The 72,089-nt window shown below is 34.8% G+C and overlaps 4 protein-coding genes and 1 pseudogene across 5 annotated transcripts; 2 read left to right on the plus strand and 3 right to left on the minus strand.

Moving 5' to 3' along the window:
* Positions 1–13,685: 13,685 nt before the first annotated feature.
* EMB2788 (ribosome 60S biogenesis amino-terminal protein) lies at positions 13,686–22,312 on the plus strand. Its single transcript, XM_079026596.1, has 13 exons — positions 13,686–13,848; positions 13,957–15,088; positions 15,175–15,910; positions 15,992–16,460; positions 16,536–16,693; positions 16,793–19,960; positions 20,052–20,261; positions 20,341–20,541; positions 20,621–20,824; positions 20,909–21,379; positions 21,450–21,819; positions 21,912–21,984; positions 22,083–22,312. Exons 2-13 carry the CDS (start codon positions 13,959–13,961, stop codon positions 22,240–22,242), a joined length of 7,350 nt encoding a protein of 2,449 aa, XP_078882722.1. The 5' UTR covers positions 13,686–13,848; positions 13,957–13,958; the 3' UTR covers positions 22,243–22,312.
* Positions 22,313–25,186: 2,874 nt separating this feature from the next.
* LOC145088326 (H/ACA ribonucleoprotein complex subunit 2-like protein) lies at positions 25,187–26,188 on the plus strand. The gene is made up of 4 exons (XM_079026598.1): positions 25,187–25,410; positions 25,521–25,590; positions 25,731–25,836; positions 25,930–26,188. The coding sequence occupies exons 1-4, from the start codon at positions 25,272–25,274 to the stop codon at positions 26,089–26,091; spliced, it is 477 nt and encodes a 158-aa protein (XP_078882724.1). The 5' UTR covers positions 25,187–25,271; the 3' UTR covers positions 26,092–26,188.
* A 2,757-nt stretch (positions 26,189–28,945) lies between these two features.
* On the minus strand, positions 28,946–33,496 carry ELF6 (Zinc finger (C2H2 type) family protein / transcription factor jumonji (jmj) family protein). Of its 2 annotated transcripts, none has more exons than XM_079026599.1 (7): positions 33,374–33,496; positions 32,030–33,282; positions 31,757–31,835; positions 31,549–31,616; positions 31,308–31,458; positions 30,562–31,196; positions 28,946–30,471 (listed from the first exon to the last, which is right to left on the minus strand). In XM_079026599.1, exons 2-7 carry the CDS (start codon positions 33,156–33,158, stop codon positions 29,099–29,101), a joined length of 3,435 nt encoding a protein of 1,144 aa, XP_078882725.1. In that variant the 5' UTR covers positions 33,159–33,282; positions 33,374–33,496; the 3' UTR covers positions 28,946–29,098. The 2 variants fall into 2 exon arrangements, with proteins under 2 accessions (XP_078882725.1, XP_078882726.1); XM_079026600.1 differs by having other exon boundaries at positions 32,030–33,160; positions 33,374–33,493.
* A 12,612-nt stretch (positions 33,497–46,108) lies between these two features.
* LOC145088328 (adenosine kinase 2) lies at positions 46,109–49,023 on the minus strand. Its single transcript, XM_079026601.1, has 9 exons — positions 48,768–49,023; positions 47,929–47,982; positions 47,633–47,711; positions 47,449–47,550; positions 47,229–47,373; positions 47,031–47,128; positions 46,815–46,952; positions 46,550–46,733; positions 46,109–46,456 (listed from the first exon to the last, which is right to left on the minus strand). The coding sequence occupies exons 1-9, from the start codon at positions 48,851–48,853 to the stop codon at positions 46,314–46,316; spliced, it is 1,029 nt and encodes a 342-aa protein (XP_078882727.1). The 5' UTR covers positions 48,854–49,023; the 3' UTR covers positions 46,109–46,313.
* A 20,635-nt stretch (positions 49,024–69,658) lies between these two features.
* On the minus strand, positions 69,659–71,688 carry LOC145090014 (uncharacterized; annotated as a pseudogene).
* Between the last annotated feature and the right edge of the window lie 401 nt (positions 71,689–72,089).

Here is a 72,089-nt window from a genome sequence, read left to right on the forward strand (position 1 = left end):
TCAGTCAGGGGTAAAATAGTCATTTTACCCTGGGATTAGTATCAATGTCTGATTAAGTGTTTTATGGGAATATAGTCGGGGGATCACCGGAGCAGCTGTCAGACATTTGCAGATCAGCTTTTCAGCAATCAGCCTTTTGAGGTGAGTTACCTTCCAGTAAGGGTGGGTCTAAGGCCACAATGCCGGCCAACCAAGTAGGAGTATTTTTGAAGATGATTGTCTTTGTGATAATTATCTTGGTATGGATACGTGTTTGGTTATGAGATATATCTGTAAGATATGTTACGTGTATGATAGGGATAGTTTTCCCCTGACAATGGTCTTTAGGACCGAAGGGTAGGTCAGTACTCGGATATGCCTGATTGTATGCTTATACCTTGTCGTTGTATGCTAGTAGTAGGGGATGGAATAGACCCCAGTTACCGGTTGAAAGATACTGATGATGATTACCGGTTGTAAGACACCGATGATGATTATCGGTTGAAAGATACCGGTGATGATTACCGGTTGAAAGATACTGATGATATTGTATGATATGTGGTATGTTGGGGGAACTCACTAAGCTTCGTGCTTACAATTTTAATTGTGGTTTCAGGTACCTCTTCGTCCAAGGGGAAAGAGCCGACGGCGTAGCGGTGCATCACACACATGATTTCCGCACTGGAATTTTCTGGGACCGTACTCTGATTTTCTTGTTTTCGATGATATCGTTTTGATACATGACCTTATGTTTTATAATTAATGTAACTTGGCAATGTTTTGGTAACACGCTTTATTACATGTTAAATTCTAAAAATGAAATTTTTGGCCTCGAAATTTGGGATGTTACAACCTAATAATAAGATATTTCGTTCTTATGGTGGAAACTGGTAAATCTTCATTTACCTACCTTCAAATATTTTACAGTGTGGATTACAACATCCCTCTTCCAACTATAAATAGTTTGTTGGGTCCTAGCCTTAATATTTCATTTAGGTGACTTATTAAGGATTCTTCATCTAATTAAACTTATCCTTCTTCATTTCAGATGTCTTCCAACACTACTGCTGGCTCAAACCCTACATGCTCCTTTTCCCTCATGAACTTGTGTGGGAAAGTCATTTTTGATGGGTCTAACTTCAATGAATGGATTAGAAACATCAGGATGACTACCCGCTATGAGAACAAGAAATATGTCCTTGATAAGGAGCTTAGGGTTATCAATGAGTCCACTGCTACTTCTGAGGAGGTTGCGGAGTACACTGCACATGAGAGGGATGCTACCAAAGTGTCCTGCATCATGTTGGCTACCATGACTCCCGAACTCCAGAAATCCTATGAAGATTTCTACCCCTATGAGATGCACCTGGATCTGATAGATAGGTACCATCAGAGCACGCGTCAAGAGAGGTATGAAATCATCTCATCCATGATAATGGCCAGGACGAAGGATGGTGAACCCATCACCGGTCACTTGCAGAAAATGCAAAGGTTCGTGGACCGGTTATTGAAGTTGAATGTAGTATTCCCTGAGGACTTGGCGATTGATATCATTCTCCATTCCTTACTTCCTAGTTATGATCAGTTTTGTATGACTTATCATATGAACAAGGAGGAGGTCACACTTAGCAAACTTCAAGGACTTTTAAGGACCGCTGAAAGTGGCCTTAAAGGTAAGTCGGCCGTTACTTCTACTCCTACTCCTACAACATCCCCTATTCTTGCAATTGGGCAGGGAAAGGGTAAGAAGAGGAAAAACCCTTCGAAGGGTACCAATGGTAAGCCCCTTGATGGTTCCTCTTCAAGTGGGACAAAGAAAGGTTCCATTACTCCTTCCTCAAACCCAAAGGAAGCACAATGCTTCTATTGCCAGGAAAAGGGGCACTGGAAGAGAAGCTGTCCCCAAATACTTGCAAGATGTAAAGGATGGGAAAGTTAAACCCATCCATGCAGGTATTTATACAATATTGTCTAATAACTCGTATAATGATAATTCTTGGGTGCTTGATATAGGTCTTGATATTCACATTTGTACTGATTTGCAGGGCCTAAGAAGAAGTGAGCAAGTGGAGCACGGGAAGATAAACTTAGTCATGGGCAACAGGAAAGCATCACCTGTCACTAAGATAGGAGTTTATTCCTTATTGCTTAATAATGGGTTAATGTTAGATTTGAATAAATGTTGTTACTCACCTGAAATGGTGAGAAATATTATTTCCTTTCATGGCTTGTACATACAAGGGTTTACATTTTCATTTGATAATAATAATGATGCTATTAATATTTATTACAATGATATATTTTACTTTAAAGCATTACCTTGTGATGGTGTATATGAAGCTGTGAATGTTGTAGACAATCTAGGAAATAATGTGTTGTATATTGATTCTTCGAATAGCTTGGATAAAGCATCCTTGTGGCATTTTCGTCTTGGACATGTCAACAAGAAGCGCATAGGCCAACTCCAAAAGGCTAGAGTTTTGGAATCATTTCACCTAAAGTCGGATGTTAGTAGCGAGTCTTGTTTACTTGGAAAAATGACAAAGTCATCTTCACTGGTACTTGTGATAGGGGTGAGTTGTGGACCCTTCAAATCAGCCACAAGGGATGCTAATCATTATTATTTGACTTTTACTGATGATTATAGTAGATATGGATATGTCTATTTAATCAAGCATAAGTCAGAGACTTTCGAAAGGTTTAAAGAGTTTAAACAGGAAGTTGAGAATCAATTGGGCAGGAACATTAAGATGCTTCAATCCAATCATGGTGGTGAGTATCTTAGTACAAAGTTCATCGACTATCTCAAGGAATGTAGGATCATCTCACAATTGACACATCCCAGAACACCACAGTTGAATGGTGTGGCTGAGAGGCGTAATCGAACCTTGTTGGATATGGTTCGTTCCATGATGAGTCGAGCTTCGTTACCAATCTCATTATGGGGGTATACCTTAGAGACTGCCGCCCATATCCTCAATTTAGTCCCTTCTAAAAGGGTTGCCATAACACCTCACGAGATTTGGACTGGGAAAGTTCCGAATCTATACCACATCAAGATTTGGGGTTGCGAAGCTTTTGTGAGGCGCAAGTCTCATGAAAATCTTGAACCTCGAGGTGAGAGGTGTATTTTCATCGACTATCCACAAAGATCCTTTGGTTACCTCTTTTACAGACCCAGTGATAATGTGGTCTTTGTAGCGAGAAGAGGAGTCTTTCGTGAGAGAGAATTTATAAGCCAAGGGGACAGTGGGAGGCAAATTGATCTTGAAGAGCTTCAAGATTCAAGTGGTGAAGAAACCTCAAATACTACCGACCAACTTGAGGAGGAAACTCCTGTTGAGCCGATAGATGAGTCAGTACCTCTAGGCGTTCCACTAGAGTTAGGAATACACCTGAATTTTATTATGGTTATCGCATCACCACTGAAGGTGATACATTTATTAGTGATAGTACACTAATAGATTTGGATGAACCTAATAATTACAGGGAAGCCATGGCAGGCCCTGAGTCTGCTAAATGGAAGGAGGCTATGGACAGCGAGATTCAGTCCATGTATGACAATCAAGCGTGGAACTTGGTTGACAATGTACTAGGTCATAAGACAGTTGGGTGCAAATGGATCTTCAAAAAGAAGACCGACATGGATGGGAAGGTACACACCTATAAAGCAAGACTGGTGGCTAAGGGCTTTACTCAAACTACGGGATGATGAGACCTTTTCACCAGTAGCAAAGATTAAGTCTATTAGAGTTTTTTTGGCCATAACTGCATTTCATGATTATGAAATATGGAAAATGAATGTCAGAACCGCTTTCCTTAATGGAAAGTTGGTTGAGGATGTTTACATGGCTCAGCCAGAGGGTTTTGTCGATGCAAAGTACCCTAATAGGGTGTGTAAGCTTGAGAAATCCATTTATGGATTGAAACAGGCATCTCGTAGATGGAATCTTTGCTTCGATGAGAAAGTCAAAGAGTTTGGTTTTTTGAGGAGCGAAGATGAGTCGTGCATGTATGTTAGGGCTAGTGGGAGTATAGTCAGCTTTCTAGTGTTGTATGTGGATGACATACTACTCATAGGAAATGACATCCCAACTTTGCAGGAGGTTAAGTCCTGACTTGGGAAGTGTTTCGCTATGAAGGATCTTGGAGAAGCTGCTTATATCCTAGGGATAAGGATAATGAGAGACAGGAGTAAGAGACTAATTGGACTTAGTCAAAGTACCTACTTGGATAAGGTGCTGAAGAGGTTCAACATGCAAGAATCCAAGAAAGGGGAATTACCTGTCCAAAGTAATGTCAAGCTGAGTAAGACTCAGAGTCCGAGTACATAGGTTGAGATAGCAGAGATGAGTCGTATACCATATGCTTCCGCTGTGGGCTCTATCATGTATGCTATGACTTGTACTTGCCCTGATGTGGCCTTTGCTTTGAGCATGATCAGTAGATATCAAGGGGACCCCGGCAAGACTCATTGGACTGCGGTAAAGAACATTCTCAAGTATCTGTGGAGGACTAAGGACTGGGTCCTTACACTCGGTGGCAGTGATGACTTGAGAGTGGAAGGATATAGCGATGCTAGCTTTCAGACTGATAGGGATAATTTCCGCTCTCAGTCAGGCTGGGTCTTTATCCTAAATGAAGGGGCAATTCTTGGAAAAGTTCCAAGCAGGAGACAGTAGCTGATTCTACTTGTGAATCAGAGTACATAGCAACGAGTGAAGCAGCAAATGAGGCGATATATCTAAAGAACTTCATCGAAGACCTTGGAGTTGTACCAGCTATAAATGAGCCAATGGAAATTTTCTGTGACAACGAAAGTACGGTTGCTTTAGCTAAGGAACCAAGAGATCACAGGAGATCTAGGCACATTGACAGAAAATACTATTTCATCAGACATCAAATAGAAGAAGGAATCATCGTGGCAAAGAGGGTATCATCAGATGAGAACCCAACAGATCTCCTCACGAAGGGACTGAGTAGGGTTAAGCATTTACAACATGCGAGGCGCATCGGGCTGAAGGTTGATATTAGTTTCAATAATTAGATTTCTGAAACTTGTGAAATGTAATTGACATTTTGATGATTAAATAAAAGTTGTTATTTATTTATGAGTAAAGTGTTACTATCTTATGTTAATCATTTACTATGGTTTCAATTTTGCATGTTTTGACTTCCAGAATACTTATTTTATTCGAACTCTCCACAATCGGTCATACGTCGGAAGTAGATATGAATCAAGACTGTCATGAATTTGGTTTGTATGATATGTCTAAAGGGTATTAGACATAGCAATAGTTGCTGCAACATTCATGAGTGTTCATAAGTCCTGAGTATTGGATTCAACCCACACTCACTTGCATCACTTCATGGAATTTATATCAAGTGATCGTGAGACGGTAATATCATATAAATCTTTAAACCTAGAGATATGAGTTGTTGACTATGAATTAGTTATCCATTGAATGTACGAAAACACATTGGTAACTCGATGTTATAAAACGTGCTTTTGTGCATAATTCAACAAGTAGTCAGTACAAGCATATGAGTCGAAGTTTATCCGTTCCTTATAGAAATAGAAGCGATATCTGGGCCCCTCGATGATTTGGGTTTGACTTATGTACCGGGCCCGGTCAGAACCTAATTGATGTGTTCAATTTAGTTCTATGTTGAAACAAATCAGAGATCGAGAAACAAATGCTGGACAATAAATAAGACCATGTTCCATGTGTGTTGTCCGGCTGATATCTTGAGAGCAGAGGATTATACGATCACTTATCTTAAATGGTGTATCATTATCATCTTAGTTCCGAGAGACTCTGAAAGAGCTACGATTGTTAGTCAGATCCTGAAGTCATATCTGCAAATATAGTTATTAGACTTATCCAAGTGGGAGACTGTTGGATATAGTGTCTAAGTCCATAACTTTATTTGGTATGTACTTGACTCGACCCAGCATGGTCCATTTAGGTTGCATGGAATTGCAATACTTGGATAGACTAAATGAGAGAAAGGACACTTGTGATTATTAATATATTATAAGTTCTAATATATTAATACTAGTATTATTTAATTAGTGTTGATCAAGTATTAATTTAGAATTAATTTGGTGATCAAAATGAGACTAATTAAATATATAGGGTTGATTATGACAATCATCTAATCTTTTTATGGTGGATTTATGGTCCATGGTTTATGGAGTTGGGTTATAACCATTTGGAGCTCCATGGATAGTTCATGGGAGTTACAAACCCATGGATCATTAGAAATGAAGAGTCGTGACAATTAAGGGCATTCATGTGTAAACCCTAATTGTGACAACACTATAAAAGGAGCCCTATAGCTAGCAAAATCGGATTACTAGTGAATTCTAAGAGGGCATAACCGCTTTTTGAGTGCAAGTGTATTCTCTCAAGTTATTCCAAGTCTTGTAGTGTTGTGTGAAGCATTTGAGGCACAACATTTGGGGTGCTAGGCTCACAAAGTCTTCAAGGAATCCAAGCAACAAGAAAGGTATGTACTTCTACTAGTTTTTATATTACATATTCCCCATGCCATGCTAGTTAGGACGTAAAGCTTGAAAAATTAAATTTGCATGTATATTAGAGAAAACATAGATTCAAGGTTTATAGGGTTGCATGTACACCATATGCGTGTTAAAATGCTCAAAACCCATCAGAGTCTGGGGGTAAAATACCTCACGATATTCAGATAACTGCTAGGCAAAGTTCGATGCTGGATAGGGTGAGTCTGGGGGTAAAATACCTCATGATATTCGGATCACGGCTAGGCATTGTTATCTAGATAACTACCCCTGACTTAATTGCCGTGTGGTTCTTTCTTTTATGAACGAAGGTTCGTGGTGAAACTTATTCCATTCCCCTCATTTGATGTCTTTATCGATCCTCGTTTGCTGCTAGGGAATTTACGAAGCAGCTTCGTTAGTTTTTTGTTCATATTGATCCTTTAGGATGGATCTTGTAAGATCATTGTAGAGGATCAGTATGTAGGGATCGACATTCGTTAGTGATTGTAGTATAAACCTTGGGCAGCGATGGACTTCGTGCCTATTCCTTAGGAATTAGTGGTAGATAATTCGTAGGGTAGATCCTTAAGAAATGAAGAAGATAATGGGGATGAGTAATTGGGTTAATTGTTTGATGATAAAACATAATAACTTTATTATTGTGGGTTGAAAACCCTATGTACTCACCAGGTTTCCCAACCTGACCCACTCGGTTTATTTGTATCACAGGTGTCGATACGAAGCTACTTTACACTGAGAGATTTAAAGGAGATGTAGATCACTAATGTAAATAAATGTAAGGTCTGTTTATGCTTATGTTTCAGTATTGACGATGACATCCCAAAGTTTTAATATGAACAAAATACATTTCTTCGTAAATGCTTTGATAATATATTTATCATGTTTTTCTGGGAACAAATTGCGCAATATATTTATTTAAAAAATATACTCTGTTTTTCAAATAAAGCATAAACAAATCGGTCTTTTCTGGCCGTGAAATTGGGGATGTCATATTGTAAATCATTGTTAAAGCTCCCAGATGTATTAGGTCTTGAAGTTTTAAGGGTTGTAGATTTGAAGTATTGCATCAAGTTGGTTGAAATTATGGGGTTGAAGAATCTTTCATATTTACAAGAAATTTACCTGGACGGATGTAGTAGTTTGTCAATGGTGATGGACAACTTCTTTCTTCAGGGATGTGGTCGAGGTTTATGTGATAGTAAGTTTTATGTTTCAAGGAGGGGGATTCCAGATTGGGTTGAGTTTTAGGGAGTGGGGGAATCATCGGTGTTGATTAATACTGATACAGATACAGATACACCTTCTGGTGTTGAAGATGGTTCTTTGCATTTGATGATTTGGGTTGATTACTTTTTTGGAGACGATGGTGATAAGTTCTTTCATATTGGTGTTACTAGAAGGCAGTCAGTAGAGTCGTGCATGATTCTAGGACCGATGATTAAAAGTGGAGACATAATTGAAGTTTCATTTGAGTTGGAAGAGCACAGAGAAGATGTGAAGGTGGAGAAGTTTGGAGTTCATCTATTGCCTTTGCCCATCAACAACTATAGCCCTGATGTTTAAAAAAGATCAAACTAGCAAGAAAAAACTACAAAAATGGTCCATGTGGTATGCATTTTTTTGGGGTTTTAGTCCAAACCACGACTTTTTTGGATTGGTGGTCCTTTTGAGGTAGTTTCGTTGCGTTTTTGGTCCCTCGGTAAATTGAAATAACTATAATACCTGTAGCACCTGGTACGTAAAATTTATCTAAGTATTTTACATTTTTAGCCTTGGACTCGGCGAGTTGTAGGCCTGACTCACCGAGTAGAGACGGGTTTGGGAGCACGTTTAAGTTGGCGACTCGGCGAGTCCACATTCTGGACTCGGTGAGTCCCCTCTGTCTGATGAAACCCTAAATTTCAAGGGTTTGCACCCTATTTAAACCAACCTTATGCGCCCCAACCTTGCCCCCTTCACCCTCAGAGCTCCAAACATCGTCTAAACTCTTATTCCTTGTGAGATTGAAGTGCTTTGGTGTGTTTCTTGAAGATTTTGAGAGAAAAGAAGAGTAGATCAAGAAGAGAAGAAGGAGGCCAGGCATTTTGGTGTTATCTCAGTGATTTCCTTGAGGTATAACTCAGTTTCCCTCTGTTTCCATGCTTATAGTCCCTTATAGCTCTACTAAAGTCCTTCTTGAGCCACTTCCAAGCTTGATTATGAATTAGGGTTTGTAATAAGTTGATTAACCCTTAGATCTAGGCATGATTGAGCTCCAGGAGCTTAGATCCACTGCCTTTATGAAGCCATATTGCATGAAAGCCCTAGATCTACTCTTTTAGTGCATTTTGAGACCTAAAACCTTCATTGGTGTTTATTTACACGTAAAGTTGGAAATTTACGTGTTAATCAGGCCCTAGAAACCCAGATCTATGAATGGCATGAGCTGGATTCAAGCAAAATCGAGTATATAGTATTTGCATGTGACAGACTCAGCGAGTCGTTCATCGGACTCGGCGAGTCAAGTCGCGAGTCCCCGAGTAGTGAGTCATGGGGTGTGACTCAGTGGGTCGGAAGCCAGACTAACTCATGAAGGAACTCAACGATTTAATGCCCTGACTCGGCAAGTTCAAGGCAATCTTCTTGCCTCAAGAACAGACTCGGCAAGTTGTTCTTACAACTCGGCGAGTGTCAGCTGTAACGTCCCAAAATTCAAGACTAAAAATTTTCTTTTAATGAAACATTACTTAAAGCAAAATCATCAATCCAAACATAATCAGAGTATTAATTTCCAAAACACATGTTCGTTATCAGAGTAAAACGTTCCCATGCTGTCTAATCTATGGTGTGTGCCATGCGATCACCCCGAGCTCTTCCCTCTGCTACCGGAAGTACCTGAAACCAAAACTGAAAACCGTAAGCATGAAGCTTAGTGAGTCCCCAACCCTACCACATACAATGCACAACCACATACTACACATACTGGGCCACGCCCGCTATCCTGGGCCTTGCCCCCTACCTCGGGCCTCGTCCGATACAACGGCCCAGCCGCTCCAGGCCCCGCCTGGCTTCGAGCCCCGCTCGGATACATATCTGTTTTGTTTAGCCCTCGCCTGTCACAGGGCATCGCCCGCCAACAAATAATAGCACATAAACATATCACAACACATAAGCTAAACACATACGAACTAATACTGTCTTAAGGCCTCGCCTGTCTCTGGGCCTCGCCCTTGTCCTGCTACTGATGAGTCATGGAACCCAGTCCATACTCTTACTATTTGTGAGATACGGGCCCAGCCCACACTCACTCTTTTCCTAACTCGGGCCTCGCCCCTGATCTGCTGCTAGCGAGATGTGGAACACCATCTACACTCTGCTATTGGTGAGTTACGGGACCTCACCCACACTCACCTCCCTACCAGGCACATACAAGTATTACACAGACAACAAGTATAAACTACCACATAAACCAATCTTTGGGCACCCGCCCGCTACCAGTGGACCTCGTCCTGAATATCATACTAGCATATTGTGCCTAGGGCTAACCCCCGGGGTCTTCTACTCATAACTACATGGGCCGGCATTGTGGCCTTAGACCCATTCACAGAAAGGGAAACTCACCTGCACTGGCTGAATTTGCTGACGATCCCACTAGCCGCTGCCCGACAACTCTCGGAACTCCTGCTCCACTCGCTCCCCGAGCTACCAATATCAATGCAACACTGAGTCCAACTGACCCCTGAAAGACAACCAAGTCAACTCTGGTCAAAGTCAAAGTCCTGGTCAAAGTCAACCTTCCAGGTCAACCCTACTCGCCGAGTCACCCTACTGACTCGCCGAGTTCATATGTTCAGAGTCCTTCCATTCGCGACTCAACTCGCCGAGTCAGTCCATGACTCGCTGAGTCTACCGATTTCCGAGTCCTGACCTATCCAACTCACCGAGTCTCCATTCGACTCACTGATTCGAGTCTCAACTCGAAGGGTTTAGGCTTTCGCGACCTGACTCGCCGAGTCCAAGAACAGACTCGCCGAGTCCAAGACAATCTTCAACAGACTCGCCGAGTTGTTCTTCCAACTCGCTGAGTTCCTGCCCAACTTCATCCGACTCGACGAGTTGTTCATCCCACTTGTCGACTTCCTCCAAATCTTCATGCTACTCGCCGAGTCCACTCCAAGGACTCGCCGAGTCCATTCAGATCTTCATACATGCAGAGGACTTTTGAGTCATGCATGGACTCCGAACTGTAGATCTACCCTTCCCAAGCCTATTTCTCATGTAAAGTTGCAAACTTTACGTGTAGAGAAGGAGATGTAGGCAACATACACCATAAACTATGGTTTAAGGCAAGGAGGCTCCATAATCAATTCAATGGCAGATACTTTATGCTTCTCAAGACCATAATATGCTTAGATCCGAAGTAGCAACTTCAGATCTGGCTTCTAACTCAAAAGGGGTAGCTAATCATGGCTAAAAAGCCCCCAAAACTCACAACCAAAATAGATCTAAAGGAGGGAAACGACTTAATACCTTCAATAACTCATAAAGTTTCCCCAATCTTCAGATCTAAGGCCAATCCTTGAAGCTTCAATGACTCCCCTTCTTCTTTTTCCTTCAAATCACTCAAAAATGGCTTGGAAGCTTGAATGAGCAACAATGGGGCTTAGCGTTCGATGTTCTGGGTGAAAGAGGCAGTAAAGGAACCCTAGGGGAGAGAATGAGACGTTTAAATAGGCTCCAAGTCCCGAATTTAGGGTTTTCCTCGCACATACCAGACTCGCCGAGTCTCCTTGGCCGACTCGCCGAGTCGGTCACTTACTCCTCGACCCGGATCCCGCTCGGACTCGCCGAGTTCCTCCTTGGACTCGCTGAGTCGTCCCTTAAAATTCGGGTTTCCTTTCCTTTCTTGGCCTTCCTGACTTTGGGTGTTACAACTCTCCCCCACTTAAACTAAACTTCGTCCTCGAAGTTTGCTATGGCCCACCGCCTGCGATATGTGATTGTATGGTATGTGGTATGTTGGGGGAACTCACTAAGCTTCGTGCTTACAGTTTTCAGTTTTGGTTTCAGGTACCTCTTCTTCGAAGGGGAAGGAGCTGGCGCGGTAGCGGCCCATCACACACACGCTTTGTATTCCGCATTATGAGATCCTCCTAGGAATTTGTACTCTGACTTTATTATGTTTTTATGAAATGTTTTCAAGACATGCGATAACTTTTATGAAATGATATGATCAGTGAACGTTTTATTTATAAGGTTTGCTAAGAATATGTTTTAAGAATGAAAATTTTGGCTCGTATTTTTGGGTCGTTGCAATACCCTTATGATTTTTTTTTATGTTTTTTATATTTAATTTAAATGAAAAAGAAAATACTTAATTAACTTGGGCTCACATCTCTCTCTCTCTCTATCTCTCTCTCTCTCTCTCTCTCCCCTATATGCTATTCTCCTGCACCATCACCCACTGATGAACTCTAAATTGAGAAGATGAACTCCAAATTCTTCCCCAATGACTATCGATTTTTCAGTGACATCCTTTATTTATTTGATTCCATTAACCCCTAAACCTATAAATGATATAAAACACGCATACAAAATTGATTTTTCAGAAATCAATTGTTCTTGAAGACCCATAAGCCCTTTTTCAGATTCAGAAGTTGATTTCTAGTTCCAAAAGCAAACCCAAACATCCGGTTTTTCTTGAAGAGCAAACATAAAATCGATTGTTTGTATGCGTGTGTGTTTGACTTGAAGAGCAAACATAAAATTGATTTTTCAGAAACCGATTGTTCTTGAAGACCCATAAGCTTTTGATCTGGGAATTTTCAGAAAAAACGCATCCAAACACCCCCTTGTCATCATTAAATTGATCATCCAAACATCTTTTAAAATTGGATAAAAAAACCCATGATTCCATATCCAAAATCAATCAACAAAGGTTCCAGATCCAAAAAAACTCATTAAAGGGCACAAATCGAAGTATCTGCGAAATGCATACCTGCATCTCTACATCCAACCTGGTAAACCTCATATAGTATCCTAAAGAGGTTCAAAACATACCCGGTAAAGTGATATTGAGTTGGGAACAAAATTCAAAACGAACTATGGAGTTTAGAAACAAAATCGTAATCGAAATCTGGAGTTTGGGTTACAGTGGAGAAATACGAAAGGGAAAGGAACAAAATCGAAATATAAAGTTGAGATCGTCGCCGGAGGTGTGGATGGAACTTCCATCGTGTCATCGTCCCTTGAATTTGTAAGAATTTGGGTTACAGGGGAGGAAGACGTAGACAAAGGGTTAGGTTTGGTCATCGTTGATTGTAGATTATGATTCAAACGGAAAAAATGGTGAATCTTGAACCCTCACTTTGTTTTTTACATCTGAACTCTTCAAAGATGTGAGGCTACTGTGGTTCATTTGAGGAATTTTGTGTGTGAGAGATCTTTTTGTGTTTGAAGTTGCAGATACAGATTTGTTCTAGTATACTTTTGTTCCTAATTGTTTGTATTTCTTGCATAAATAAAAAGTCATACGAGAGAGAGAGAGAGAGAGAGAGAGAGAGAGAGAGAGAGAGAGAGAGAGAGAGAGAGAGTCCTCTCTTTATTTATCAATTATTAAAATAGATAATTATATATATTAAACTGAGAAAATGAAAGAAAAATGAAAAATAAATACACGAGGGGCATTACAGTCATTTCAATTTACCGAGGGACCAAATATGCATCGAAACTAGACCAAAAGGACTACCAATCCAAAAAATTCGAGGTTTGGACCAAACCTTGAAAAAAATACATAACACAAGGACCATTTTTGCAATTTTGTCAACTAGCAAAAAGAAAAGGAATGTTATGTCTTATAATTGAATAGATTTTGTAAAGTACAAAGTTGTAATAAGTAAATTTATTGAAATCATAATGTTGTAATTGATAAAAAAACGTAAAAATATATAAATAAAAATATTTTGTTAATGAATTTAACCTAAAGTTATTAGTTACAGCCATTGAAAATATACATCTTTTCCGTACTATGTCAGGCCATGAGTGACTTGTTGTCTTGTTAAATTGGGCTTGCTAAAGCATGATTGATTGAGCCCACAAAACCCAACCCGTTAACATTAACCCGGCCGCTTGCCATATTTATTCTTTCAATTAAAGTTATACGGTACAACGCTCTAAAGCATACGCTAGGAGGTCTTCAGTCTCGTTTATGTTCCCGCTATACCCTTCATAAACCTCCGAGGTTCTCTCTCGCCTATCGCCGCCACGACTGCTCTTCCTCAAGGCTCAGTCCACCAGTTTTCTTCCACACTCCAACGCCCTCAATCGGAGAGTTCTTGGTAGAGGTAACATGAACGTGTATTTGTCTATTTATCTACCGTCTTTGCTAGTTTTGTTTTTTGTGTAATTTGACTTACACAACGTTTGGTATTTTGTTTTATACGTTCGTGCAGCTATGGAAAATGACGATGCTATGAATCCGGAGAACCAAAAACTTCCTACTTTTGTAATCAAAGTGTCTCACGAAGCTAAATTAAGAGAGTTATTACGTAACCTCACCTCAATTGATCTTCAGTTATGCTCAGAAGCGTCAAAAGAGTTTATGAAGTTACTTAGAGGCGATGAAGGAGGCGAAATGTTAAGACAGTATGTACAGACATCTCCCAATTGTTCAGAGCTTCTACAAGCATGGAATTTACGACAATCGAAGCCTGGTTTGTCTTATATAATGTCGCTAATTAACGTTATTTTGAGTCATAAAGACGGTGTTTTCAAACCCAATGATGTGGCCAGGATTCCACTCAGTCGGGCTTTAGATAAATTTGCTCGTTTGATTCTTGAAGAAAAATTGGGAGATGTTTATAAGGAGTTGAACAATAAAGAAGGCAAAGGGAAACATGCTGCATTGTTGTTGATGGCTTCTGTTGTTAGAAGGGGTTCTGGGCTGGCTTCTGATGTTGCTAAGAGTTTTGATTTTAAATTACCAAACTTTTTGAAGCTAGCAGAGTATGATAAGAGGAGGAAGAACATGGAAAAGATAAAACGAAAGAGTTCTACAAGGAGGTCATATGTTAGGTTTGCTATGTCCTTTCTGGAAATTGGGGAGCCTAGGCTGTTGAGGTGGGTGTTGCAGCAGAAGGAAATGTTTTCTGGTGTTCTTCGTGGGCTTGGGAGTGATGAAGAAGACACTGTTGTTTATGTTCTATCTACATTGAGGGACAAGGTGCTTGTCCCTGAGTCTTTGGTGCCTGTGGGGCTTCGAAGTGTTCTATTTGGGAGTGTTACTTTGGAACAGTTGATTGACATATCTGGAAGAGATGATGGTGAAGCTTCCACTGAGGTAGCACAGAAGGTTCTATTTATGGTCTGCACTGACCCTTCTAATGGTTTGATGCCAGATACAAAGGCATCACCCTTTCCCTTGAAGGGAAATCCAACACGACTTTTGGGTGTTATGAAGAAGCTCAAGGCTACTGAGATTGACTTTCACAGGGATTTGCTATTAGGGATTGTGCGTGGAAGGCCATCATTTGGTTCTGCATACCTTGATGAGTTCCCATACAACCTTGAAGATCATGCAAACTGGTTACATTCCTTCTTTACTTTTTCTTTTGTGTGTGTGTGTGTGTGATATTACTTTTAGTTTTATTATGTTACTGAAGTACTTGCAGGTTTGCTGCTGTTTCATTGGCTGCAAACTTGATCGCTTCGGTGAATGCAGGTTTGTCTTTTGATTTTCTTGATTCAAAGCCCCAGGAGCCACAGTCTATTAACAGATCTGAAGTGCAAAGTATAATAAAGTGCATAGGTCCTCGTTCTTTTAATAGAATAGTCATGAATAAGGGATTACTTCACTCTGAGTCTCAGATACAACATGGAACATTACGGCTTGTTTTGGAGGCATTGATGTTATTAGATTCTCTCTTTTCTGCTATAAACCATAGATCAGAATCTAGCAAGCAAATTGAGTGTAAGTGGGTGTCACTTAAGCAAGATATTCAGAATGAAGTGCAGCTGTTGCTCCCTGATCATCAAGTCTTGTTGTCATTGATTTCTTCTCTCAATAGCCGCTTCAAGAGTGAGGAAAGAACTTTGAAAAGAGGTCCAGATACATCTGTTTTACTTGAACATCGCTCTAGAAGTAAGAAGTTAAAAACAAGTACTACAACTGAGGAAACAGATATTCTTGTTGGTGGTATTAGTTCTACCCTGGACATGGAAATCCCAGATGATGATGGAATAATCCAGGAAGAGGATGTTGTGAAAGACTCTGAAAATCTGAAGGGTGATGCTAGTTTAATCACACAACTCTGGGAATCACATGAAAGCAATAATCTTGACATGCTCACAGAAGATGAAGAATCATATTTGTACTCCAAGTTGCTTGAAGCCCTCAAATTTTATCATGTAAGTTGAGTTTTTCAGAATAATGGTCATGTTGATACAACATAATATTGGTTTCTAACAGTGTATGGTGTTAACTTGCAGCGTACCATGCCATCTGTTCTAGAAGGATCATTTGATTTCTTTAAAGTTCTACCAACCAATGTCATATCTCTACCAAATATCCTGCTGCAATCTTTATTGTCACTATTAGTTGAACACATTGGTTACTCTTCAAAGAAAGATGTTCCCATGAGATGCCCACCATTGATGTACAAACATCTGATGCATTTCATTAATTTAGTTGTGAATTCACCTGTGAAAGACATAAAAGATCAAGCTTATGTGCTGGCACATGCAGCCATGTTAAGTACTGGAGCTTTTGACAATTACAAAAGGGAAATTGATGCATGGCTTTTGTTTCTTCCTGGGTTTAGCACCAAATCAACTGTACAGAACTTCTCTTCTGTTGTCAGTTCCTTTTTCTGTGATGTTGTTTCTACACTTGGAAACAATTTATTCAAATATTGGGATCTTTTCAGGTCTCAAATCAACCACTTGGAAAACACTAAAGGTTTGACTTTTGTTTATTATTCCGAATATCTTTTATGAATCCTTGTAATTATACTTTTATCTTTTTTCCTATCAGATATGCATCCTCAGGCTCAGTTCAGTCCTCTCTTTGTTTGTGTCCTTGAAAAGTGCCTAAGGCTGCTCGGTTCCGAGTCTGGGACCTTTACTTCACCTGAAAAATCAATGATATCTATATATGTCAGCAGCACTTTGAGATACCTCTTGCAAACTCAGGTATGTAGCTTTACACCTTGCTCTTGTTTTCTAAATAATATTAGAAGATCTATATGTCTTGATTTTATGCATGACAATAGAGAGATATGATTTCTGTAGGTGGAGCCTGGATTGCTATCTTCTCTGATATGTCTTTCATTATCCGAGAGACTCAAGGATGTTGATGACAATTCCTGTGAGTGGAGGCCATTAAAAAGCCTGTTGCACTTTTCAAGGAGTATTGTGAATCAAGAAAGTTGCATGTTTTCTTCAGTTGAAAGAAATGGGAGCCTTGATGATGATTCTTTTATCAATCTTCTTGGTGCAAATGCCACTCTAGCAGAGAGTGAACATAATTCTGGGATCACCACTGCGTTTATATCATCATTGCTGTGTGCTTCACCTGATCTAATATTGCAGCATTTCCCAGAAGTTATATCTATTTCACAGAAACTAAGTGGAGTTCCTTTTTCTATCCTATATTCTATCTGTTTTCTTGAAAGGAGTTTTTTCAATGATATCTGCAAGTCATGGCCTGAATTGTCATTTTCGGGATTAGAAAGGGCAGTTGATGATCAAAGCAAAGGGGATTCAACAAATTCTTGTGAAGCATTCTCTTGTTTTCTGAAGCAGGCTCCATTTTATGTGGTGTTTCCAGCTATTATAAGCCCCGGATGCTTGTATTTATCCAAGTCATCCAACCTTCTGGACTTGCTGTTGGCTAAGCTGTCAAAAGAGATGTCTGATAATTTTGTTTCTTCTTTCAGCCTTGTGTTTTTCTGGTTTTATCATGTACAATCTTCCTACCATAATGAACCAGCTGAAGAGTATATACAGATTTCTGAAATCTGTTTTGCCCTCATAAAGAGCATGTTGGCTCCTGGATCCAATCTTTATGTCCAAGAAATTGCTGAAACCATTTTCTGTCATCCTGCTGTTGTAAGTTCTTTAGAAAGCCCATTATCTGCTAACAAAGAACTAAAAGACGACATTTTTCAGCATCCAACAGATAGTTTTCTTTCTTTAGCAAGAGAAGGACTTCATATAATGGATTATCATGTTTTACAAGCAGTAGAAATGTTTTCTAACCGTTTGCATGATGATTTTGGGCATGGAAATAAGACGATTGCAAGGGTTTTCAAGTGTTTCCTTCAGAAATTGGTTCTGATGCTAAAGTACAGGTTTGCTCAGTTCATAGAATCCCAAGATCCTCTCTCCCTGATTCCAACATTATTTGCTATTCACACCATGATTCGATTCATATCCCCTCAAGAGCTTCTTGAATTGGCTTATTGGATTTTCTCCAGAGTTAATGAATCATCTGTTCCTGAATCTTTTAAAATCTCTGCTCTGTGTGTTGGATTAAACATTGCTGGTTGTGCTTTCGACTTGCTGCTGTGTGATGTCAAGAAAGTGCCACTATGTTTTAGTGGCATACAAGATTTTGATGTTGCTCTATTTGAGAAAGTGTATTTTCACATAGTTGAGATTGCCTCCCATTCTGAACTAGTTGTTGCAGATCTTTGCTTGAATAAAGCTGTTAAGATTGCAAATATACATACTGCTCCAACTCCAACTCCTCAATCTCTTCCACATTCCATGGTCATTTCAAGGATCATAGAAGCCACACCCATGAATTTGCTCTCAAAATGCCTTAAAAAAACCAGCATGATTAAGGCTAAACTTTTGTTTCATTTAACCGAGTTGAGTATCCTTCATCTATCTTTCTTTGGACTTACTTTCATGGAGATGGTGAACAAATCTTCAGTCAGCAAAAAGAGGAAGAGTGGTGTACATGATGATGGCATGTTAATGCTTCTGCCAACTGCTCTATCTTTCTCAAATTTCATCTCCATGAGATATGGGGACAAGTGTTATGAACATCTTAGAAGCATACATGCTTTGTATTGGGAGATATTATCCAATGGGTTCTCTAACTGGAAGAGCTTTGTTTCTAGAGACATATTTCAAGTGAAACCAGACAAATCCGTGCCTTCAACTGTGGAAGAACTTTGTGATCTTTTCAACAACACTCTTCTTGGAAGAGCAGTTGCTATCATGCAACACCATCTTGTATCGAGTGAGGCCACTGTCAAAATGAGCAAGCGATTGAAGTTATTTGATTCTGTTCTTCCATCTGGAACTGATAATCTTCTGGATTGTGGTGCTTTTAAAATTGATCATTATTCCATTGATCAATCTTTGAACCTTGTTATGAAGGTGGTAACAAAGGTACAACTTTGTAAGATATTGCTATTTCCTAAAGGAAATTTTCAACCTCTTGCTAAAGGAAATGAAGCAAACGGAGAGATAGAGCAATCTTGTTCAGAAGTAATGTCTAACAAAGAACACTTAAGAAGTGTAGTGTTCATGAACACATTGGTGTACACTTGGCAGTTAATAGTCGAACAAGTCCCTTCAAATTCTATTTCAGTTGAAGGCACAAAATGTGCATTGTTCAGGCTTTTGGAGATTTTTATTTTGAGGATTATCATTGAAGTTACTGCAGAGATGCGTAAAAATTCTGATATGAAATCAAACTCTGTTATTAACCTAGAACAACTTGCAAGATCTTGTCTTCGTTACAGGTTTGAAGATCCTGCAACACTCAGCATGCTTCGATCTGTTCTAACTTTTGAAGCAGAAGATAAATCCTTCCATATTCAAATTCTTCAGCTGCTGGTGAATCACTCACAGTTTGCACCCACCATTCAATCTGCCTCCAAACCTTCTACCTCTCTACAGTTTGGTATCATTTTTAGACCCATGTCAAGTATTCTGAGATCACTTACTTTTCATAATGCCATTGTTAAATCAGATCCTGATCTCTACATGAAGCAATTGGAAATTGTTAAATTGGTTAGGGTGCTATGCAGTTTCAGGGCTCAGATGGGCAGTATGTTGTTTGAACAAGATATTGGGGTAACTACTAGAGATCTGATGTTCTTGCTTCTATCTTCTTATGGTGCTACTCTCACTAAAAAAGACTTGGAGATATACAAACTCATTCAAGAACTTGAAAGTATTGATGAAACAAACCCTAGTTATATAGCTGATATGGATTATCTATGGGGAGCAGCTGCTACAAGGGTTAGAAAAATACGTGAGACAGAAAAGGCCTTTTCTTCTGATGACATGGATGATGACTCAGAAGCTGTTGAAAAAGGGCGGAAAAGTCAATTCAGAGAAAACCTTCCAATTGATCCAAGAATGTGTGCAGCCACAGTACTTCATTTTCCCTATCACAGAAGCATGAGTCCAGGAGATAATGCTGGACATGTGGCTGAGGTACTATGTTTTTATTTTTTTCTATTTTTTCTTGCAGCCTGTTCATGTGTCTATTGTTATGGTTTTTTATGAGGGCATTTTTGTAATTCAGGCACAAACTGATATTGAGTCAAGAAACATATATGATCCAGTTTTTATCTTGCGCATGTCACTACATGGTTTGTCAATGGATTACATCGAACCTGTTGAATTTGCAAGCTTAGGCCTGCTTGGTGTTGCATTTGTTAGCTTATCTTCACCTGATGATGAGATGAGAAAATTGGGTTACAAGGTTCTTGCAGTATTCAGGAATGTTTTAGAGGTTAGCAATGCTTGTTACTATTATTCAAGTTTTTTTGTTTGCTCTTTTTTATTGATGTGATTATGGTGTATTTTGTCAGATAAGTCAAAAAAGAAAGGATATAAACCGAGTTCGCCCATTACTAACATATGTGCAAAATGGCATATCAGAGCCATGGCAGAGGATTCCTTGTGTGCATGCTTTATTTGCTGCAGAAGCTTCTGTGTTGTTATTGGATCCTTCAAATGATCATTACAAAACTATAACCAAACTTGTAATGCATTCCCCTATGAATACAAAGGTATGGAGTTTCCTTGTGTTCTTGCGTTCCTTATACAATTCTGTTACTAATGTGATTTGGCTCTTAAACTATCTTGCAGATGATATCATTCTTTGATGAGTTCTTCTGGAGTAATTCTGCTAGTTTTAAAGCAGATAGGATATGGATTCTTCGCCTACTATATTGTGGCCATAACTCAGAAGATGATGCTCAGATTTACATCAGGAGCTCAATTTTAGAGAAACTGCTTAGTTTTTATAGTTCCTCTCTTTCAGATAATGAATCAAGGGAATTAATCCTTGAGGTAACAAACAAGCTTTTATCTACAAGTTATGATGCATTTGTATTGTTTCCTTACAAATAAATCTGTTGATTGTATGCTCTGCAGATTGTGAAGAAGTTTATGAAATTTGATAAGACATCAAGATATTTAATCGAGCGATGTGGTGTACTTTCATGGTTGTCTTCCCTTATTTCCAACACACACAAAGAACATAAGGGTGTTTTAAAGACACAACTGGAGATAGTAAATGGTGTTGTCACATCCATGAACACAAGTCAATGGTTGGAAACAAATTGTGTGGAGCAACTGACACAACTCACACACCATTTGTGTGTGCTCTTTACGGATCAGTTTGAGGTGGTGAAAGAAATGCAGTTGGTTGATTCGGTTTTGGAAGTAATCTGTTCAACATTGAAGATATCAGAAAAGAGGAGGGAAGTATTTCAACCACATTTGAGGTTTTCAATTGAAGGTGTATATGGATTGTTTGAAGCAGTTAATGCATGTTGTTGTAATGGAGAGTTAGGACTTGAAGTTGTGCTGATGACCACTCCCCAACCAGGAATACTCACCATGGTCAGTATTAAAATATTTAATCTCAAGTTTGAATTTTTGTTGAGTTAATATTTATTAATAATTATTTCAGGATGGGGAAAAGCTTGAGAAGTTTTTGTTTTGGGCAGTTTCAATTGCTTCATCAAAAAGTAATGGTTCATTGGTATTGAAGCTTTTAAGGTGGTTGACTGCTTCTGTAATTCTTTCATGGCAATTGGGAGATGAGGAGGGATCAAAAATGAAATGTTACAAAAGTTTTCAATCTTTTCTGGAGGCAGGAGTAGTAAGTGGGGTGAAATCTGAATCTGGCAATGAAGAATTATTAGGGGGTATCATATATTACCTTCAACAGATTGTTGGGAGGAGGAAATATGAAGTAGATGTGCTTACATCTGTTGTTTCTTCACTTTGTTTGTTGCTCTTTCCTCATTCCATTTCCTCCCACACTGACACCGACACAGGTAATATCAATTTATAATATCTTTTTAAACCTTCATTTATTATTTCTCCTAATTTCATTAGTTTTAAATAATGTATCCATTGCACATTCCAGATGGAGAAAGTAGTTTGAGGTCGTTGCTATCCAGAATAGGGTCTCCCCCTGAAGCCGATCCTAAATGGAATTGGTAAAATTCTCATCTCTCTCATTGTCTTGTCTTGTCTGGATAAAATATAAAATATAAAATATAATTGATAGGTTTGGTTTTATTTATTCCTTGTACAGGTCATTTGAGCAGCCATGGAAGGTGAGTTGTTCTTTAGATGAGATTGAAGCGTGCCAGTCTGTTTTAGTGGTGGTTTCAAATGTTCTTGGCAAAAAGTTGTCACTTTCACACTTTCTTACAAATTTAGATGTAGAAACTTCAACCAAACTCGTCTTCTAGAGTCTGACTTAATGAATCATGTATTTGTTATTCATTGCTAATAGAGAAAAAACCCTCCAAATTTTGATTATTAATCTTGTCATTGTCCTTGTTGAAGAATGATATAATATATATTAATATTAACATTAGTTACTCTCTATCAAGTATTTTTCAACCTTATTCCACATTCCAAGTCAAGTTTCTACGCATCTAGTAAGTTGTAAACAAATCCAACCCACACCTACATTCACCAAATTATGCAATAAATTTTACTAAGACCAACTCCAACCTCAACACTATAATCTACACCATTTTTTGTCACTAAGCCTATCATGCTATTTTAAATATTCATGAACAAAAACAAGCATATCATTCTCGTCTTTGTAACCAAAGAAGTTATGCCATTTTCTGAAACAGATTCATTATTTCAGAATAAACTGGATTACATTATAGATGTATCTTTATGATCTGTGACATTTATATCCGGAAAATAGCATTTTCCATGGTAGTTTTGATGTATTATACTAGTACAACTAGCCATCATAGAAGGGTGTTGTTAAAGGATCAAAAAATGTGGAATTATTTAACCAAAATTTTATGTCTTTCATAATTTTTAGTCGGACCCATTACACAAAATATCAATATCATTCTGAGTAGAAGATATATGAATATTCACAAAAATGACAACATGATTTAAGAAGATATAGGAAAATGACTTAAATCTTTGCATTTGCAGATATAACGACCATTTTTGGAATGAGCATTTTGGGTTTCAGTAAACATATAATGTTTATTTGTTTTTTATTTGCACCAAACATATTTCAGAATTTTAGAATGAAATAAATGCTAACATTTTATTCACGACTTCCTCGTACTTTGGAATAAGGAATTAAGCAACATTACTCATGAACCATGATACCACCTCCCAACACAACTAGTAAATCAATATCCCTTTCCCTTTGGAGTCTCTTTCAAGTTGCATGTTGGGATAGTGATAATCGTGGACGATGAAGGTCTTGGTAGGAGCTGATGGTGGGTCTATGATGGCGAGACGAAGAGCAGGAGGCGGAGACGATCGCAGAAGGTGTATGTTGGTGGCTTGGCGGTGGTAGTGTTAGAGTTGAGAGATAAGGGTGGTCTCCCATATTTCAATTTAATTTGATTATGTGGCACATGAAACTGGTTATTTTAGGTTAGATTAACCAAATAAGCAGATCAAAACCCACCTTATGCATTCATTAAGTCAAAAATACTTTAAGGGTCCTTTAAACTATCAGTCAAAAGTTCAATGGACTACAATGTCATTTTTTCATTTTGTAATTTAATTATCTATAAATTCTTATGTGTTGTTCATTGTTATAGTCTTTGAAATTGCAATTAAGTGGTGACCATCTTCCAAATTGCTATAATACGATTTCGATTTATAATATCATTAGAAAAATATAAATATAAATATAATAACAAGTACAAAAAATATAAAAGGAAATTAGTAATAATAAATATAAAACATAAATAAAATAATGTTAATTACTATTTGATATTAACAAATAATAAATAATTAGGGTGATATAAACTTGACTGTGTGTGGGGCGTGCTCTATAATTTTCTATTAGGCATGAATCATTGTTGTAATTTTTTTATAATATATGGGACCATTTCTTTAAAAAAATTTGTACAGTGGCATTTTCTGTAAATTACAAGGATAGTTTTAAAATTTATTTTCTATATAAGGACGAAACATGCCAACATAGAAAAATTTTAAACACACCGTTTTTTGTAAAAAAAATATCTACACATGGACTTTTTCTATAAATTATAGGAATAATTTTTATAATTTATTTTTTTACATAAAGATCAAACCTACCAAAATATAAAATTGTTGTGGTCAAAATATAAAACCTAAAAATATACTATTGATTTTCGAATTAAAATTTAATGTCTATAATAATGATAATAAATTGACAAAAGTGCAAAATGATTCTTATGGTATGCATTTTTTCTGGGTGTTGGTCAAAACCTCAATTTTTTTGGATTGTGTGTCCTTTTGAACAAGTTTGCTTGTGGTTTTGGTCCCTTAAAAAACTAAAAAGACTTAAATACCTTCCTGATACATTTTTAATGTTTTTACTATTTAATTTAAATGTTTATTAATAATAAATATTGGGACCCACCTTTATCTCCCTCTTTCTCGTAAACACACACCCACCTTTGTCTTTCTCCCTCACATCCAAAAACATTGAAACTACACCTGCACATCCATTTTCTTATGGAATATAGATTGAGATATAGATTTCAACCATTGATAGTTCACTTATAATATGAAAAATGATAATTTAGATACTGTCTAAGACAAAAAAAAGTGTTTTTTCTAGAAGACACTTAAGCTCCCTTGATGATCCTATGATTCGTGCAAAGTAGACAAACATAAAAAAAATGTTAAAGGAGACTAAGGTTGTAACGCATATGTATGTTGAGAATAGGTCACTATAATGGGTAGGAGATCTTCTTCACCTCTAATTTCTACAAAACATCATCATTTGTTTCTCAACCATTAGATGAATAACCAACTTCTAATGCTCTTTCCATGGATGATCCTGATGTATGGAGACCACCAACTCGAGAAACTTCAAATAGAAGATCTGCAAGAGCTAGTTGAGGAGGTAAAGAATAAAAGAAAAATAAATACATAAGGGTATTACGGTAATTTCAATTTTCAGAAAGACTAAAACCAAATAGAAACTAAACCAAAAGGACAATGAAAAAAAATAGAGATTTAGATTAAACCTCCAAAAAAAACAATTTTTGCAATTTTGTCGTATTTTAATTAGTATAAAAATCTGTCATTACTTTTCCTGGGCCGGGCTACTACTACTGTAAGCCCAAGATAACTGTAGGCGAGCCAAACACACGTGCGGAGCACATGACAAACATTTGCTTCCCCTCATCTTTTACAACCTCCTTAAACCCTAAAATCAAAATTGCGAATAAATAAACCCTACTTCTGTTGGTTTAGTTTTGCCTCCTTTATTTTTCGATTCATAAGAAAAGCGATGGGAGGAAGCGACAGTGAAGTAGAGAAATCAGCACACAAGGAGAAGGAAAAGAAGAAGCTTCAGGCCTTAGCTCCAATCGCTAAACCCCTTGCTGGCAAAAAACTCTCCAAACGGACCCTCAAACTCGTCCGCAAAGGTACAATCAATCATACAGTCTCGCACACATTGATTTTCTTCTTTAATTAAACTCAACGAACATGGTGGAACTTACTTAGCTGTGTATGTTTATGTATTGATGTTATTTAGCTGCCGAACACAAATGCTTGAAAAGAGGAGTCAAGGAGGTCGTGAAGAGCATCAGACGCGGTAATAAAGGGTAAGTCAGCGAGATTTGTTTATGCAAATTGATTGTATGAAGTTAGATCGATGAGCTCTTAATGTGTTATAGATCATTACTTGTTATTTAATTTACAAATATACATGATAACAACAAGGTGAATCCATGGATGAATGCAGGGTGTGTGTTATTGCTGGAAACATAACTCCAATCGATGTGATAACTCATGTTCCAATTCTATGTGAAGAAGCAGAGATACCATATGTGTATGTGACGTCAAAAGAAGTAAGTTTTCCTTCTTATTTCTTATTTTTATCTAGACTCGGCCATGGACATGGACATGGACATGAGAAAAATGGTATGGTATGGTGGTTGCAGGATCTAGCAAATGCAGGTGCTACAAAGAGGCCAACATGCTGTGTTTTGGTGCTCCCAAAGCCAACAAAGGGAGAACTTGGAGAGGAAATCCAGCAAAAACTCAAAACTGAATATGATGAAGTTGCTACAGAAATAACTTCACTTGCTGCATCTTTGTTTTAATTTTGATTGAGAACACAATTGTTTGTATCTTTCCTTATTTAACTTAAATCATGCACTTGAATTTATCAGTATTAGTATCAGCTGTTTAAATTTGTCACTAAGCCTGTCATGCTATTTTAAATATTCATTAACAAAAACAAGCACATCAATCTGGTCTTCGTAACCAAAAAAAGTTATGCTATTTTCTTAAACAGATTCACAATTTCAGCATAAACTAGATAGATCATAGATATATCTTTATGATTTATGACATTTATATCTGGAAAATAGCAATTTCCATGGTAGTTTTGGTATTATACCAGTACAACTAGCCATCTTAGAAGGGTGCTTTTAAAGGATCAACAAATATGGAATTATTTTACCAAAATTTTACATGTTTTCATAATTTTTAATCGAACCTGATACACAAAATATCATTTTGAGTAGAAGATATATGGATATTCACAAAAATGACAACATGATTTAAGAAGATATAGAAAAATGACTTAAATCTTGGCATTTGCAAATATAACAACCATTTTTGGAATGAGCATTTTTGGTTTCAATAAACATATAATGTTTATTTGTTTTTCATTTGGAGAGTGGAAGAAGGGTGGAGTGAGATATATTTTTTTCTTTTTCTTTTTTGTTTTTTGTAATTAAAAAAAATTATAAAAGGAAAAATACCAATGGCAAATATGTCTTTAAAAAAAGTTTTGAAATTTTGGACTAAACTCGTGACAAAATGAAACTTTTGGACCACCCTTGCGAGTCCAAACTTGTTAGTTTTGACATACCACAAGGACCATTCTTGCAATTTTGTCTAAGTTTAAGTCATGTATAGGTAAAATGGTTGAATGAGTAATGATGGCTCTATGGATAAATTGTTATATACATAAGTTTTGTTTTTTTAAACTGAATAGACCGTGTGAACGGGACTAAATAATCTTTTTTCCCTTAAAAATGGTAGGGTGGTTGCATGATCTAGCCAATGCGGGTGCTATAGAGAGGCCAAGTGGCCAACATGTTGTGGTTTGGTGCTTCCAAAGCCAATAAAGGGAAAACTTGGGGAGGAAATCCAACTTAAACTGAAAATTGAATATGATAAAGTTGTTACAAAATAACTTTGTTGCATATATGTTTTGATTGAGGACACAATTGTTTGTATCTTGCCTTCATGCAACTTGAATTTATTGATATCAGCATCATTTTTTAAATTTGTCACCAAGCCTATCATGCTATTTTAAATATTCATGACCAAAAGACTTTTTAGGTTAGTTATTTTCTAAAACTAAAAGTATTTCAAAATAAACTAGATACATCATATGATGATGTAGCTTTATGATTTGCTATGTACTTATTGCGGTTCTAGCGATGGTATAGTGTTTATATATATATATATATATATATATATATATATATATATATATATATATATATATATATATATATATATATATATATATATATATATATATATATATAGTCTTCATTAGTTAATCATACTCAAAAGTTCAACCAAACCTAATTAATCATATTTCACCTATACTATAAATTGCGTGCTATTGCGATTCGCGGAGGTCAGAGCTGTTACAAAATAGAGTTTAGGAATTGCGGTGATGCTATTATCAACACTATTGACCTCTATTTACTGTGAATCTCATCAGCGCTATAGCGACGCTACACACATTTATACAAATTCGTCCATATCGGTCTACCTTGATAAAGAAAAAACGATTGTGGGCTATTTCAACATTAAATTTGTTTTTTTATTAGCCGAATAAAATTTCTATTTAATTAGCCCAACGGTCAAATAGCAAACCTAATTAGAAACTAGAAAGCAATGAAAAACTTATCTTTTTCTGTTTATGGAAACCACGAGGATGTGAGCTACTGCCTCCTGTGATGTTCGATCTTTTCATATTACTAAATTAGAATATTCATATGGTTTAGGGAAATCTACAAAAAAGTCCTAAAATTTTGGGAAAAGTTTCAATAAAATCTTAAAAAAAACTTTTAAAACAGAAAAGTCATATTATTTTGAGAAAATCATATAATTTGTCATTTGTTGTTCAAATATAAAAAATGACTTTTTTTAATTAATCTAAGCAAAATGTTAAATAATCGGGACTATTCTATTAAAAAAAAAATACTTGTAGGACTTTACTGAAACTTTTCCCAAAAGTTTGAAACTTTTCTGTAGATTTCCCTATGGTATGTTTTTATATGACTTTTTATGATATTAATTCTATATAGTATTAATATTCTAATATATAAATTCTATATACATTTATAGTATAAATTATACATAATTAATAATATACCACCGCTATACCACCAAGATTTCAAATAAGGGCCTGTTGTGGATATTAAAATTTTGACAACTATAACCTCATAGTACTTAACGTATCATAATTAATTAATCTTACTTCCTTTTTTTCCAATGTTAAAGTTAATGATACTTTAACACAATCAACAAGAAAACATAAACAATATTTAGCATGTTAATCATATTTCAACACAATAACATTTAACAAATAAAATGATTAAGCAATATTGTAACTTCAAGTCTTCAACACAATTACCAAGTCAAGGCATGATTTTAATGTAATGGCACAAAAATGTTTTTCTTATGTGAAATAGCCAAAAAAAATGGTTTTTTTTTTTCAAATAACAGCTATTGCGGTGACCTGCAGTAAATGGTGGAAAATCAAGGCGCTAATAACATCACTGCTATTCCAAACCACTATTTGGTAAATCACATTCTTACACCTTCGCGAATCGCCATAGCGTGTGATTAACTGCCCAGGTAATTACCACTCTAACCCTAACCTTACCAATAAACAAACTGTCTTCAAAAAAAAAAACACCAGTCTTGCACAGAATTTTTGGTTTCCATTAAACCCACCAACCAAGCATAGTTCCAAAACAACGAAATGATTCTTTTCGGTTTATAAAACTTACTAACCCAAGTGAAGTGAAGTGTATAAAAGTTAAAAAAACAAAAAAACAAACAATTTAAAAAATTTCAAGAGTTTGACTTTACATGCACATTATGGCCGGTTTTCCTTCTGTGGCGGCTATAATCAGATACAAACCTGAAAGTACGGTCACAGCCTTCAACCGTACACTTGTAGGGCCTCTCACCAGTGTGGACCCGTAAATGCTCAGTCCTGGCCCAGGCCCATTTGAATGTCATCTTGCAACCTTTCCAACTGCACTTAAGAGGCCTGCTATCTTCATGGACACGTAAATGGAGCACCGCGTATCTATGCGAACTGAACTTCTTCCCACATCCATCATGAGGACACCTGTTCTTTCGATGCAACCCTACCTCTCTTTTACTCCCGAACCTCAATTTGCAACCTTCATGATCACATCTATGGGATCCTTGCTCCTCTTTTTCCGTGATTTCCACTTTCGAACAAGACTTTGACTTGTTTGTGGATTTTTCTTTCACGTTGGTGGAAGCTTTTTCTTTCTGATTTAAAGGTTTTTCTGCATTTGTGTCTTTTCCACCTCTCGGTCTTAATCCTTCACATGGGCTTCTTATAAATCCATCAAAATCTCTCTTCCTTCTTTTGCTTCCACTTGTTGAAGTGAAACAACTTGATACAGTAGGGGTATTTTCGTCACTTTTCTTTGACCCAATACTAATACTCAGATCCGTTTCCATCAAACCATCTTCATTAGCAACCTCCTCTCTGCTGCACTCTTTTCCAGAACCTTGCTCATTTTGCATACTCATTTCCTCATCTTTTTCAATAGTTGTGGCACATGACACTGAACCTGACGAGTTTTCAACACCACATTTTTCTTCATAACCTTGTTTCTGCTTTTGTGATGGAATAATGGAATCATCCAAAATAACCTTGTCTGTGTTTTTCTCATGATTTTTGGTTACAGAATCTCGTGGCTTTGACTTGAAGCTTCTTCTTGAATACTGAATAAACTTCCCTTCTTTTTTACGCATTTGAGCTTCAGATGACTTCTCTTTCGATTTCACATCTTCTGTGACAGAAACAATCTCTGATGATTTCATGATCGAACGGTTTGACTTTCTGTTTGACCGAGACTTTGTAGCTTGCCACTGAATCATTGCTTGTGAGGTGGGGCTTGTGTCAGCAAACAGAGCATCCATAGTCAAAGCACTATGTATTATATGTATCATCTTGTCAGGTGATGATTTAAGGCAGCTGACTTTAACAGATTGTCGAAGATTAACATTCAATTTCAGTGTCCAGTCTTCTAAAGATTCATCTTCTTGCTCATTGTCAATTGCAAGATTTATCACCTCCAAATCATCCCTGCTAGCATCATGTAATTCAACATCTTCATATCTAAACATGCTACCAATCTCCTCTGCTATGGCTGAAACTTGTGCCTTAATTTTCAGAAAATCTACAAACAGTATATAATAAGTTAGTTTCAAATCACACAAAAAAAAATCAAATCATTGAAAAAAGAAAAACAGAAACTGTGAATGATGACCTGAATGGCATATTATAAGCAGTTTTGCTCCACCTATGGAGTCCAACAACTCTTCAACTTTGCTTGCATGCTCTAAACAGAATATTCTAGGTCTTAAATACCCATTACACATGTTCCATCCATTGTCAACATTCACTTTAGATGAACATGTTGAAGCTTCAACAGACTCATCCTTGGCATCAACCACTTGGGTTTCTGAAGATGTAATATTTGGATGATCATCCTTGATTGGCATGTTATCAAACAACACTTTTGGTGATGGTTGTATAACAGACATGAAAGGATAACCAAGAACACCACAAGCCACACAGGGTAATGTCCCTGAATCAATTTGAAAATCACTCGACATGTCCTCATCCTCTACATGAACAAGTTTTTCATTGTCTTTTTCAACATGAAAGTTTTCAGTTTGTGGATTGATGATTGTACTATTATTAATGACAGATGGTGAGAGGGATTCAAGATCCCATAGGACTGCATGATAAGAGGAAGATCTATTAAGAATACAAGTCAACAGTTTGTTTTCTTTGAGAATATCTTCAATGAATTCCTTCTTCACCAACAGCTCACGTTCTTCTTTCTGACGATCTTTTAAACGAGAGCTTCGTATCCCTGGTAACAAGGACCTAGGCACCCTGCCATTAAAACACATTTAAACAATATTACCAATTTACCCCTCCTGATATATTTGGAATAACTGTTTCTAGCATCACACGTCAAAAGACTTTGAAAGATTTCTAGCTCACCTTGGAATAAATGACATGGTAAGTAGGTAAAGCAACTGTTGATGTGAAAGCATAGGAAGAAAATTCATGGCAGCTCTGCGCACTGCAGCCTCTTTAGCTACTGAAAGCCACTTTGGGGTTCCAAAATTAGCAGCCTCCCCACAATTGAAACCTTTTTAAAGACAATGGTTTGATATTAGAGTCTATAAAAGTATAAATATATCCAACCACAAAAAAAATAAAAAAATCTGCATAACATTACCATGGCTGAATCCTATGTGATAAGCCCTTGGAAAGGTCACTACAAATTCACCAGGGTTCTGTACTAACCTGCAAGCATGAAACAGAAGAAATTTTCAGTAGAATGTCCCAAATTTACCACAATATGTTTTACACAATTAGTTTGAGATTTTCCAAAGGAAGTTGACAATGGCATAAAAGCATGGATTTTGAACAATGAAATAACACACCTGCAACATGGAATGCCAGATGCAACAACAGTTTCAGGTGATAGAAGGGTAGTCTTTTCGCCCAAGAGTGTTAGAGAAGCTGTTAAACAAAAATGGCAGGAGCTTTATGAATTGCTAAAGAAGTAATTTGAAGCCCTAGACATTCCATGTTGACAAATAGTTCATTTTTTTTTTTTGTCTTAGAAAGGCTTTAAGAAGGTGAGAGATGCATATTATAGCAGATATTTTTATATGCATTGCAATGATATAATCAAGAGTAAGCATTTTACATACCTAACCGATCTACACCTCCACCATAAGCCTTTGAACGGATTACTTCCTCAAATGTGAATGCATAATCCCCAGGGACTGCATACCAGGTTTTGGGAGAGCCAATGTGAAGGAAATTTAAGCTGTGAAGTTCATGATCTTCAACATGCCATGCAAACCAGCTGAATAACATGCCAATGTATACCATGGGAGAAGTGACACCTGGAATATCATCTGGCATGAAACGTGTAAGAGATCCAGGAGATCTTGCAATTACTTGTAAATTCCAAGGACAATTGGAAAGCTTCCATCCTGAAGTCCCTTCAATCTCATCTGAAACTCTTTGTCTGGCAACACGATCTGACAACATATTCAGTGAACTGGAATTGGATTCCTTCTTTAACATATCTACTGAAGAACTAGAGCTACTACACCTTATTATAGATTCTTCACCTTTCTGGTTTTCACAGTTGTTGCTTTTATCTTCTACTTGTGATCTTACATCAGAACAATCTTTATTGTTTCTATCAAATGTCTTTCTCCTTCTCCTATGCCTATGTACTAATCTAGATGGTCCCACTGGTTCACCAAATCCTGATCCAGGCACATCATTAGCATACTCAATATATATAGGCTTCTCACAAGCTGCCTTCCAGAAAAGTGACTCTATAGCCAATGGAGAAACTTCTTTAATCATACTCAAATGGCTTCGAGCAAAATTCTTAGACTTGGATTCAAACTGTTCCAATGTGTAAATTTCCCCACTTTGCCATACTTGCTTATTCACAGGAGGAGGCTGACATGTCCCTTCCCCAACCTCTTTTGTTCTTTTCACACTGCTATGACCTAGTTCTTGATGCCTTGTTGTAAAGACTGCACGAACCTCCCCATCATTTATAGTTTCCACATTATTCAATTTCACATCGTTCCCCAATTCTGGACATTTGAGAAGAGACTTATTTAGGTTACCTACAACATACTTTTTTGAAGGTTTTGGCAATGGTGGAATTACTTTGCATATACCATATGCACTAGCTTCTTTCTCAATCTTGGAGATATAAGCAATTGGGTCTGCAAATTCCGTATCCGTTGGGTAAAATACGGGTGCCAATGGCAATTCCTTGAGCCAATTTGGTATTTCCTCGTCCCTCATTACTATCAATAACAATCACAAGCATAACAGAATCATTCAGCAGACACCACAAAAAATACTAAACGGGCACAGATCATTTGTTGTTATAATCGATTAAAACCCTAGAAATGGTTTCCCCACGGGCCTGTTATGACGGGAACTACAAATTTAGGGCAAAATTTATTCTATTCAAACAACTATAACAACGAATTCAATACACTTATTAGCAGTAGAACCTGTAAACGTCAATGGGATGCGAAGTCTTTGACCTCCGAAAGCCCCAGCAAGAGAGAGAGAGAGAGAGAGAGAGAGAGAGAGAGAGAGAGACGTGTGTGCGTGTTCTCTTCCCGTTTTATCATTTATGCAACCGAAAGAGGAAAGTTGCGCATGTTAGAGCATTGTGATGTACTCATCTTAAAATGCGCCAGAATATTTCCGAATTTGCAACATTTCCCTTTCTATGATATCCCTTCTTACATTTTAAAAAATAATAAATAAATAAATGTATGCTAAGTTTTGTTTAGGTCGTATTCGGTATGAAGCGTTTGAAAGTTTCTAGTTTTTAGGGTTTGATAAAACGCTCCGTTTTTAACAGAAAGTCTTGTTTGACAATATAAGCTTCTAGTGTTTAATATAAACAAAACGTTCCAAATCCAAATATTGTTTCATGTAACGTTTAACAAAACGCTACAAATTACACGCTACTCGTTACTCGCTACCAACTGATTTTGCCGAACACGCCCTTATTCTTATTGTAGTTGTTCCCAAATTAGCGTTAATTGCAGTCATTATGTTTATTGAAATTTTCAATTTTGATATTTTATTTTTTTTCAAATATATTATTATATTTATAGTTTTATTACAATATCAACCGAATTAATAATCATCTATGCTTCTCATTACCAATTTGTTCAGATTTCCAAAAAAACACTGTAAAAAATAAATTTTTCTTAACTTTATTGCTATTTGCTAACTTTATTGTTATTTGCCATTAAAAATAATGTTATCATGTGACTTATGATTAAAATGTAAGCTTTATATTCTCTCTCTCTCTCTCTCTCTCACACACACACACACACACACACATATATATATATATATATATATATATATATATATATATATATATATATATATATATATATATATATAGGCTTCGGTTATTTTATTCAAACTAATTATTGTACATCTATCGTATGCTATGAGAATTACTAAGAGAATAAGTTGTTTAGTAATGCGAATACGTTCAACCTTACAAAAATATCGTAATTTTCATGCATTCTCGTTAATTATTATTTTTTTTTTGTTCTCACACATCGTTTTTCACTCATTTTCATTATGACAAAATACGACCCAATAAAACATTCTGACAGAAATGAGAATAATAATAGTAAGTGTATAATAACCTTATAAACGATTTAATTAGTGAAAATGTGTGTTAATGATAATAGTTATGTAAGATTAAACGTATTTATATTATCAAACAACATATTTTATTTATCATTCTCATAGCATACGATAAATATATAATAATTAGTTAGAATACTTGAACCTGACATTCTCTCTCTCTTTCTCCCTCTTTCTCTCTCTCTCTCTCTCTCACACACACACACACACACACACACACACACACACACACACACACACATATATATATATATATATATATATATATATATATATATATATATGAACTATTTTTTTTGTTTACCGAAATGACACTTCTTTATCTTAAATAAGTTCGTTTCAGATTTCAAACACCATACATTATATAGTATATGTTTTTTTCATTTGCATCTTACATTTTTGAAAAAACTTTCTTGACTCTTGCCTCCGAAATGTTTTGTAGCATCATTTTTTCAACGAAATAATAGTTTTACTTCGTTATATTGCAATGTATTTTGTCTTTGGTAAGTGTTTATGATGTAACTTTTGCATTTCAAAAATGTTTTTCAAATTTTGAAGTCTAAATGTTTTGCTTTATAAATTAATATCATTTTTTGTTTCTCTACTTGCTATATTGCATTCAATATAAACAAATTAAAAATCACTATTTTGAAGTATGACCACGAAGTATACCATTTCAAATATCATTGTCGGATTTGTTTTCGGATTTTGGAGTCTAAAATGCATATTTTCAACATTTTTACTCTAAGTCACATCTCTATCCTTTCATGTGTGGGTTTAAATTAAAGAGATATGCTCCATTTCCTAAATGGCTACTAATGAAATAATAACACATATGTTCAATTTCGTTTCACTCTTACTACAACCTCTAAAAGCACTTAATAGAAAATTGTTTGGATCTTCGCCACAAATCCATCGTCAAACACTAGAACTCACATCTAAATCTTAATAAATACACACCTTTAATGTCATCATCAACTTGTGCCTTACCATAATGTCACATGAAAAACTTCATTAATCCTTCATAAGTTTCACCGAGACCCATCATATATGTGGATCTAAATACGCACAGTGCATCATAATATACTCATTCTTTCATTCATTAGGATCATAATACAACCACAAGAAAAATGTTGTAAAAGACCATTGTAAGAGTGAAAAACCTATTATTTTTGGGTTACAATTATGTTCTAATAACAAAAATAAAAGTTTGTTACCTTCCAACAATATTTATTTAATTTAATGATATTTTAAAATAAAATAAGTTACACAAATGGTCCTTATGCTTTGGGGTAATTTGTGCATTTAATCCATAAATCCTTTTTTACACAAAAGTAAGGAACCAAACACACAAATTATCATAAACCATAAGGACAACTCATGTAATTTATTCTTTAAAATCGTTAGATAGTTTTTGCTATTATGTTATTTAAAAAAAACAAAAAAAGTTGCCTGACATATTATCCCACCATCTTATGCTCTAAGTTTGAAAGAATTAGAATGAAATTTCAATAAAAAAAAATGTGTTTGGTTGACAAAATAAAAGTAATTTGAATTCTTTAGATTCCATTAAACTATTTTATCCGAATGAATTTATCATTTTTTGGCTAAAGTTAAATATTTTAGATTTCATTTCTTATGTTTTCTTTAATGATAAAAATGTCATCTTAGCTTCTTTTTATTATAGTTATGATTCATCAAATCAAAACTTATTATCATCAACCTACTATACACCAACCCACCATCTTACCCAACTCTACCTACCCACGCCCATATCCACATTGACACCGGCACTAACAAATCCATGCCAACGTTGATGCCCACCCCCACCCCCACCGCCACACGCAAGCTCACCCATACCCACCTTACATCCACACTTATGCAAGTACCAACAAGCTCATACCAACGTCGATGCCCCCACCCCATCCCTACACCTACACCTATACCCACCTCACACCAATATACCCACACCTACCCGGCTACCCTCGCCCCACATCACCCCTACACATATACACGTACATCCTCGCCCCACCCTACGCCCACAACCACACCCACCCGCACCCCCACCGTAACACCCACATCCATGCACCTAAAACCAAACTCACACCCCATATGCTCACGCCCATTACCCATACCAACAAGTCAACATAGGCTTAGGTAGGTAAAAGTTCAATAAATGAATTTTTATGATTTTTATTAAAAAAATATTAAGTTACAAAAAAATCAATAAAATTATATTTTGGGCATATTCATAACTAAATTTACAATCTTTTAACAAATCTGCAAACCAAACAAGAGATTTTATTCTATGATAACCAAACACATAATGCATTCCAATTACTGACATATTTCATTCCCCAAAAGTATGTTACGCATGCACCAAATGCCACAAAGATTTTTGTATAAACCTTTGTTTTGGGCCATAATTACTCATTCGGCTAAGGGTCGCATGTATTAACAATTTAAGCAATTTTATAAAATCTTTATTTATATAAATTATATTATGTTATTTAAAAGTTTAATATTACTCAAAGAATCTAAAATAGAAGTTTGAAACGATCAGTTATTTTATTATCGTCTCCTCGCTTATTTATTTCGATTACTTGTAATTAAAAGTTAATAAACTTTCTTCAAAAAAGACCTCATAGAAGATCATTGGATTGTGTAACAACATATCCATTTTGTTTGGTTTGATACAACAATTTCTTATTTGATATATATTTTGATTTCAGAGAGTAACTATAGCAAAATATTCCAGGGACACTACCAACAAGTAAATTATTGCTAGTGTGCAACACGACATTTAAATGGCTTTAGACTTATGCAACACATTTTACACAAAAAATGTCAATGAGTACTAGGTATGTCAACCGGAAAATACTCTTTAAATAATTCATATTAGTTATGACCATATATTAAAAGTAGGCTGATAAAGTAGTGATAATTCTTGACTTGACTTGAAACTAGCATGAATTCGAGACAAGAATAAATTGAATCAAATGGGTCGATATAAAATTATTTCAGTCTGATTCAATCATACAAGTTGACTTAAAATGGCCCATTTGGTTTGATAATTTAAATTTTAAAAACTTAAAACCCTAATGACACGTTTAATTTGTTGTTTCGGATAGAATCCATAGAAATTTGAATATAAGGTACTTTGATGGTGTGTTTAATTGACAAAATCGACGGTAATAGATTTGGTTATTTTTAGGGATAAGAGCAAAGAATTAGATTATGCTCTCCTTTCCTTTTAATAGGGGTAAATGCATCATGATATACACCATATAATTAAACAATTAAACCACAAACTTACAACACCAGACTCAAGTTTCATAAGATTGGGAAAAAGGGAGGTAACATGTCGGCAACACCTACCTAAGGATCGAACAACTACTTCCACTGATAACACCCAATATAAGCGAGTAAGAAAGGGAATGTGAACCCACACGAGATGATCTCTTGCATTATATGACAACGTCAACCTACAATGAAAAATAAACATTATTCTGTGACTATAGCAAGAAAAGGCAAATAGATGCATTAAAGATTAAAAAAAAGTGAAAATGAGCAAGGGTAATCATAAAAATATTTTACAAATACACATATAGTGACAACAAATACTAGCAATAAAACAAAAAGCAGATAATATCAATACAATGTGAATGTATATTCTAGCAACTACTTCCATTGATAACACCCAATATAAGAGAGTAAGAAAGGGAATGTGAACCCACACGAGACGATCTCTTGCATATGACAACATCAACTTACAATGAAAAATAAACATTATTCTGTGACTATAGCAAGAAAAGGCAAATAGATGCAGTAAAGATAAAAAAAAGTGAAAATGAGCAAGGATAATCATAAAAATATTGTACAAATACACATATAGTGACAACAAATACTAGCAGTAAAACAGAATACAGATAATATCAATACAATGTGAATGTATATTCTAGATTATAGTTAGAGGGCAAAAAAATCATGACAAGCATAACCAGCGAAAATGAGTTATATTAATCTAATGTTTCGATTTAGTCTAAGCCTTCATGGCTCATGCCTTCCAATATGAGGTCATGTCCTTGATAAGAGTCAACTCTTTTAAGTCTAACCTTATGTTATCTTCTCATTTTAATCATGTTCGTTTTTTCCTCTCTACACCATTAATAAAACTATACCATCCTCCTAACTGTAATTGTCAGTTGTATCATTTTACATGTTTAAATATTCTTTCCCTTAGTTAATCAATGATTGGCATCACCTACATTTTTTTATTATTGTGCTTGATATTCAGTCTAACAAAGTTTTACCGCATGTCTACCACATCCTTATTTTTGCAGCCTCTATCTTTCACATGTGTTCCTTAATCGGTCAACATTCATATCCATACAATAAAGTTTGTCTTGCAGTAAAATAATGTTATTTGCCAACAAATAGAATACAGTAAGATAAAACCATTGTCATACAAAAATACAATAAACTTATAGTAAAATAATATCGTATGTCAAAAAAATATAACAATGTTACAATAAGATGACACATTATGTCACCAGAGAGATTACAGTAAAGTTATTGTAAGATAATACATTTGTTAGATAGAGAACCATAATAAGATAGTACCATTCAAATAGAAAGAATATAGAAAAATTATAATAAAATAATAATACTCGCATTCAAATAAGAAAAACACAGTTATTTACAATAAGATAATTGTATAGTACTTTATGTCTGACATAATGAATATATTAAGATTGTAGTAAGATAGTATTTATATAAGACAATGAGAATTCAATATAATAATGTCTTCTATTATACAAAGAGAAAAAGAATACAGTAAGATTATAGTTAAATATTACCCTATGTACGGTAAAATTACACTAAGATAATATTTTCTTTTAGAAATAGAGAATGCATTATGATAATACTTTGTACTAGATAGTAAGATAATATTTTATCATACATAAAGAATACAATAAGATTCTAATAAAACAATCTTTTGTCATATACATATAATACAATAAGTTAAAGAATACAATTACGGTAAGATAATATTATGTAGACTTCCATTTAAAAAAAAACAATGACTATCATTAACAATCCAAAATATAAAGACTTTTCTGAAATTACATATTAAATAAATTACCAATCTACACCCACATATATGTAAACAATTTTTTTTTTTGTCATTTTCAATCAAACTCAAGGGTTTTCATAAATAAGGCGAAAGTTTGTTTTAGGAAGGGATAATGACTTAAAAAGAATATATATTTTTCGATTTGTATACATTTGGTCACTGAGTTTTTTTCGTCCGCATTTACCCCTCAACTTGTTAAACTATACACATTCAGTTATTATGACTGATCACTCTAGGTTCGCTGGAAAAAGTAACTTAATAGGATAATATATTTCTGATTTTGTACACATTTAGTCCTTAATATTTTTGTATACATTTAGTCCTTAAGATGTTTTTTGTTTCAAAATAAGTCTTTTTTGTTTTTGTACTCATTCAATACTTATGAATGATTTCTTTAGGTTTTTTGTCACGACATCTTACGTGAGACAATCATTGATGAGGTGTTTGGGGGCAATTGATGTTTATGTCCATCGCGATCTCGATTTTTTGGTTGTGTGGGTCTTGTGGTTTAGCTTAGGTCTTATGTTATGAACGTCGTAACTTCTTCATACAATATCATATTTTAATGATCTTTATATCCACGTGTTTATTTTTTTGAGTCTACTACAACTTTCAACATCAATACATGCATTCATAAAAAATGTATGGATATAAAGATCATAAGTAAAAATATATTACATTTTAACGGGAGTAATATAAATAAAAGTTATAGTAGACTAAACTACGAATACATGGATATAAAAATCATTAAAATTTGAGATCGTATGAAAAAGTTATGACGTTTAGAACACATGACCTAAGCAACCAATTAGTCGAAATTGCGATAGATATAAGCATCAAAAGTCTGAAACATCTCATTAATGATTGTCCCACGTAAGATGTCGTAAGAAATTCTAAAGAAATCATTCATAAGTACCGAATAAGTACAAAAAATGACTTATTTTGCAACAAAAAAAAAAATATTAACGACTAAATGTATAAGAAAGTATTAAGGACTAAATGTGTACAAAATGAAAAATATATTACCCTATTAAGTCATTTTTACCGGCTAACTTGAAATAATCGGTCAAAAGAACTGAATGTATACAGTTTAACAAGTTGAAAGGATAAATATAAACGAATAAGACCCAATAACCAAATATGTATAAATCAAAAAATATATTACCCTTTTAAGTCATTATCCCTCTTAGGAATAGGAATGTACCCGAAAATTCGTTATATTTTGGAATGGCGAGTATCTTTTGTTGTTTAGGGATCTCTAATCCACCCCCAAACTCCATTTTTTCCTCCATTTCTTCCCCCATTTTTCTCCAACCGTACCTCATTTCCACCTCCATTTTCATATCTCCAAAAATGGAGTTGAAGTTTAGTTGCCAATTTTAGTCTCTTTCATTTTTATTTTATACATTTCTAGTTTATCTTATCTACTAATTATAATTTAAATACAATATTTATTATACACTAGGTTTAAACCCGTGGAAACCACGGTTAAAAAAAATACTATTTATAATTCAAAATCGTAATAACCAAACAAATCTTTGCAAAAAAAAATATTAATTTACAAGGTAATGTTTTGCCAGTATTATGAATATCCAATTTACGCTTTGTAAGTTCAGATATTTGATAAAATCATGAGTTTATATGATGTAATACATTTGAGTATAATGAAAAAAAAACACAATAAATCACAAAAATGACATTGATACCCTTGTACAGTTGTACTACAAGGTTGATATATTAAAATGACATTTATGTACTCAATATTGGATAATATAGCATCTTATTTTGACTTTATTTATTGATTAAAAAGTATCAACTAAGGAGTTAACATTAATCTAGGGGTTAATACAATAAATAGCAATGTACTATCATTTATTTGTGTATAGAAAAAATAAAAGTATCATGATATTAGAAATTAGAAAACAAAAATAAAGTCCATTGTTGTTTCACCCAAAAGAAGTGGATTGGAATTAAAATAAATAACAAATGCAATGGACTTAAAAAAATAAAAATGCAACGGCTAATAATGTACTATCATTCTTTATTTGAGTATTTTCACCTTAGCATGTTCTTATTTAAATGCTATCACCAAAAAGAAAACAAAAATACTCTAAGCATATAAATTAGACATTAAATGAATAAAAATTATATAAATTAGACATTAAATGCAGAAAACGAAAAGAAAACGAATAATTACCCTTTAATGCAGATAATGATTGAAAATTACAATTTAAATGCAGAATTTTCAAAAGTTACATTTTTATACAGAAAATTATAGAAAAATACATTTTAAACGTAGAAAATGATAGAAATTATTATTTAAATGCAGAAGTTGATAGAAACTTATCCTTTTAATGCATAAATTACAGAAATTGCCATTTTAACGCATAAAATGACAAAAAAAATACAAGATAATGCAGAAATGGTTGTTAAATAAATTCGTAGAAATTACAAAATTAGAAATTGATAATGTAATTTGTAGAAATTGTTGGAAATAACAATATACTTTGTAAATATAACAGTTAAACACCATCAACTAGAAAGAACATAAGCAAAGTCAAAGGCTATACGAACTCCTAGAATGAATGCATATATAATTTTTCTTGTGCATTTTAGCATCCTACTTTCTTCATATTTAAAATAGAGAAAACCATGAAAGTACATTGCTATTAAACTGATTTTGATCGATGCAAAGACACCTTGTTATCATGTGTTTAATGAAAAAAAAATAGTAACATACATGATGATTGAATTTAACGCATCCAACCACCATATTGATTATCACACAACTTTAGATGAAAAGAGTATTAATCCTGAAAAGAGTGTTCATCATTAAAGGTAACAACTTGAAATCGATAATCAACATCGCACAAACTGTAAATTTAGTAAAACAATCAACAAAAAATTAACTAACCATCCATAACTTTACTCAAGCCATTAGTCTGATTTTGATTATTTGACTGGAAATAATCCCTTTAAAGACGCCCGTCCATAATAATCCCTTTAATCAACCCATTAATCTTATATAAATATAACTCAACTTCATGAAAAAACGTCGTTTTAACTAAATATATAAAATTTATGACATAATAAAAGTAGGATGCTATAAAATGAATATATTAGATTATTTCTTGCAACATATTAAAATGACTTTGTGTGCACCTAATAGATTTTAAAACAAAAAATCATCTGGTATAGGTCCTCTGGGCATGTAAACCGAGTCTTTCCCATATCAACCACCCTATGGTCCATGAGTTATGCCTTCTTCAATACTGGTTGCACCTTTCTACAAACCATAAAAATCATGGTAGCTTCATATGGGAGTGAAGTACTACTTTTGCATATAAAAAGAACAAAACAAAAGTACTACTTTGACCGGTTGTTTTCTAAGGATATCCTCTTAAAAGCCAAGAACATGATTATCTTTAGACCTCAATTATGATTTTCCACCTTACAATGGGTGGTTATAATCCAATGGCTAAGGTCTTTTCAAACATATCAACATCCAAGAGTGTCAACACTGATCAATCATAAAAACATGGTTTGGGTTTATCATTTGCCCTTTATTATGGAGATTATTTTCTCTTTTGAAATCAACACACAATAGTGGATTGGCCTACGCCAACAACCATGGTTTGGTAAACATGTAACAAATTAAACAAACAAACCATTCAAAAAATTACATTGAACTTTTTAAATTCAAATAAGTAATGGTCACTTAAACCAATCAAAAAATAACTTTAACCAAAAGGATTAAAAAATCATGATTCCATTTTGAAAACCAGATGCCGGTCCAACAATGTAAATATTGAAATAAATTTGTTAACTTAAAAATGATGGAAAACCAAAATATGATAATTAGTTTAATAACATACTAATAATGGTGTCTTTGTTGATGTATTTCTCCATAGCTTTAACCTCAAGTTGAAACACCTTATTCACAGGAACTAACCATAGCCTCATTTTTAACTATTGAATTCAGCAAGCCTAAATCCACTAAATATGTCAACATGGAGTAGTGATCAGATATTGGTATAATATAAAAAAAAAAATTAAAAGTTATTATTAAAGAATTGTTACTTTGTCAAAAATGATGAAAAGTCATTGTTAGGAAAAATCTGTTTTTTTTTTTTTTTTTTTTTTTTAGTAAATGATATGGAAATCCTATTAAATTTTGCATAAAGATCACAGTCTCCAAACTTCCATTTTTTCATAATACTCCAAATTCTTTAAAAATTATATATATTTTGTAAAATCGTCATGAAATATTGAGATGTTGGTTATGTATATCTGGTGATATTCTTTTTGATATCACTCAATGCCCTCATGATTTGACCAAGTGGGGCTACTGACTTCCACATCCTGCCTTTAATCCCCTCCTCCTGTGAAGCATCAAAGTTTTAGATCTAAATAGGTTTATAGGAATCGTTCTTTATTCAGACATTTTATCAAACATGTCATCTACATTTACTAAAGAAAGATGTACTACTTGTGGATCTTTATTTCAATTACCTTGTGTTCTTGGAGGGCTGATTTCTCATTGGTACCAGCCATTTGTACAATCTACATAGAATCAATAAACAAAAATAATAGAATTCAAAATATTTTACAAAGATCCTAATATAAAGTTAAAAGAACATATTTTCGATCTACATAAGCAAGAATTAAACATGTCCGGTGATATCCATCGAATGATATTGAAAAAAACAAACAACGGAAAATTTTGGTATCAAGAAACAAAATAAAGACAAAATCCATACAATCAAGGACTCACCTACGATAAAGAACATCATGTAGATCAATAAGTATAAATTGAGAGATTAACAATATGAGTGATTTTGGAGTTGATTTGGTGATATTACCTTGATAATTTATGTGAATCTATTGCTAATCAATGGAAAATCTTGGAAATAATGGGAGCAGAATTCTCGCAAAGTTGGGAGGGCCGATCGGTTTCTATCTTGGCCAATTTGGGATATGTTGCCGCAAATTAAGAATTAATCAATTCAAAAATTATATTGATCACAGGGGATTACCAAATTTCCTGATTAAACGATCTTATGCTATCAAAGAAAAAAGAGGCAAATTGGTAATTCCACTTTGCAATGCATTGAGCGGGAAAATCATCTTAGAATCGATATAAGAGGTTACACGTGGCACATTAGTACTGTTTTATTAAAAGACTAGGTGTGAGACCCATGTATTACATGGGTTTAATTAAAAAAATAAATATAAAATTTTAACAATTTGAAAAGTTTGAATTTATAAGAAAAATGAGAAAAATTTGAATTATTAAAATTAATGAGACTTTAATATATTGAATACATTACATATATAAATTTTTTCTAATAAATACTTTACATATATATTACCTTACACATTAAATGTGGAATTTTAATTTAATAAAATGAAAAATACAATAAAATGACAAGTGGAAAATAGAAAATTTAAAAATTCTAGAAAATATCATGTGTCCAAATGAATGAGAAGATGACATGTGGTAGATAAGATAAGATTTCTAGTTTATTTTATCTGCTAATTATAATTTAGATACAAATATGTACGTAATCTTGATATATTTATAATAAATATAATCTTATTTATTTAATAATTATTTATAATAAAATAATAATTAATTTAAATTTATTATATATAAACATTTTATTTATGATAATACAATTTGAAATATTTTTGTAATGAAAAAATATAATATATATTTATTAAAATCTAATTAGTAGAAAAATATACTTGACAATATATATATATATGGGAAAAGTGAATATACTCTTAAAGGTATATAAGCTTAGGTACCCAAAGTCAATATAATACGTCGTTTTGTTTTATATATTCATTATAATGTTCTTAAATTTCAACCCTTAACTTGATTTACTTTCAAAATTTTCAAAATTTCACTATTATTTTCCTCTTACATCACATTTTTATGCCAAACGTCTACTAGGCTATATATATTACAGTTGAAAATGAAAATTATGTAAAAGAAAGATAAACGTAAAATTTAATATATATATATATATATATATATATATATATATATATATATATATATATATATATAAGTTATAAAAATAAAATATTCTAAAAATATACTTTTTGGGATAAAAAAAAACAAGATAGAAAATAAAAATAGATTGGAAATAAAACATTATTTACCCCATTTTTTACTCCATTTATAGGAAAAAAATAGAGATGGTCTTAGCTCAATTATCATTATTCTTTTGAACCTCTCTCCCATGTAGCTGGAAATCTATTCAAAAGTAAGATTCTACAAAAATCACAATATCAGCATTCAAGCACAAAACGCACAACAAAGATATAAACCACAATCAGCAACTCATCCTTGAATAATCTTTTACATTAACCAAAAAAAAAGTTACAACAAAACTTATTAATCACTATAAAACGTATATTTCGAGACCAACAAACACCACATAATTTAAGGCCTCCAAAACAAATCAAACAAGTAGTCGTGTATACTCTCACTCTGGTGCAGGATTTGGTTTAAGAGGTTTAATAATAATAATAATAATAATAATGCAAGGTAAACAATAATAATGAGAGATAATAGAACCCCCCCTAAAAGAAAATTGGGTCCACCACATTGATGAAGAAATCTAGCTAAAGTCAGGCTTCTCTGGGTAGGTGCACCCTGATCTTTGAATGATCACATTTGAGGCATAGCATCCAGCTCTCACACATTCCTCAATCGGCTTTTCTTTCACCAATTGAGACAAAAATCCTCCAACAAACGCATCACCTAAACACACAAATCAAAACAAACCATTTTAGCAAATCTATTTTCATCATACATACTGTAATAACATACCATGAGAAAAAATACAATACAAACCTGCTCCATTGGTGTCAACAAGCTTCTCCTTTGGCAACAAGATGACTGGATACTTTGAAACTTTTCCATCTTGAGCAACCACAACTGGATCAGCTCCCTGAGTGATCACAGTGATCCTCTTGTATGTCCCTGATGCTTTAGGCCACTGAGAGATCTTAATTGCAATCTCCTCCACATTATCAGTCTGTAAAAGTAAAACATCATAACCCAATTTTTATATAAAGTTCATGTCATATCATCTTTCAACCAATCTTTTTCTTCTTACCTCCCACCCATGAACCTTTGAGAATGTTCTTGCTTCAGTTTCGTTTCCAAAAACATAATCCACATAAGGCAATGCTTTCTCTTGAGCATCCTTGAAGAATTCACAGATGAATGGCGCTGACAGGTTCATTGTGAAAACCTACAGCAGGGGTAATAATGTCAGAAAGATAAGAAATTTTTTGAACCCAAATGAATCGGTTTATTACTCATTCATTACCTTGTTGGCTGCAGCTGCATGCTCAGCTACAAGCTGGATTGATTCAGGAGACACTGTAAGGAAAAAGCCAGCAATATAGATGTACTTGGCCTTCTCAACTGTCCAACATGATTAATTAATATTAGTAATTTAGTATTGGTGTTAACACTATAATATAAAAAAAAAAAAAAACAAGACTGAAATTGTTAAAAGATTTACCTAAAGCCCAATTCTCTGGTTTCTTCAAGTGGTCTGCCTTGTAGCAGTTGGCAGCTGATAGGTTGGCAATAAGTGACCTCTCACCACCAACAACACAAACAGCACATGTTCCAGTTGGTGCAGCCTCATCCACATAATAGTGCACCTGATCATCATCATCATCATTATTACTAATATATAATCAGTAATTCATGACAATCAAAAGGAACAAGAATATTACATTAACTCCAGCACTTTGTGAGTTCTTGGTCATCTCCTCACCATACTTGTCCTTCCCTATACAACCCATGTAACTTGTTGCACCAGGGATTTGAAGCATCCACTGCAAACCAGCATAAAAAGGGTAAATCAGTCTTTTTTTCACTTTCATGAACAACAATCACAAAAATGTTGCAGCTACTTACCTGGGCAACTCTGATTGAATTCTGAGTAGCACCTCCAGCAATGTACTCTACAGTGAACTTGGATGACATTTCATCGTACCTGGAAACAAGTCAAACCAGAATAAGACCATGAAAACCAAGGTAACATCCCTTGTTATTATCAGAAATGTTGGAACTTCTGAATCAAGTACAGATATATTAAGGTGAATAACATCTTTTACAAATAGTAGAGACTTATTCGGTTAAATATCATCTTCATCTATAATGTAATAAGATAGTATTCATGTCCCATGATAAAGTAAGATAAGAACACTTACATGGGCAAATGCTTGTCTTCAGCAAGAATGGCGTTATTTAGTTGGACATCATATCTACAATTTCAAACAAACAAAGATTAGAGTGCAATAAACATTGATCCACAAAAGACCACAAACCATTAGTGGATGTTTAATATTGATAATCCAAAAGGTTAACATCCATATATTCCACACACTAAACAATCTTTCTTTTGCATAGTAGAAACAACAAAAGGTCCAGAAATTAACTAGAGGCTAACTCAAAATACCTGCAGTGCTAAAAAACAAGACCACCGACTAAAACTGTTTGATCAAGTGAATAAACTTAAGATCCAAAAATTTTATTGATACACTGAGATTTAAGGAGAATTATAACAGGATACTATATTTTTTATATAAAAAGACACTGAAAGGACATATCTATAATCAAAGAACAACAGAACCGATTCAAAGTTTGATAATTCTGCTCGAATTAGGCATGACGCTAAAATTATAAGGTTTGACCCTGCTATTCTGCTAAATTTGGATTCGACTACTTAAGCCTCATGTTCTATCTAAGCTGCTACATTTCTTACAAGATCTAAAACCCTAGATCTAAAACCTCATAGAAAAGAACAATGACTCTACTGATGAAAGAGTGTCAAACTGTTCAAAAACAAATCTACATTCATAGGCAAATTTAGTCGGTTTTAGTCGGCAGAGAAGAATAGATCTCTTGCTAAAAAGAGACATAAACAATAAAACTATCCAGATCAGAATGATATTGAGTCAGATCGAAACAATCCCATCGGTTTTCCACTATAGACAAAAATAAATAAAAACATGAAACAGACAAAGATTGCGTAGAATGAGAGAATTACTTTTTGAGGAAATCCTCATCGACTACTGCTGAAATGTCGAGAAGGGGGTTTCCCATTCCCAAAAGAATTCCTTCATACTCGGCCATTGTACAGGGGGTTTAGGGAGGAGAGAAGTGCAAAAGCTTGTAATGTATGCACGATCTGAGGAGCAAGACGAAGAGAGATGGGTGGGGAGTGATGGGGTTTTATAAGAGAGTTGGGATTTGGGTTGGGGTTGGGGTTGGTAAAATGTCGACTGTAGCCTTCACCATTCACCAACCCTATTCCCATTTTCAATCCATTTATTCCTTTGAATTATTAGTTAAATTATATTCTTAATTAAAGAAATATATTTTGATTTCAAAGTCTTTTTGAATTATTAGTTAAAATTTATTCTTAATTAAAGAAATATATTTTGATTTCAAAGTCTTTTTGAATTATTAGTTAAAATTTATTCTTAATTAAAGAAATATATTTTGATTTCAAAGTCTTTTTGTTTACTTATTCGAGATGGGAAAATCGAGTTTGAGTTTGAATATAATCCAAGATATTTATGATAAAAGTTCTCTAGTTTTAAGTAGGGGTGAGCAAACCCAAACCAAGAAACCGAAAAATCGATGAAACCTAAACTAAAGCAAAACTAACGGTTAGGGTTTGAATATTTTAAAAACCGAAAAATCGGGTTCGGTTTTAGTTTTTACCCAAAAATCGACCCATCCAATCCGAGAAACTGACCCAAACTTGATTGTCTTTTGGTTGTAATAGACTATTTCGGGCTTTGGTTGTAACTTGTAATAGACTATTTTGGACTTTGGTTGTAACTTGTAATAGACTATTTCGTACTTTGGTTGTAACTTGTAATAGACTATTTGGTTGTGTGACTGATGTTTTTTGAAGTATTTAACATCAACTTTGTGTTTTTTGAAATATTTAACTTCTTGCTTCATTTCTGGAAAATGAGTTTAAACCCAAACCCCGTAAGTGTATGGTTTGAACCCAAGAAACCGAAAAATTGTCCGAACCAACCTTAGAACCCGAGAAACCGATCCTATTGGATTTTGAAAACCAGAAACCGACCATTTATGGGTTGGGTTGGGTTTAGGTCCAAAACCGACCCAAATCGACACATGCACAACCCTAGTTTTAAGAAATTAGAATGAAATCAATTGTTCAAACTTTTTATATAATTTTATATTGAATTTCGATGAATTCTTGATTTTCAATTTATTTTGTTATTATACTATAATTAAACATTATTGTCCGTTAATATTGTGAAGATCGACTTGCTTTTATCGCGTTTGAGTTCAAATATACTCATAAGTATATGTAATAAGAGTTCGAGTTTACACGAAATGAATGTTAATATTTATCAACTTTTCAAGCTTTATAAGTCTTTGGTTTTTTTGCATCAAATTACACTCTCAACTGATTTTTCAGTATGTTCGAGGGCAATCATCAGCTATGTCTATAGTCAAAATTGTTGGAAATTGATAGGAAATAGGGTGTGTCATCACTCATCATTTCGTTGAGACAAAATTGCAAAAATGGTCCCTGTGGTATGCAAAATTTTGGGGTTTTAGTCCAAACCACGAGTTTTTTGGATCCATGTTCATTTTGGAGTGGTTTCTATGTGGTTTTGGTCCCTGGACTTAACTCCCGTTAAGTTGGATATGTTAAGCCCCCTCACGTGCCTCACACGTGAGGGTAATTTCGTCATTTCATATATTAGGGACCATTTTTGCATAAACGTTTTTTGGATTAATTCCTTTTAAATACCCCCACTTCTTGTGATCTTCTTCCCCAACGTTCCCCAACATCTCTTTTCTTCTACCCTTCTTCTTCTTGAGCTCTGCTACAACAAAAATGGTGCTATGTTTTTGTGGAAAAGTTGTTATGGTGAGAACACACACAAATAAATTGATTTCTAGAAATGAGAACACACGCATTCTCCAAAAACAAAAATACATGCACAAATCGATTTCGAAAATGAAAAAAACACAAACAAAACAAAAACTCAATATCTGATTCCATTTGTGGGTATTCATACATACAAACACGCATAACTTCAGTTTAGATTCAAATTTAGGGTTCCAATTCTTGAGTTACCATCTAAAAACCCCTTTGTGAACAAATCTGGGAAGCAGGCGATGATCTTCACAGTGTGCCACTGCAAGATGCAAGCTATAAATCAAAAAATTAAATAGATTTTGAGGTAGCTACATATTAGAATAAAACTGAAAGTCGTATATTTATTTCCCCCTCTCTCTCTCATCCATTTAAACCACCATCAGATACCACAACTAACAAAATCCTTTTAGCTTCTCAGGTGTTGCTCCTCTTTCAGATGCAACCACCATCTTCCAGATTTAGATCAAGATCTTCAGCGACCATTGGACCATAGTGCTTCACCGACGAACGGGAGGTACAGATTGACACGAGTAAATTTGGGGGTGGGGGTAAATTGGAGTTAGGGTTTCTAAAATTAAAGATGGATTTAGCAATAGAGGAGGGTGATGATACGGGAAAGATGATGGTGATTATGTTGTGTGCCCATTTCTCCATTCCCCAGAACATGAAATCATTTTTCAAATATAAAATCGAGTTCGGAAGTTAACTGTACACGGATAATGAGGATAAGAAACGTGACCAAAGAAGAAGATGATGAAGTTGTGTGCGTGTGTTTTAATTTCCAGGAAGAAATTTGAGAGAGAGAGAGAGAAAGAGAGGTAAAGGTCAAATAAGCCAAAAAATGGATTATGCAAAAATGGTCCCTTACATATAAAATGACGAATTTACCCTCACGTGTGAGGCACATGAGGGGGGTTAACAGATCATATTTAACGGCAGTTAAGTCCAGAGACCAAAACCACATAGAAACCACTCCAAAAGGACCATGGATCCAAAAAACTCGTGGTTTGGACTAAAACCCCAAAATTTTGCATACCACGGGGACCATTTTTGCAATTTTGTCTTTCGTTGAGGATAAACATAAACTTTGAAGTTAGTTTTCAAGCTTAAACTTGATTTTTGGTGATAAACACTTTGTTTCATGAGCTAATGATATTAATTATGATGCAATTTTATGTTTAAATGAAGTTGTGAATTCTAGTGACCCTAAGTCGTTGGAATTTTAATTAAGGGTGTTTGAGTCGAATCAGATAAGTTATGGAAGTATTTTGTGGATTTTGTTTGTAATGGCAGGTTCTCATATAAACTCACAAGCCATGTGAATTCTCTTGTTCTTCGCATGGTCATGCACTAACATGATTTCCATATATTTCCTAAATCATTTAGTTTTGATTTGTTAAGTCTTTAGTTGCTTCAACTGCTTCTTTATGAACATACATAATGGGAAAAAATGAGTAAAATGAATTAGAAAACATAACAAAAAGTTAAGTAACCAATTAGTGTCAATGATATGTGTTTAAAAAAAGTAGTTGGTAGCGGGTAGCTTCTAGTTTCTACCCATTAGCGTTTTTTCTTAAACGCTACGTGAAGAAGCATTTGGATCTGAAGTGTTTTGTTTAAACTAAACGTTAAAAGCTTGTAGTGTCAAACGAGACTTTCTGTTCAAAACGGAGCGTTTTATCAAACGCTAAAAGCTCTCAAACGTTCTGTGCCGAACACGTCCGTAGACTTGTTGTTTGTCTTTAGATGATATTGACGTTTCTTTCAACTAGCAAAGCCCGCATATAAGATTATCTACATGTTTGACGTGAGTATTTATCATGTAACATGTGTCCATATTTGGTCTCGTATTTTGGATTTACTTTTATTCACTTAGTATCGTGTGCATAATTTGCTTGATATATTGTAGATATTTAATTGTTGCATTCGTAAAAATGCTTTAAGAAAGAATTTTGAAATGGGTACAATTTTTATGGTTTTCAAACTAGTTTACGTCATGATCATGCATGTTAATTTATTTGGTGGGATTGGAGACTTATCTAGTCTATACACTTGTGACTTTGGGATGTTGTTCCATTTAAGTTGGGATGTCGATCATTTTGAGTTAAGATGTTGATCCTTTTGATTTGACATGTCGATCCCTCTAACTTAGGAAGTCCTTAAGAATAAGGGACAATTACGACGTGAGATTGGATGACACGAGGTTTGGGTTTTGAATCCATATCGTACATTAAATTGTTATGATGTTTGTTTTTATGAAGTTTATTGAGTATTACGACGTTATAACCGTGTATTTTGTGTTTATGAAGTTTCAAAAGAAATTTAGGTATAATCTATAAATATTATTAAAAGATAATCTTTAATTCACCAATGAAGCAATCATAACCATTGATTGTATTTCAATCATATGATTTACACCCTTAGATCAAATTGGTGACATCATCTTCTCCAAATAGAATTCAAACATTTAATTATAGAATATTTAAATTTAGCAATTACATTTCAATCACAATTACATTTAATTATAAAATCTTTAATTATATAATCTATCTATACTTTCTAAAATATATTTCACAATTCGAGCACAATTACATTTAATTATATAATCTTTAAAATCAGCAATTATGTTATCAATTGAAGCATATCATTCTATTTATATATTAGGTATCGATTTCCCCATCTTTCTCCTCTATTTTTTTTTCTCTTAAACCATAATTCCCTAATCCCTTTCGTCCCCATGTCAATGGTTGTGCTTCAATTGATGTTTTGCGTGTTCATAACAGAATGTAGCACCATAAGTTGGTTCCTTTTTGCTCATGTACTCTTAGAATTTGCGTATTGCCTCTTCCTTGCATCTCCAATTATCACACCTATGTTTTGGCTTCACATAAATCTCTACAAACTGAAGCAAGCATCTCCATCTTCTGACGATCTATGCCATCATTTACCCTAATTAATATTGTTCATAATTTAACTCCCTTATTTATAGTTTTTGGCTTCAAAATTCAAACTTGTTTAGTTTTTCTTTTTTTAAAAACTCATTAAATAAACATATCAATAATTTTGTTATCTTTAATACATATTAAAACAATTAGGGCCATTGATTGTATTTCAATCCTATGTTTTCCACCCTTAGATCAAATTGATGACATCATCTTCTCCAAATGAAATGTATTTAATTCCAATAAAATCTTTCTAATTGTTAAACAAAATTAACTTAAATCCATTGAAATGGAATGTATTTAATTCTAATAAAAATTTCCTATATTTTAAATTTTGAATTTCCGGTTATAAAGGTTTTAAAATGGTCAACATTAAAAATATATTACAAAAAACATTTCAATTAAGGCATTAAATATCAACCATTAATATAAATTTGTTTATATAAGTAAATAATTAATATAAAATCCATTTTTATTAAGAAATCATTAATACCGAAAATCATATTCAAATTATGATATACATATACGATTCATCATTGAATCTGCGACTCAGACTTATTTTCAATCGTTGCTTTGCTTCAAACCTTCTCCTACAACATCATTCTTATTGTTTATAACATTCGTCATCATTATCTTCTTCAAACCTTTGTTGTTGTGCACTAGAAGGTCAGTACCTTCTTTCGTTTAATTAATAAAGATATATTTTTTTAGTGTTTGAATGTAAATTAATATCCTAATATGATGGTTGAATTACATCATTTCTAACTTTAAATTGAAATCATAACTAAAGGTTATTGATATTGTTGGTTGGATTTCTTTTAAATGTTTAGTATGATTTAAAGGTTTAGGGGCAGAAAAGGTAATTTTATTTGTGATAGAATAAAGAAGGAAGATTCGAATTTACCTTTTGAAGGTATCAATAAACTCCTAAATTTATGTGATATATTTTAATTTGATAGCAAATTAGATGCATGAAACCTTTAAGTAAGGAAACGTAAGGGCAAAAGGGTAATTCAACTTAAGAAACTATAAAAGCATTAGGATGAAAAATTTGTTGGGTTTTAAGCATTCTAACACTCTTATGGTGTACATGCAACCCTAAATACCTTGGATCTATGTTTTCTCTAATATACATGCAAATATCAATTTCCAAGGTATTGTTCTAACTAGCATGATATAAAGTACAAATAATATAAAATCTAGTAGAATTACATACCTCTTTGTTGGTGCTTGATTCCATGTAGCTTGAGAGCCTAGTGCCCCAAGCGTGACACCTCAAATGGTTAACACAACATCAAGTGCATTTGGAATAACTTAGAGAGAAATTAGAACACTTCAAAATTGGCTTGCCCTCCATGTAATCCACTAGTGCCAATTTTCCCAAGAAAGAGATCATTATATAGTGTGTTACAATTAGGGTAAACCCTAATTGTCATGCCTTTCCATTTCCTTGGATCCATGGGTTCAAATACACCATGGAGCATCCATGGAGAATCTTATGGGTTTTAGCCTAACTTGATAATGATGGGTTTGAGCAACAAGAACTTTCCTATGTGCACATGCAAACCCTAATTGCTTGGATCTAGGTTTCTCTAATTGAACATGCATTGAATCCAAGACTTACAATACTAGATCTAATGTAAACAAGTGATTCTAATCATATGAATTAGGATCTAGAACAATACCTTGGATTACTTGCTTTATGCTTCTTCTTCTTGGAGCTTAGAGTCACAATTGTCACTCCTCTAATGGCTTACAAACACCAACTAGCAAGAAGATGATTTGAGAGAGAGAGAGAGCGAGGAGGAGGATGAGAAATCGGCCCTAGGGTTTCTTGCCTTGCATGAGTGCTGATTTCCCTCACCCCAGGGTCCTATTTATACTATGAGCTACTAGGGTTTCACCTTAAACCCTAATTGAATAACTTAGGCCCTAAGAAATCCAAGATCCTCCTAGATACTAGGCTTGGAAGAATTTAAGGTTCCCAAACCCTAAATTTCATCCACCCCATTATCTATAAGGATACATAGCCCAAAACACAACTATCACATATTTGACAGTTTATGCCCCTTTATTCAATTAACCTCTTTAAGTCACCAAATTAATTCTTAATTAATATATGACTTATATTAATCAAATAACAATATTATTCCTTTAATATATTATTCTCATAATATATTAACAATAATATTTCTTCTCTCTTAACAAATCATCCTGTCAAGTTGCTATGGTGAAGGCAACCCAAAAGGACCATGCACAACCGGGTCAAGTACTTACCAAATATAGTTAAAGCCTTAGACACTAATCCAACAGTCTCCCACTTGGATAGGTCTAGTAACTATATATGCAAACACAACTCTATTAGCAATCGTAGCTCTCAAAGACGCTGTCAACTCTGATCTTATCAATATCTTGTCCTTTAGATAAGGGATCGTACAGTCCTCTGTTTAGATACTATGCGGACAATCTTATGGAACTTATTGTCCAACATTTTGGTTTCTTGATCTCAGATTAATTTGACATAGAACTTAATTGAACACATCAATTCAGTCCTGACCGGGCCCGACACATAAGTCAAATCAAATCATCGAGCGGTCGTGATATCGCTTTTATTCTCTTAGGATAAAAGTAACAGATAAACTTCGACTTATATGCATTTATTATCTACTAATCAACTATACACAACAATGCGTTTTATAACATCAATTTACTGATGTGGTTTCGCATTATCAATGCACAACCAATTAATAAACAACAAACCATATATCTTGGTTTTAAGACCATATGATATTATTGTCTTGCGATCACTTGTATTACATTCCAAAAAATGATTCCAGCAAGCGCGGGTTTATTCCAATGCTCAAAACTTGTTCATAAGCACTCATGAACGTCGTAGCAAACCTTTGCTATGTCTAATACCCTTTTAGACAATCTACACACCAATTCATGACAATCTTCATTCATACCTACTTCCAACATATGAACGATTGTGGACCATTCAAATAATTCAGTTATTCTTAATAACTTAATTATTCAGGAAGTCAAAACATGCAAATTGAAACAATAGTTAAACTATTAATCTAAGACAGTATCTTTACTCATAAATAATACTCTTTTATTTAATCATCAAATGTCAACTACATTTATCTATTACATGTTTCAAAACTATCTAATCTAAACTAATATCATCTTTCAGCCCAATGCTCCTAGCATGCTGTAAATGCTTAACCCTACTCAGTCCCTTCGTAAGCGGATCAGCTGGGTTATCTTCTAACGATACCCTCTTCACTACGAGGTGTCCTTCTTCTACTCGATGTCTAATAAAGTGATATTTTATTTCGATTTGTCGAGATCTACCATGATCCCTCGGTTCCTTGGTCAAGGCAACCGCTCCCTCATTATCACAGAAAAATTCCATAGGCTCCTTTATGGCAGCCACAACTCCAAGATCACCAATGAAGTTCTTCAACCACATCGCCTCCTTTGACGCTTCGCTCGCTGCAATGTTCTCTGATTCGCACGTTGAATCAACTACGGTTTCTTATTTGGAACTTTTCCAAGTCACTGCTCCTTCATTCAGGGTAAAGACCCAGCCCGACTGCGAACCGTAGTTGTCCCTGTCGGTCTAGAAGTTGGCGTCACTATACCCTCGCACCTTTAAGTCGTCACTCCCTCCGAGGACTAAGAACCATTATTTGGTCCTCCGAAGGTACTTAAGTATATTCTTGACCGCAATCCAATGAGCTTAGCCAGGGTTCCCTTGATATCTACTGACCATGCTCAAAGCAAAGGCCACATCAAGGCGAGTACAAGTCATAGCGTACATGATTGAGCCAACTGCGGAAGCGTAAGGTACTCAACTCATCTCAGCTATCTCGGCTTCGGTACTCGGACTTTGAGTCATACTCAACTTGGCATTACTTTGTATCGGTAGTTCTCCCTTCATCGAGTTTTCCATACTAAAACGTTTTAGTACCTTATCTAAGTAAGTATTCTGAATAAGTCCTATTAGTTTCTTACTTCTTTCTCTCACTATCCTTATTCCCAAAATATAGGAAGCCTCTCCGAGGTCCTTTATAGCGAAGCACTTCCCGAGCCAGGACTTAACTTCCTGCAAAGTCGGGACGTCGTTTTCTATGAGCAGTATGTCATCGACATACAAAACGAGGAAGCTAACTATACTCCCACTGGCCTTGACATATACAAATGATTCATCTTCACTTCGTACAAATCCAAACTCTTTGACTTTCTCATCGAAGCAAAGATTCCATCTGCGAGACGCTTGCTTAAGTCCATAAATGGACTTCTCAAGCTTGCACACTCTATTAGGATGCTTTGGATCGACGAAACCATCTGGCTGAGCCATGTAAACATCCTCAGCCAACTTCCCATTAAGGAAAGCGATCTAAACATCCATCTACCATATCTCATAATTATGAAATGCAGCAATGGCTAGCATTACCCTAATAGATTTTATCTTAGCAACTGGTGAGAAGGTCTCATCATAGTCAACTCCGGGAGTTTGAGTAAAGCCCTTCGCCACTAGTCGTGCTTTATACGTGTGCACTTTCCCATCCACGTCGGTCTTCTTCTTGAAGATCCATTTGCACCCAACCGTCTTACGTCCGGGCACATTGTCAACCAAATTCCAAACTTGGTTGTCATACATGGACTGAATCTCGCCGTCCATTGCCTCTTTCCATTTTACAGACTTTGGGCCTGCCATGGCTTCCTTATAGATATTAGGTTCATCTAGATTTATTAGTGTACCATCACTAGTATACGTATCCCCTTCGGTAGTAATATGAAAACCATAAAACTAGGGTTGAACTCTAACTGTTTCGGAACGTCTAAGAGGTAAGGACTCGTCAATTGGTTTAACTGGAGTTTCCTCCTCGGGCTGAGCGCCAGCGTTAACGGTTCCTTCATCGCTCGACTCTTGAATCTCTTCAAGATCGATTTGCCTCCCACTGTCTCCTTGGCTTATGAGTTCTCGCTCTCAGAAAACCCCTCTCCTCGCAACGAAGACAACATTGTCACTCGGTCTATAAAAGAGATATCCAAAGGATTTCTACGGTTAGCCGATGAAAATACATCGCTCTCTTCGAGGTTCAAGCTTGTCGTGAGTCTCTCGTCTTACGAAAACCTCATAGCCCCAAACCTTGATACGTGCCAACGAGGGAGCTTTCCCTGTCCATATCTCGTGAGGTGTTTTGGCAACCTTCTTTGTAGGGACTCGATTAAGGATATAAGCGGCATTCTCTAAGGCATACCCCCAGAATGAGATAGGTAGTGAAGCACGAATCATCATAGAACGAACCATGTCTAACAGGGTTCGATTACGCCTTTCTGCCACACCATTCAACTGTGGTGTCCTAGGTGGCGTCAATTGCGAAACTATTTTGCATGCCTTGAGATAGTCGTGGAATTCAAGACTTAGGTACTCTCCTCCTCGATCGGATCGAAGCATCTTGATTTTCCTGCCCAATTGATTCTCCACTTCATGTTTGAATTCTTTGAACTTTTCAAATGTTTCTGACTTGTGCTTGATTAAGTAGATATACCCATATCTACTATAATCATCGGTGAAAGTCACGTAGAAGCGGTTCCCATCCTTTGTGGTGGATCTAAAGGGCCCACATACATTGGTATGTATGAGATCCAATAAACCCTTACCCCTCTCACAAGTGTCGGTGAAGGGTGACTTGGTCATCTTTCCAAGTAAACAAGATTCGCACGTGTCATCCTCCCTAAGGTCGAATGACTCCAACACTCCATCCCTTTTGGAGTTTGGCTATGCGCTTCTTGTTGACATGTCCAAGACGACAATGCCACAAGGATGCTCTATCCATACTATTGGAAGAATCCATACACGACACATCATTTCCTAGGTTATCTACAACCATAACAGTTTCATAAATTCCATTACAAGGCATTGCTTCAAAATATAAAACACCATTTAGATAAGCATAAATTGAACCATTCTCATTATTAAACGAATATCTAAATCCCTGTTTAAACAAACCATGAAAAGAAATAATGTTTCTTTCCATATCTGGCGAGTAGCAACAATTATTTAAATCTAAACTCAATCCATTACTAAGCACTAAAGAATACACTCCAATCTTGGTAACAGACGACGATCTTCTATTCCCCATGATTAGATTTATTCTTCCATGCTCCACATCCCTATTTCTTCCTAGTCCCTGCAAATCAGAATAAATGTGGTAACCACACCCTGTATCAAGAACCCAAGAAATAGCATGGGATGAATCATTAGATTTAATTGTGTATATGCCTGCAAAAGACGGCTTGATCTTTCCATCCTTGATGGCTTGCAGATATTCTGGGCAGCTTCTCTTCCAATGCCCTATTTTGTGGCAATGATGGCACTCTGCCTCTATTGGGTTAGGGTTGGGCTTAATAGGATCAACCTTGGTCCCACTAGAAGAGGAACCATATTGGGACTTTCCCTTGCGGTGGTTCTTTGAAGAAGCCTTCCTCTTCTTGCCCCTTCCTTGCCTAATAGCCAAAACATGAGCAGTAGACGGATTGGAAGTTGGTGCAATAGACTTGTCCTTTAGGTTGCTCTCAGTAGTCCTTAGGAGACCTTGGAGTTTTCTTAGGGTGACCTCTTCCTTGTTCATGTGGTAGGTCATCCTAAATTGATTGTAGCATGAGGGCAAGGAGTGAAGAACAATGTCGATATCCAAATCTTCCCCAAAGTTGACATTCAACTTGCGAAGATGATCGACATGCCTTTGCATCTTTTGTAAGTGCACGGTAAGAGATTCCCCACTTCCCATTTTAGCAGTGATCATATTCGTTATGATTTCATAGTGCTCTTGCCTCGTGCTTTGGTGGTATCGCTCCATCAATTCTAGATGCATCTCATAAGGATACATGTCCTCATATGACTTTTGGAATTCGGAGTTCATAGTGGCTATCATGATGCAATGGACTTTCGTTGCATCACGCTCATGTGTTTCAAACACAGCCATTTCTTCGGGAGTAGCAGTTTCTGGATTGATCTTTTCGAGCTTCTCATCGAGAACATACTCCTTGTCCTCGTAACAAGAGATCGTGAGAATGTATCTTATCCACTCGCTAAAGTTCGATCCATCGAAAGTTACTTTTTGACAAAGGCTCATTAGCGTGAATGAGCTCGCAGCAGCGTTGTTTGCGTTAGACATCTACAATTAGAAAGGAACAAAGTTGATTAGAGTTAAGTCCCTAATTAACACCCAAAATGGAAATTTAGGGCTAGGACCCAACAACATTATTTACAGATTAGAAAAGGGATACCGTAATCCAACATGCAAATAATTTGAAGGTAAGTGAATGACGATTCACTAATTCTTCACCACGAAAAACATAATCTTTAAGTTTTAAATGTATTAAGAATTCCTAGATTTTGAGATTCACGGAACTTTTCAACGGCATGTTTAAATCTCGATATGCCCCTCTAGTTTGTGACTGAGATACCAAGGATCACAAAGCAGGTGTGAATAACCATGCAAATCTACACGGTGCCTTCATTGTTACAATCACCTATTCGATGTGCCGGTAAACCACACACGCTCCATCGAAATATGACAAACAATGAATCACCCTTTTCCACCTTTGCTTAGAACCAATTAGTGTGCCGGTTAGCCACACACGCTCCACTAACATCTAAACAAGGGTGCAAAGTGTAATTTCATGGGATTGCATCAATTCACTTTTCCTAAAGTAACTAAGATTTGGAATTTTTAAAAAATAGTTTAGTTACTTTAAATAGATTCATTATACTTATTAATGAGAAGAGGTTTGCCCTATCCTACCCGTTCGGCTAACGACCCTCCACCAGTCAAGTAAGCGGTGGGTGTGAGTGTACACCCATTAAGCGCCATTTTATAGGCAACAACCTTATACCCACCTTATAGACTGGCTTCGTGAATGAGGCCTACTAACGGTAAGACTAGCATATTTTAACTCATACATATATATATATATATATATATATATATATATATATATATATATATATATATATATATATATATATAAAGCTTGTAATCATATAATAGTATAGGGTTGAATTTTAAACTTGTAAAATTCTAGGGTTTGAAATTTAAATTATTCAAATTAAACTTTTAATCACAAAACTTAAATTTCAAAACTTGAGGACAAGTTTTAAACTTTTTCAAAACATAAGGATCAAATAGCAAATAATGTAAATCAACAATTAAATTATCTCAATTTGATCTTATTCAATATTACTTGCAAGACAATTCACCAATACAATTCAAATAATCAATTATTATCATATTAGGAAATTATTATTCAACTAATTGGTAATTATCTTTTGTTTGGTCAAGAATATACTCATATATATGGTTAAAATCGGATTTTAATGACCCAAAACAGTTAAGGCAAGTTTCCTCAAGTAAAACAGCAAGAAATCCCGAAACTCCCTCTTTCTGACGCTCGAACTCGCCGAGTTCCCACTATGGACTCGCCGAGTTGGAGCTACTCGCCGAGTCCACAGTGGAACTCGCCGAGTTCATCAGGCAGAGGACCAAAAAATGAATTTTATAAGCAACAAGCAATACACCAATGCATCAATTCAATAGAAATCAATCAACCTGCTCTGATACCACTGATGGGTTTGAGCAAAAAGAACTTTCCTATGTGCACATGCAAACCCTAATTGCTTGGATCTAGGTTTCTTTAGTTGAACATGCATTGAATCCAAGACTTACAATAGTAGATCTAATGTAAACAAGTGATTCTAATCACATGAATTAGGATCTAGAACAATACCTTGGATTACTTGCTTGATGCTTCTTCTTCTTGGAGCTTAGAGTCACAATTGTCACTCCTCTAATGGCTTACAAACACCAACTAGCAAGAAAATGATTTGATAGAGAGAGGAGGAGGATGAGAAATCGGCCCTAGGGTTTCTTGCCTTGCATGAGTGCCGATTTCCCTCACCCTAGGGTCCTATTTATACTATGAGCTACTAGGGTTTCACCTTAAACCCTAATTGAATAACTTAGGCCCTAAGCAATCCAATATCCTCCTAGATACTAGGCTTGGAAGAATTTAAGGTTCCCAAACCCTAAATTTCGTCTACCCCATTATCTATAAGGATACATAGCCCAAAACACAACTATCACACATTTGACAGTTTATGCTCCTTTATTCAATTAACTTCTTTAAGTCACCAAATTAATTCTTAATTAATATATGACTTATATTAATCAAATAACAATGTTATTACTTTAATATATTATTCTCATAATATATTAACAATAATATTTCTTCTCTCTTAACAAATCATCCTGTCAAGTTGCTATGGTGAAGGTAACCCAAAAGGACCATGCACAACCGGGTCAAGTACTTACCAAATATAGTTAAAGCCTTAGACACTAATCCAACAAATAATCCATGGAGCATTAGCCCACTATATAAGTATGGATGATTTACACAATCAACCCATATATTTAATTAGTCTTCTTTTGATCACTTAATTAATTCTAAATTAATACTTGATTAATACTAATTAAATAATCTTATTAATATATTAGAACTTATAATATATTAATAAACCTTAAGTGTTATTTCTCTCATTTTAGTCTATCCAAGTGCATGATGCCATGCAACCCAAATGGACCATGCCGGGTCGGGTCAAGTATTACCAATTATAGTTATGAACTTAGACATTAATCCAACAAAAGCAACTCAACAATAGATATTGAGATGACACGTATACTAAAATGATTCTTTTAGCGTGATACTTCCCTTTTTTATCCGAAGGCTAAATTATTAATTTAGTATGAACTATGTTCATCAGAAGGGTAAATCGGTAATTTAATTTAAAAATGGATCAAATCGGTTGTTGCTACTATTTATGTTTGTTTGATTATCTCAACTTGGCTATTGTTTCTGACTTTATTGACGAATATAATAACTTCATATTATACTATTTTTAGGAATGTATGTTTAAACTATATTGTTATACCATTTTTTAACAGTAACATGTTGTGATTTTTTCGTGTTGTAAATGTCTTTTAATTTATATTTTATTCACTATTAATGGGATGAATTTTATAAACAATTTAATCCATAAAGGGTTAAACTATAACTATTCTAATTTGTATATGTTTGTACAGTAAATGCAACCTTTCAAAGATTGTTTTGTATGACCAATAAAATTATGTTTCTATTTTTGAAATCTCATAAAACATTACATAAGGTTTTTTTTGGCTTAACATATTACATCATTCAGTCTAGGTTAATCCAAACAAAACAACAATGTACAACTTTTCATATTAATTTCTTAACCTATTAACTTGGACTCGATCCTCAACAACCTCTATAAACTGAAATAACTATGTGATTTTTTTTACAAATTATAGCAACATACTTACCATGAAAAAATAACTTTTAATGTAAACTACAACTTAGTTTTTTTTATCGATAACAACAATATACCACACTTAATATCAACATCCTTGCCTATGGGTTTCTCTAAATATTGATACATGAACCATATCAGAAGTAAGCTAAGAAGTTAGAATCTAAATTACGAATGATCTTATTTCCTTGAATATCAGATTTATGGTATTATAGACAAAGTTTTTATTTGATTCTTAAATTTTCTATTTAGTTGTATTTATATGGTAGAATCAAATTGCATAATTACAATTAACATTTTTTTATTAAACTTTGTATGTAAGTATGAAACAACAATAAGTATATTTTTGAAGGAAGATTGTTCAAAATAATTTGCATAATATAAATACATGTTAGTTTAGTTCATTTCCTATACTTTCCTGTAACGTTGGATTTTTTTGTCATGTTACATTCAAAAGATGAGTTATTAAAACAGACACCTTAGGTATTTGACGAAATGTTTCAAATCTACGTTCATCTCACAACCAGGTATAAATTTTGCTTTTATTTTTTTTTTCTAGATTTTTAGCATCATGTTTTTTGATGTTTGCAACTTTATAGTGTTACGTGTTTTTTTTGTCTCGTCCTCAAGTTTTTCTATCTCTGATAAGGCTTCATTTTTATATCTATTGTAAACTATCGATTCAATCTATTGCACTTTATAATGACTTTTATCAACGTGATAAGATTCTAATAAATTGTCCATTTCTTGGTCTTTAAGAAAAAGATGTTCTAACTGGATTACCATCTACGACAGTGGTATTTTATTTTGTTGATTAAGTAATCTATGATTTGGCTATGATGGTTTTTACGGATTATGTTTTGACTGATAATTGTTCATGTCATCAAAAAATACATCCAACAAAAAGTGAAAGACAAAATTTTATGTTAATACCCTCATCTAACTTTAAATGATCTTTTTTCAACTTTGATGGCATGTAACAGAGTTTTGGCTGAAATTTTCAATTTTGTCGGCATATAACAGGTTATGACTTAAATAATGATATTAGATATTTGGGCAATCTTCGGTTCTAAAATTATTTTGTAGAAAATGGTCTGATTTAGTATTATTGATCTCACAAAAGGCAAGTCTCATAACTCTTTTAGCGTATCCATTGAGTTTAATAGTTTCTTGTCTATATTTGTTTTTTTTAAAAAATATTAAATCTTGATTTAATGAATGAAAGTCAACAGGTAGTAAGGTGCAAGAATAGCAAAGTATTAAATATGGGATGGTCATGCCTATGTCAAGCCAAAATAAAATTGTAAAGTAACAAATGCTAAATTCGAAAGATAGGCACTTGTAATGCAGAATACATATTATACATCCCAAATAAATAACCAAAAACTAACCTCATCGCCAAATAAATTACATTTTAACTAACATCAATAAATTATGATTATATTGTCTTGATTTTTAATTATACATTATAGAGAATCTGTTAACATACAATCAGTATTCTTATATTCGTATCGGTTTTGAACTACAAAAACTTTATTCAAATAATAAAAATGAAATGGAATATATACGATGACAATAATACAAAAATAACCTTCAAATTTGATCTGATACAAAAAAAATTCTAAAACTTATTTCTAAAAGCAACAATAAATAATAATGAACTTTTAAAAATAAATGAGAAATTGAAGCGAACTTTTCAAAACTATCAAGAATGTATAATATATGATGATAATATTGCTGAAAAACACCGAGTTTGGTCTGATGCGAAAAAAGTTATTTTATATGAAAGTAGGATTGCAGTAATACTAAAAAAACCTATATGTTTTCTATCTGATGCAAAAATAGTCAAAACATATTTCTAAATCGGCAAGAAATAGAAATGAAATTTTAATTCATCTTTAAATAACCATTTAATAGTTATATGTAAAAGATATGAATACTCAGCAGTTAATACCATATACCTTACACAAACGTCTGCAAATGTCTTGAAGTATGCATTCATTTTTCCATTATTTTATTATTATATAAAAAATAAAAAACGACATCATCATGTGTTTATTGTTTAATCCGTCTCATAATAACAAGTAATTTGTATGCCAATTATGTATTTTTGACATTTTCAATCAGTCAGGCAAAATTTAAATCGAGCAAACATAAATGTTTTTATATTTATTTGTTAGAGTTTCTTTATATTTAATATTGTGGGGGTTTATGTGGTTCATTTCGAATAAACATAAATACGTTTCTATTTTTTGAAATAAACAATTATATTTTGCAATTTAACCATGAAATAACAATGTATTTTGAAAGTACATTGTAGCACCTGCTTCCTGGTACGTAAATCTTATTCGAGTATTCTCTTTTTTTTAGCCTTGGACTCGGCGAGTCATAGGTCCGACTCGCCGAGTAGATACGGGACCCAGGACATGTTTAAGTTGGCTACTCGGCGAGTCCATATCCCGGACTCGGCGAGTCACCGCTGTTGGATGAAACCCTAAGTTTCAGGGGTTTGCACCCTATTTAAACGTCATATCCGCCCCAGGCCAGCCCCCATTCACCCTCAGAGCTCCCAACCCTCGTTCTAAGCTTGTTCATTGAGAGTTTGAAGCAATTGTTGTGTGTTCTTGAAGGTTTTGAGGAAAAAGGGAAGTAGATCAAGAGGAAGGGAAGGAATCCAAGCATCTTTGTGCTCTCTCAGCAGTTCCTTTGAGGTATAACCCGTTTTCCCCCTGTTTCTATGCTTATTACTTCATTTAAGTCATTCTTGAGCCAATCCCCAAGCTTGTATGTGCAAATTATTTCGTAATAAGCTGATTGGCCCTTAGATCTAAGCATGGTTGAGCTCCAGGAGCTCAGATCTGTTGCCTTTATGGACCCTCATTGCATGAAGACCCTAGATCTACCCTTTTGGGTGCATTTTGAACCCTAAAACCCTTATTGGTGAATATCTACACGTAAAGTTGGAAACTTTACGTGTGATTCATGCTCTAGGAACCCATATCTATGAATGGCATGGACTGGAATCGAGCAAATCCGTGTGGTTAGTGGTTGCATGGTAACGACTCCGCGAGTCGTTCATCTGACTCGGCGAGTCGGTTCGCAAGTCTCTGAGTTTGTCCCCTTTTCGTAGTGTCGAGTGAGCATTGAGTCACGGGGTGTAACTCAGTGAGTCGGAGGCTGAACTCATCTATGGGGGAACTCGGCGAGTCAATGCCCTGACTCGGCGAGTTCAAGGCAATCTCCTTAGATCAAGAATGGACTCGGCGAGCTGTTCATACAACTCGGCGAGTCGCAACATAAGTGTTCTTCGGATGAAGATGAACTCGGCGAGCTGTTCATACAACTCGGCGAGTCTTAGCATAAGTGTTCATCGGATGAAGATAAACTCGACGAGTTGTTCATACAACTCGGCGAGTAGGATGAAAGACTTGAATATCAGTTTAGAAGGAGAACTCGTCGAGTCATCGCCTAACTCGACAAGTAGAAACGGGATTCAGGACAACCGTTTGGGTAGGGACTCGACGAGTTGGAGAGCCAACTCGGCGAGTCGGGTCAACTGAAAGTTGACTCTGACTTTGACTTAGGGCATGATCAGGGGTAAAATGGTCATTTTACCCAAAGGACAGTTAGCAGTGTTTGATTGTGTATGTTGTGGGAATTTCAGCCGAAGGATTTCAGGAGCAGCAGTAGACAGTCAGTTTCCGATCAGATCAGCAGCTACTTCGAGGTGAGTTACCTTCCAGTAGCGGTGGGTCTACGACCACAATGCCGGCCCACCAATAGGAGTTGTGTGTAGATGATTGTCTATGTGATATTCATCTAGGGATTACTACTACCTGTGTTGTGTTTATGTGCTAGTATGATATGATGCTATGTGCTAGTGACAGTAGGGGGAGATAGTCCCCGAGATATCCGGTCGGTAGGGCCGAAGGGGTAGTCATACCCAACCATGTTAGATAGATTCTGATATTGTGATACAGGTTATGTAGTAGTAGTGGAGGGGGAAAATAGTTCCCCAGTATCCGGTCGAGAGGACCGAAGGGGAGGCCAGCACCCAGATATGCTAGGCAGCGTCCGGTTGAGAGGACCGAAGGGGAGGCCAGCACCCAGATATGCTAGGCAATATCCGGTCGAGAGGGCCGAAGGGGTAGGTCGGGCACCCAGATATGCCTGACAATATGTGTATGTTATGAGATTATACGGTATGTGGTACAGTGGGGGAACTCACTAAGCTTCATGCTTACGGTTTTCAGTTTTGGTTTCAGGTACCTCCTCAACTAGGGGAAAGGAGCCAGCGCGGTAGCAGCATGTCACACACACACACACTCTCTTGTTTCCGCAGTTACGAGTTTATTATGGGATTGATACTCTGATATTTGATTGATCGAATGTTGTGGTTTTCAATTTGGTTTTCGATGTGAAATGGTTTAATCAAACAATGTTTTAACTATTAATGCTTTTATGTAATGTTTTATAACGAAATTTTTGGACGTGAAAATTGGGTCGTTACATACATTGTCAAATGTTGGATTATACTTGCGTAGACATGTTTTCGCGCATGGTCAACTATATGTAGCTGTTTTCTGTGTCACAAGTAGAAAATGTTTGAAGATACTTTATGACGAGAAAGGTCGTTCAACTAATCCAACAAAAAAATTGTTCACAAAGAGGTCCTTCAGCGACTATATATATATATATATATATATATATATATATATATATATATATATATATATATATATATATACACACACACACACACACACCAATTTCAGTGTATTTTCTACATATTTCAATAATACCAATAACCCTCATTTTTTTATAATTATTTTGCAATATCTATATAAATTTATATTTTATTTTATGCGTTCTCGCGTTTATCGCGGGTCATAATCTAGTACTTTTTATAACCTTGTTATTTCCTTTTTAGCTTAACTTCGGTATTACTCACATAGTTTTATATGTTTAACGTATTATTTTGAGATGTGTTGATATTATAAGTCATATATGTGGACTTAAAGACTATGAAATTATAAAATATTTGGAAGACTTTCTTAATATTATATTTGAAAGAAAAAATTGTAATTTACCTTTTGTATTTTGAGTAAACCATAAATCCATTGTATACTTTACTTTGAATATTTAACTTTTAAAATTGTTAAAAAAGACTTTTATGTGTTTGAATGTTTTTTTGCAGACAATTTTAATTTGAATGATTTTCAAATCATTATAAAAAATATTATTTCAAACTATCTATATGATGAGTGTTTCATGTCTAGACCACTCCTATTCACAACTAAAATCAACTCAAGTATCCATTAATTAAATAGTTTTTCTCTCTTTCACATACCCAACCCAACTAAACCCAACTTCTTACACCCATTAGCAAACCAATTCATACCACTTTTTGATTATATAAATAATAAATTTTAAGATTATTTTTTATTCTACTAATATTTATTAGAAAAATTTTAAAAATATTTAATTTAGTTCTACTAATAAATTATTTATTTTAAATATAAAATTAAAAAAATATATTTTATATTTATAAAACAAACTTAATAAAATAGATAAACAAAGTTACAATTAAAACATGAAATACAAGATTACAATTACAGAAGATGCAAACTACATAATTATCCATCAATGCTAAATTTTTGTCATATATGTTCAATCAAATTGTTTTTCAGAATGTTATAAGCTTCTCTATTGCGAAGTTGTGCCCTATTGGTCATATAACTGGATAGGTTTGCAATTCGTTGAGTGGAATATTCTAAATTTAGATCGTCATCTTCAATATAGGTTCTTCGTTTCCGGTTTGTAGGCCTGTCATTTAGAAATTTGGATGGATCATAATTGTGAAGGTATGTACAACGTTCATCCTCCACAATCATATTATGAACGATAATACATGCAATCATAATTTTCCCCATCATATCCTTGTCCCACAAAAGACATGGGTGTCGAAGAAATGCAAAACGAGCTTGTAGAACTCCAAATGCTCGTTCAACATCTTTTCTAGCGCCTCTTGATGTTCGGCAAACAACTTGTGTTTTCGAAGTTAAGGGGAAGTTATTGACTTGACAAAAGCAGCCCATGAGGGATATATGCCATCAGTGAGATAATATGTCATATTATTTTCCCGACCATTCACAACATAACTCACATTTGGTGCCCGACCTGGTAAGACATCATCAAAAATAGGAGACCGATGGAGGATGTTAATGTCATTGCACGTACCTGGTGTTCCAAAGAATGCATGACATATCCATAAATCATATGATGCAACTGCTTCCAAAATGATTGTTGGTTTACCGCTTCTACCTGCATATTGTCCAGCCCAAGCAGTGGGATAATTTTTCCATGTCCAGTGCATACAATCAATGCTTCCTATCATACCCGAAAATCCACGTTCCTCCCTCACATGAAGTAGTCTTGCCAAATCAGCTTCATTTGGCCTTCTAAGATACTTTTTGCCGAAACATGAAATGACACCTTCTATAAACTTTATTAAAGCATCCTTTGTTACAATTTCACTCCTTCTTGTATATTCATCTTGTGCATCTGCTGATGTCCCATACGCCAAGACCCGCATAGCTGTCGTACATTTCTGTAATGGTGAAAGACTTTGTCTACCTGTGGCATCATGCCTTTGTTGAAAATATAGGTCATTGGCGGTAACACCTGTCACTATACGGAGAAATAGTGGTCTTTGCATACGGAATCTACGCCGAAAGGTTGCTTGATCATACGTTGGGTTGTCAACTAAGTAGTCTTCCACTAAACATGCCTCACCCTACTTACGTTCTTGATCGTAATACCTCCTTCTTGCTCTGGGAGGATGATCTTCTATGAGTAATTCAGTGATGATTTCATCGAGTTGTCGATTATTTTGAACAACCCGTGCTTCCCATTCCGAATATTCATTTGAGCTCGATGAGTTTTCATTGTGAGACATTTTTCAAAGAGATAAGAAATGAAGAGTTAGTGTTGGATATCAAAGTATGCCAGTGATATACCTATTTGTACTAAAAAGATAATGATAAAAAATAAATATAATGTTCTATTAGTTTATCTAAATAAAGTCTAAGCATCCAATACAAAAGTGACACATGGAAATAAAGATAATCTTTGATTTGGTAGATGACAAAGTGTGCTAGTGGCCTACTGACAACTCCATGTGCAAAATAGATTTATAAACAACATTAATTAATAAAATATATTACAAATACGTGAAATACCAAAGTACAATATCTTACAAATACATAACACACAAAACTACATAATAAAATATTTTACAAGTCAATTAAAAGACAAACTGGAAATATAAAACACATAATGACCGATAATTATTTTCCATAAAACTTTGACATTAGAAAGTGTTTCATGTTTTCTTCTTCAAGCGATAAATGCTTCTTTTGTAGCAATGTGTTCAAATGCACAAGTTGCATCTTGACGAGCTCCCTTTCATCTGTTTTTTGCTCCCTTTCCTTGTCTAAGTCGATTCTTTGTTGCTTCATTTCTTTATCCAAGTCCATTCTTTTTTTTTCATGACTTCAAGTTTACTTTCTCTGGCAAGCCTCATTGCAAGAAGTTCTGTAACAATTTCGTTAGAAGCCTTACCTTTCCCTTTTTTTGCCGCATCTCCGCATGTTTGACGTTTAACTGTTGAACCATCACTAGTTGGCATTTCTGGGAATACTCCCTTTCTTCAGTAGTCCTTGATCTTTTCGAGCTACCACCACTTTCTTCATTACCCACTTCACATTCAGGACGGGAATGTGTTGTGTCATGATCTAACTCTAAATCTCACTTCTCGTGTTTACACATAACTTCATTAAAAACAATAATGTCGTTGAACTTGTTCCCACTTGCCTCATAATGTTTATGAGCTTCGTTTCAATATCTTTTTGACTCATTCCACTTCTTCTTCGACGCCATGCTTCCCAATATACACCAACCCACTTTTGTGCATTTTCACTAAGCCGTACAGGTAGTTGTCAAAATAATCTTACAGTAACATTGTGTAAGAATCCAAGTTACGCGCTACTAACTCCATTTCATGCTATTAAGGTTACATGGACGTGAAAG

Source organism: Lactuca serriola, chromosome 2, assembly GCF_051521515.1.
Source record: "Lactuca serriola cultivar US96UC23 chromosome 2, Lser_US96UC23_V15, whole genome shotgun sequence".
NCBI lineage: Eukaryota > Viridiplantae > Streptophyta > Magnoliopsida > Asterales > Asteraceae > Lactuca > Lactuca serriola.

Bases quoted from the DNA above. Each gene is read 5' to 3' on its own strand.
- LOC145088326 (XM_079026598.1), top strand. From the start codon at position 25,272: ATGGGAGGAAGCGACAGTGAAGTAGAGAAATCAGCACACAAGGAGAAG. The intron at 25,411-25,520 runs GTACAATCAATC...GATGTTATTTAG, and splicing joins CCTCAAACTCGTCCGCAAAG to CTGCCGAACACAAATGCTTG. The intron at 25,837-25,929 runs GTAAGTTTTCCT...TGGTGGTTGCAG, and splicing joins TGTATGTGACGTCAAAAGAA to GATCTAGCAAATGCAGGTGC.
- ELF6 (XM_079026599.1), bottom strand. From the start codon at position 33,158: ATGAGGGACGAGGAAATACCAAATTGGCTCAAGGAATTGCCATTGGCA. The intron at 31,459-31,548 runs GTAATGTTATGC...GTCTTTAAAAAG, and splicing joins TCACATAGGATTCAGCCATG to GTTTCAATTGTGGGGAGGCT. The intron at 31,197-31,307 runs GTGAGCTAGAAA...TTTTAATGGCAG, and splicing joins ACCATGTCATTTATTCCAAG to GGTGCCTAGGTCCTTGTTAC.
- EMB2788 (XM_079026596.1), top strand. From the start codon at position 13,959: ATGGAAAATGACGATGCTATGAATCCGGAGAACCAAAAACTTCCTACT. The intron at 16,694-16,792 runs GTATGTAGCTTT...TGATTTCTGTAG, and splicing joins GATACCTCTTGCAAACTCAG to GTGGAGCCTGGATTGCTATC. The intron at 19,961-20,051 runs GTACTATGTTTT...TTTGTAATTCAG, and splicing joins ATGCTGGACATGTGGCTGAG to GCACAAACTGATATTGAGTC.
- LOC145088328 (XM_079026601.1), bottom strand. From the start codon at position 48,853: ATGGCCGAGTATGAAGGAATTCTTTTGGGAATGGGAAACCCCCTTCTC. The intron at 47,712-47,928 runs GTAAGTGTTCTT...ACTTGTTTCCAG, and splicing joins GAAGACAAGCATTTGCCCAT to GTACGATGAAATGTCATCCA. The intron at 47,551-47,632 runs GTAAGTAGCTGC...GCTGGTTTGCAG, and splicing joins ATTCAATCAGAGTTGCCCAG to TGGATGCTTCAAATCCCTGG.